Source organism: Chrysemys picta, chromosome 8 (genome assembly GCF_011386835.1).
Source record: "Chrysemys picta bellii isolate R12L10 chromosome 8, ASM1138683v2, whole genome shotgun sequence".
NCBI classification, from domain to species: domain Eukaryota; kingdom Metazoa; phylum Chordata; order Testudines; family Emydidae; genus Chrysemys; species Chrysemys picta.
Window position 1 is genome coordinate 55180180 of NC_088798.1, and position 62067 is coordinate 55242246.

The 62067-nt window shown below is 45.9% G+C and overlaps 1 protein-coding gene across 3 annotated transcripts; it reads left to right on the forward strand.

Moving 5' to 3' along the window:
* Positions 1–8838: 8838 nt before the first annotated feature.
* Positions 8839–44227, forward strand: RGS8 (regulator of G protein signaling 8). Of its 3 annotated transcripts, none has more exons than XM_005290748.5 (6): positions 8839–9050; positions 17382–17440; positions 21516–21617; positions 22371–22435; positions 40219–40385; positions 42667–44227. In XM_005290748.5, the coding sequence occupies exons 1-6, from the start codon at positions 8943–8945 to the stop codon at positions 42847–42849; spliced, it is 684 nt and encodes a 227-aa protein (XP_005290805.1). In that variant the 5' UTR covers positions 8839–8942; the 3' UTR covers positions 42850–44227. The 3 variants fall into 3 exon arrangements, with proteins under 3 accessions (XP_005290805.1, XP_005290806.1, XP_065410552.1); XM_005290749.5 differs by having other exon boundaries at positions 8845–9050; positions 22374–22435; XM_065554480.1 differs by lacking the exons at positions 8839–9050; positions 17382–17440; positions 21516–21617; positions 22371–22435 and adding an exon at positions 34116–34278 and having other exon boundaries at positions 42667–42983.
* Positions 44228–62067: the final 17840 nt, after the last annotated feature.

Here is a 62067-nt window from a genome sequence, read left to right on the forward strand (position 1 = left end):
CCCCAAGGCACAGAACCCCAGAGGACAGTGGCCCTGGAACAATTAGTCCCCACTGTCCCTGTGGTTACTCACCATTTCAGGGCTCTTGTGGGGTATGTGCGCTCGCCTTGGGACAGGCAGTTTATGCTATTGTGTGCACTGTGCTTGTCTATAAGTTCGGCCAAATCATTGCTCTGTCTAGTGTTAACAATGCTGCCTCTGTTAAATGTTGCATTTTGGCTTTACAGATGCAACCTTGAGATCCCAGCCGTCCTTGTTATCAATGGCCAAAAGGCTGCAAAGAATCAGGAAGCATCCGTGAAGAAGCAAGGAGGACCTTCTGCATGAAGTCATGCAGCAGTCCCTTACTGAAAATAAAAAAGTACAGGAGTGGCGGGAGACCGAAAGGAGGGTCCGCCAGGAGAATGCGGATTGCCGGCAAGAAACCATGGGGCGGCTCTTAACCATTATGGAGCACCAAGTGAACTCAATGCAGGCGCTCATACCACTCCAGACGGAGCAGATCTGCGCCCACCCCGCCCCACAGCCCTTGTCCCAAAACTCTTTCCCTTGCGCCCCCATGTCACCACCAACCCACTTTCCCCAACATCTGGTTTCTTGTCGCCACCAGCTGCCTCCAACACCTTTAGCTTCACCGCCCAGCCCTGCAAACTATGACACTTACCCACTGCACTCAACCCCCCTCACCATGCATTTTAGCCAGCCTGAAGTGCAGCACTCATTGCACAGCACTCCAGACAGGAAGGCTGAGTATGATAACAGGACATATGCAAACCTGTGATTGTTCCGTTCCCCACCCCGCCCCCTTCCCTCCTCTCACACAGCACAGATGTGTGATGCCATGTGTGTTTCTTCAGCAGTTGTGTTTCTTTTCAATGATTTTTTTGGCTTTGCAAACATTCTTTATTGCATTAAGTGAAAGACAGCATAGCCCAGGAAAGCAACAGGCACTGCAAGTCAGTGCATCATACGTAGCAAACACAGATGCCTACTAGCATTGGAACCACTGCACTTCACTCCTGTGCAGGGCACCAAACATTACTGGTGGCTCTCATCATCGAATTGCTCCCTCAAGGCATCCCTAATCCTTACGGCCCTGTGCTGGACCCCTCTAATAGCCCTGGTCTCTGCCTGTTCAAATTCAGCCTTCAGACATTCAACCTCAAAGGCCCATGCCTGAGTGACGCTTTCACCCTTCCCTTCCCAAATGTTATGGAGGGTACAGCATGTGGTTATAACTGTAGGGATGTAATAAATAAATAAATTAATGGAGATATCCTATCTCCTAGAACTGGAAGGGACCTTGAAAGGTCATCAAGTCCAGCCCCCTGCCTTCACTAGCAGGACCAAGTACTGATTTTGCCCCAGATCCCTAGGTGGCCCCCTCAAGGATTGAGCTCACAACCCTGGGTTTAGCAGGCCAATGCTCAAACCACTGAGCTATCCCTCCCCATCTGTTGTCATCAGTCAGATCCAGCTTCCCATTCAGCCAGCACCAGCGGCCCTTTAAACGGCCAAAAGCACACTCAACAGTCATTCTGCACCGACTCAGCCTGTTGTTGAACCACTCCTTGCTGCTGTCAAGGCTCCCTGTGTACGGTTTGATGAGCCACGGCATTAAAGGGTAAGTGGGGTCTCCAAGGATCACAATGGGCATTTCGACTTCCCCTGCGGTGATCTTCTGGTCCAAGAAGAAAGTCCCGGCTTGCAGCTTCCTGAACAGGCCTGTGTTCCAAAAGATGCGTGCGTCATGCACCTTTCCAGACCAGTCTGCGTTAATGTCTGTGAAAAGCCCACTGCGATCCACAAGCGCCTGGAGAACCATTGAGAAATACCCCTTCCAATTTATTTACTCGGTGGCTAGGTGGGCTGGTGCCAGAATTGGAATATGTGTGCCATCTATCGCCCCTCCGCAGTTAGGGAAACTCATTTGTGCAAAGCCATCCACAATGTCACGCACATTACCCAGAGTCACGGTTCTTCTGAGCAGGATGCGATTAATGGCCCTGCACACTTGCATCAACACGATTCCAACAGTAGACTTGCCCACTCCGAACTGGTTAGCGACCGATTGGTAGCTGTCTGGAGTAGCCAGCTTCCAGATTGCAATCGCCACACATTTCTCCACTGGCAGGGCAGTTCTCAATCTCGTGTCCTTGCACCGCAGGGTGGGAGCGAGCTCAGCACACAGTCCCATAAAAGTGCCTTTCCGCATCCAAAAGTTCTGCAGCCACTGCTCGTCATCCCAGACTTGCATGACGATGTGATCCCACCACTCAGTGCTTGTTTCCTGAGCCCAAACGTGGTGTTCCACGGTGGTGAGCATGTCTGTGAATGCCACAAGCAATCTTGTGTCGTATGCGTTATGCGTGTCGACATTATCGTCGGACTCCTCACTGTCACTTTGTAGCTTAAGGAGTAACTCGACTGCAATTCATGACGTGCTGGCGAGACCCATCAGCATGTTCCTCAGCTGTTCAGGATCCATTCACGCAGACTGAAAGGCAAGACAGAGCGCACAGTACAAAAACCATTGAAAGATGGCACCAAATGTGAACAGAAGCACAGGGATTGCTGAGATGCGAAGCAATGCATCATGGGGCATTGGGACAGGACCCAGGATGCCCCTCGCCTCCCCGCTTCCCACAGGCCTCAGCCCCAGAATGGGAAGAGGTGCTCTGTGGGATAGCTGCCCATAATGCACTGCTCCAAATACCGCTGTAAGTGCCACAAATGTGGCCACCCCACTGTGCTTGCAGCTGACAGTGTGAACACACGGCAGCACTTTCCTTGCTGCTGTCTCCGAGGGCTGGTTTAGCTCCCAGCGCTCTACATCTGCAAGTGTAGCCATAGCCTTAGTTAGAAGGGGTTTTGGCAAGAGAGGCCTTCCCCAAAGGCTATTTTTCCTGAGGAGAATTATTTATTTTATGGTATAAGATTTTCAGTGAGTTTCAAAGGTGTATTTACTTTTGTATGATTTATGACATCTCTTGCATGAAATAAGCACTTAATTGCAGAATGGTTGTAGCCCCAGGACTGTCTGATTTGCCCCATGCCTCAGCACTGCTCCCCACCTCCCACTCGACTCACCCAAACTCCTTTTTGGACTGTCAACCACAAAAAGTTACCATGTGAGTGAAGACCTGGCAATGCCTTTCTGGACTGGTCTGGCAAGAAATACAACACTTGTGCAAACATTTACAAAAGTGACCAGCAATCAGGGGCCTGCCCATTGGGTGTCCCTCTTGAAATACCTTGGACCTGATTTTCAGAGGAGCTCAGCACCCACATCTGCTTCAGCTGGGTCTGTGGTTGCTCAGCACCTCTGAAAATCAGACCCAAGATGTCTCAGGCTGGGCACTGAAAATCAGTAGCCACTTCTGAAAGTGTGGATGCTTGTCCCTCATGTATACAGCCCTTGTTGCTCTGGTGGTTACAACTGTAGCCCTGGTTCAGTGCTGTAGCTGGCCTGCAACTCCCATTGACACCAATTGGAGTCAGGGTACTTGGTATTTCTGAAAACCAGCCCAACCTGTCTCAAGACAGGCACCTAAAATCAATCACTGGTGATGAAGTAAAGAGGTAGTGGTGGACCAAGAGACCACACAAAGAGTCCAAAATTCAGTTTTGTTTATCTGAGATTTTCCATGTGAGGGAACTGCCGAGACCTGGAACCTCAGTGCTGCAACATGGTTCTAAGCTTTGTACGTATCCCAGCTTCTCAAATTACAGTTCAGGCAAATTACCAGGTGCAGCACCATTTCCAACCTGCATGTGTGACAGGCCTGCCATATGACCCCAGTTTCCTGTTACCAATTTTCAGTAGTATTTACAACTGATACGACTAGTTAGCATTGTTCAGACATATATCAAAGACTATATCTGCAAGATTTATGTTGCTCAGGGATGTGAATATTCCAGCCCCTGAGTGACATAAGTTACACCAACATAAGTGCTTGTGTGTACTGTGCTACGCTGGCAGAAGAGCTTCTCCCACTGGAGTGCAACAAGGCAGGAGGAGGAAAACAGGAGCGAGGATGCTGAGGAGGAGGGGGACCCAGAGCCAGAGGATGGCACGGCATCCTGATGGGCCATGTGCGGCTCACGGGCTGCCCACCACTGGCATAGCGTGTCTTCGCCAGATGCACTGCAGCGTTGCAGTTATAGCGGTACAGCTACACTGCTAGCACTGTATGTATAGACCCATCCTGAGTCACTGACTCTGCGGTTTACACTCCAAGTCTGCATATTGACAGATCAGTGACCCAATTCAAGTGGGAGGGAATCATTATCATGTTTAGGTGGAGATTAGTGCAGCTGAGTCTCCTTTCAGGGAGCAAGGCAATTGTGAGACCTTTCAGAGGTGAGAATCCAAAATAGAGAACTATGAAGTCAGGGAAGCTGCTAATCCCTGTAAGGGCACTGCCCAGGTGTCTTACTTTGAATGAAGACTTTGCTTTTGTTTACACACAAGGGATTTACGTGTTTTACGTACGCAACATCTACTGCTGAAGATGTCTTTGTCAGCAGACAAAGGCCCCAACAGCAAAGCCATTCTGCATGGCCTTGAATGTATTCACCCTTTATTCCAGCAGTATATACTCCTGCGGAGTTTAAAGCTCTACTCCTAAATACAAAGACTCTGCCACTGGTAATACTCATTCAGCCAGGCTTCCACATTTCAGTTACTATAATCCCAGAGAAAATAAAGGCCCTGGAGACACTAACACAGAAGGCCTCTATCCTCAGCTGAAAGCGCCTCAGAGCCAGTTCTGCATGGCACAGGGTGATGAATGTGCAGTTATTGGATCTTTTAACAAAGCAGAGTGAATAAAAGTGCTTCTGCCATTAGCCCAGAGCACATATTTCTCTCTCGTCAGAGCAGTATCCTTTGCTGTGACTTTTCACAGTTACATAAATATGGCCTATTTTTTCCCCTGAATTAACATCTTGCTCTCTAAGTTTAGGCTTTCACACACACATAAAACAAACTGTCTGATTTCTCACACACAGCTGGAACCTTGGCTCACAGGGGAGGAACTGTTCTGTTCCTGCAAATATAAAGCATTCACAGTTAGTGACTGACAGATGGGGCTAAGTCTGTCCTGTGAGTGCCCCCAATACCATTCCAGCCTGTAAAATTCTGTGCACCATGGTGTGAACCTCTTCAGAGAGGAACCATCCACCCCCATCTCCTCTGTTCTACTGAGAGCCAAAAACTGATCTTGTAACCATGCTCTGAGAGGAGGCAGATGGTCCTATGGTTATATGCTCCACGGAGTGGGTGGATGGTTACATGGCTTGGGACACCGAGCAGATGGTCATGCACTCCAGAAAGGAGATGACTGTGAGTGGTCTCTTTCAAAAGAAACTCAGTGTAACGTGCAATGGGAGAAAGTGCTGAAATACCTGGAGAAAATGTGGATAGTGAATGTTGCTTAAAACCTTAGAGCTCTGGGGGAGAAATCTCAGACAGCACTATTATGGATTATTTGTACCTACAGGCCCCAACTGGGATTGGGACCCTAATTAGCTAGACTTTTTAAAACAAAGAAAAAGGCAGTCTCTACCTCAAATTGCTTATAATATAAAATCCCAGAAATTCTTTCCATCTCTGGCCTAAGTGTATGATTTTTGTTCACCCCTCATCACTATGGTACCTGACACCTGGTTTCCAGTTTCATGTGAGGTCTAGTCACAGGGGTGGGCAATGAGTGACCCATTCGGGTTTACATGGTGGTTCAGCTTCTGCAACTTGGGGATATTTGTGTGACCTTTCCCCCGGTCTAGTAATATTTATGGCTGAGGAACCGAGATCAAATTAGGAACGAAACCCTGATTTTGAGTCAGTTTTGGGCAAACCTTTTGCACAGTCCTAATATTTATCCCCATACCCCTTCTGGGAGGAGCTACACAGTATCTCTAGTCCATTCTGAGCCCCTTCTGTCTTGTTCAGGCTGGACTCAGCTCCATACCTCCCCCAGAGTGTTGGTTCTTACCAAGGGGGCTGTCTTCATATTTCTTCTCGCCTCTCCCAGTTAGGCTGCAAGGGGCTTGATCTGGATGACAGGGGATGGATCATTGAAAATTGTCCTGTTCTGTTCATTCCCTCTGAAGCACCTGGCATTGGCCATTGTCGAAAGACAGGATACTGGGCTAGCTGGACCATTGGTCTGATCCAGTATGGCTGTTCTTATAGGATAGCCATCTGCCGAGGTTTTCCCAGGATCATCCCTTTTTGGAGGTAGCTGTTCCAGGAAATCTGTAAGCCTCCCAAGGACATTTAAAGTCCTGGTTTTTGTCACTTGTGTAGCCATACACCACTCAACACAAATTTGATCAAAACTCTGCATGAAGGAGAGGAGTGGTAAGGAGCTCAGCCCGAAAGGGGAAGGCTCACATTGTGCCCAGCCATGCAGTTCAGCTGCCTTTCCTCAGCTCACCTGGCCCCACCACCCTGCTCCTCTGTGCCCAACTGCCCTTGCTCTGCCCACCCCCATAGTGCAACCACAGCACCTTCAACTCGAGAAGAGGCTTGGGCAGGCCTATATGGGGTGAAGGAGCCTGCCTTACTGAGAGAGCAGAGACCAGCTCCGTATTTACCAACTAGGCCTTGATTCACCGTCCCACCCCTGCTCCCCACAACTGTACAGTGCACCACACCACCAACTCTGGCTCCTCCTCTTAAATCCCAGGTTTTTGTACTTCAGGTGGCAACCCTTCCCACAGAGCTCCCTCTGTCTCTTGCAGGACGGGGTCTGACTCCATAACTCTAACCCATAGTTTCTTCTTTCATATTCTGTGGCTGCCCCCTCATTTCTCTAGTCCTACCCAAGTCTCTCTCTGCCATCCTGGGATAGGGCTGTACTGAACCTCTCACTGCCATTCATTAATGCACATCTTGCCACTAGTTCACCTTTATTTCCAGTGGGCCAAATCCTCCCCCCAAAACCACACCTGAGTAGCTGGGCTTGTGCAGGAAGCTCCATGGGGCCGGAAAGGAGATATCTCCACCACCTCCCCCAATCATCAAGAGGCAGGGAAGCCACTCCGTAGCTGCTACGGCAGCCCCATGGCTGCAGTAGCCCCGATGCTGCTGTGCTCCCACTATGCAGGAGGAATGTCCCATATATTGAATCCACAGTCTCTGGTCCTGCTTCTCACCTGCCCCACTCTTGTCCCCAAATTCTGCTGCCTGGAAATGAGGAAGGAGCCCGCTGTGGAGCCCTGGATGGACTCCCAAAATCTTCACCTATGGGCAACAGATCCACATTGCTTTTGCTGCAGGTAGGGCCCTCCCCAGCTGCGGATCAGGGGTCAGGAGCTGTCCAGTTTTGTTTTAAAACATTAATTATTGTTCCAGTGTTGTTTGCCTGCTGTGACTGAAATACAGACTGATGTCTCCCATACAGAGTGACCCATAATGAAGCCATGTTCCTGTGGCTGAATATCTAGGCCATGAAGCACAATGATAGCCTTGTGGTTAAGGCATTTGACTGTGACCCAGGAGGGCTGAGAGACCTATTTTTTGCTCTGATATAGACTAATGTGTGACCTTAGTCAAATCACAAAGACATACGAATGAATATGTATATAAATGGCACTGGAAGTGATGTGTGCTTCCAGTGTAACAGGTGGATTGTGCATTGACTGACACCCGGGAGACCTTTCAAAGCTTGCACTGAGTTTTTCATTGCACCACACCACTGATTTTTATTAATGGCTGCCAGAAAACTAAACCCCCACGCGCCTCTATGAAAATTTAGGGCGCAACCTGGCAGCTTGGCACAGGTGGCTAACAGGATGAGGGGGGACCCTGCCGGGAGAGTATGTGATACACCTAACCATCTCACCCATTTCTTTTTATCCTCATGAGTAAACCAAGTGTCCAAAGCCAGATCCAGCCCATCCAGGCAGTGCACCATTAGATCTGAATAAAGAGGAATAAGGGTGGGATTTTCAAAAGTGCCTAAATGAGCTAGGAGCACAAGACCCACTTACTTGCAATGGGACTTTGAAAATCCCACCCTAAACACTCGGAGAGGTGGCAATCTGTGCCTTTCCCTGGGGAGGATTATGGCAGGATCCCTGGGATTTGGGGACCACTGTTGGAGGAGCATCGAGCCCATGACCAGACAGATGGCAACACACACAGCTGATTGGTGTTATCTGTTGCAGCAGCCGAAGATGAGGAAATACATCCTGCTCCATGCTGCCCCACTCAATCCCTTTGGTCCCATTATGGCACGGCCCAGGCGAAAGGGACCATAGGCAGGGGCTGAGAGCTATATGACCCTGGTTCAGCAGGTGTGCACAGCACACCCTCCTGGTTGTCTCAGGGTGCCCATATCTTTGGTGGCTCTGGGGCCAGGGTAGCCCTAACCGATCCCCCATTCTTCAGCTGTGCACAGGCTTTCTGTTTGCTTTGTCTCCAGGAGAACGTGAATCTAGAAGTATGAGCACAACCACCCACTGTTTCCTATAATAACAGTCTCTATTTCTCACCTCTAGCACAGCCCTTTCCTTCCCAGGTTAATAAACCAAAAACCAGGTAAGTTCTAGCCCTCCTTTCTTCCCGTCCTCCAGCGATCTCCTGGGAATCATTCTCCCCTCCCCTTTCCCACCACCGTATGCAGAAACAAGTGAATTCTGGGGAGTGAGCCTTAGGCAGCAGCCAGTGCACTGGAATAATGAGAGCTAGACAGGCTGTGCCATCCTGCACAAGTCTCTGTGTGTCTCTATCCACTGTGTGTGTATGCATCTGCGAGAGCGTCCTCTCTCTCTCTCTTCTCCCCCTTCTCTCTCCTTCATAACCCCCTCCTCCTTCCACCAGCTCTTGTTCTTTTCATGAGATGCAGAGCTAGGAAGCTAGGAGAGTAGCCCGGTGCTGCAGTTATTCTAGAGATAACTGTGGTCAGGCTGGCTGCCCTTCACACTCCCCGATGTACCAGGAGGCGGCAGACCCTGTCATTCAGGGCCTCGACGAGCCATGCCCATCAAGCACCTGCCAAAACCACGTAGCCACCACCATGCTGACAGCTACAAGACAGGTAAGACCTAGGAGTTCATTATTATGTAGGAAAGCTTCCGGGAAAGGCCTCTGTGTGACAGGGCTACAGGCCTCTTGGTTCTCAGCTCAGATGTAATCTCCTTGGTGTTGACTTTTTCTTTATTCTAGCAACAATTCCTGTGGTGAACAATGGGCCTGCAAAGGGGTGGGGGAAAGATCCGCTTTGACTGTCACCCCAATTAATGTCACCGTACTGCTTCTGTTGGTAGTTAATCTTTCTGTGGCCTCTTATGAATGGCCTAAAAAGTCTAGACACTGTTTCCAATTAGCAATTGCAGCAAGAGCTGTGTATTCCTTCTGATTAGCCCCCCCCTACGCCTCACCAAACCTTGTCAGGTCCCATACTAGAAGCTGGGACTCTGGTTCTAGAGGTGATATCTGTTTCAAGTGGAGTAGCTGTGGTCTTTTTACACTGCTAGAATAACAATAATTTATCCTGGTAGCTATAGTTACGAGGTCTTCACTATATTTTTAGTTTCATTCATATTTTTTTTTTACAAGGATGGATCATATTTTCTTTTAAATACTCGGCATCCAAGTTATTCATGCCATTGTGACTAACACCAGTGATTAACACCACTGCTCAGTTAATTAAAAATAAAACTAATTTGAGTGAAAGGAGAATGTGTCGGAGGTGACAGAACTATGCCAAGCGCTTGATGTAGTGTAAATGTGCAGATGGTAAGAGAGTTGGGGGCGGGGAGCAGGCGAGAGCCAGTCCAGGAGGGCTGTCTTTACCCTCCATGCTGGCTGTTGGATAACTACTACTCATGGTGCATTCTGTTGTAACAATTTCCATATTTTTGTTTTATGTTTGGTGCGTGGGGTGAAATCTGGTAAATTAGAATGGTCATGAAATAAGAGGGGCCAGTAGCACTGAAGTCTACACAAGCTTCTCAATATGGCTTCCCATCAATTCACCTCACTCCTGACCCATATTAATCTTGTTATTCTAGTGCCAGGCGCCCACACAGCTCTACTAATGCACCTCAGTTCTGACCAATATGAACCCTGCTGTTCTGGTACTGAAACCCTATGCCCCTCCCTCACTGCACCATGCCGCCGCTCTGCAGCATGCTTCTTTTTCCACCACAAGGCCTCTCCTACACAGAAACTGATAATGCTGGCTTATAATCAGTGGGAATAGCCTGGGCATTTACTTTGAAAGCTTTCTACACAACGCTGTGGGTGCTTAATCATTAGGGCTGGAATAATGCATGCGAATCCTGCAAATCACAACTCTGCCAGTATACCTCAGTCCAGAGCTGTGATACTCCTGCTATTCCAGTCCAGCCTCCTGAGCAGAGAATTGAGCTGAATGGTGTGGTATTTTTTTATGAGGAAAAAGCTCTCCTGGAGAACACGATGAGCCCATCTAGCGCATTTCATTTATGTCCTATTCCAGGTTTGAACAGCGATCTCCCCAGATGAAAGATGGCACATTAAGACCCCGATCCAGCAAAGCACTTAAGTATGTGCTTAAATTGAATAATGGGAGTCGCCCATTAAAGTTAAGCATGCGCTTAAATCCTTTGCGGGATTGGGAGCTAGTCTGCTGTGCCACCTCGTACCTCTGAGGAGTGGTCAACAGCCCTAACCACGCTATCGGTGGGGCTTGTGTGTCCTGTGGGTGACTGGTCTGATAAGAGCATGCGGACATAGCTGCCATCCCTATTAAATGGATTTCTAATTGTACATCACTTGGGCCTGTAATGGGATGCAACTGCAACCTCCAGGTGTCAGTAGGCTGACCAGACAGCAAATGTGAAAAATCAGGACAGGGAGTGGGGGGTAATAGGAGCCTATATTAAAAAAAGCCCCAAATATCGGGACTGTCCCTATAAAATCGGGACATCTGGTCACCCTAGGTGTCAGCCTGAACATGGGTATTTGGTGAGCCTGCTAGTTTATAAGGTGTTCAGTGTAATTATACCCTTCTCTTGGAAACTCCAGGTCAGTGACAGACAATTCAGGGAGACTGTAAGTACCAAGTTAACTGCAGTGTCCAGCAAACCCCACTCTCTGATGTCCCAGCACATGTAAAAATGTGCAGAATTTTTTGCTTCTGCTCCCTCATCTAGTAGGCTCTACCACATATAATTTGTACTTATAACTTGTACATTTCCAGCAAGGGTCTGTCAGAGTTTCCACGGTAAACCGCATTTTACAGGGGTTCATGCCAGTTGCAGTTTAGATACTGCCATACTGACATCAGCAGTATCAGTGAGGCTGAAAGCTGGGAGGACTCCAAGATGACACTGAACAGACCTATGTCAGGATAAATATTTTCAGCATCTCTGCTCCACACATACCAGCACCATCTCCAAAATGCACAGGCACGTTCACACACACACACACGTGTGTGTGTGTACAGACATCACATTTAAGGGGAATCTCAGCAGCTCCGTTCCAATGCAAATGCCATTACCACTCAGGGAGCCTTACTTGTTTCCTCACTGTTGATTTTTCATTCTGCCTGCCTGGAGGAATCAGTGAGACTGAATCCTGAGCACACAGGCTGTGGTCAGAAGCCATCTAGCAGTTAGAGGGATTTGTTCTGCTGCATCAATCACAGCATGATGCCAGAGACAGTCCAGGAGCTGCTTTTGTCATTGACACAGGGGAAGAATTTAAATAACTGGCACTCTCATGCTGAATACAGAAAGACAAACCTATGGATCATATTTGAAGTATCTCATATTTGTATTTTTAACATGATCTTTAATTTTCAAGGAACTCTGTAGCCCTGTGCTCTCTTACCTCCCTTCCCAGCACAGGATGAGCCCCAGTGCTTTCCTACCTACACCTACCCAGTATGCGGTCCCCATGTCTGCCCTGTCTTCCCCAGCCCAATACCTGAGCTTCATGCTCTCTCCTAGGTCTAAAGGGAGTAGAAGCATTACAAAGCTTTAAACTAGAGCCTCAAATGTTTTCTGACCCTGTTAGTATTGCTGTGAGCTGGGTTAAACCTTGTTGTTATGGATTGGGTGAAAGTGCTGCCTTTCAGTCAGAATAAAAGTAAAGAAGTGTCTGAAAAAACAGAAGTAGCACCCAGAATACAGGCACATGGGAAAGCTTAAGGAGAAGCAGAACCACATTATTATTACATTTTTAAATGCAGGGGCTAGGGCTTGGACTGACACAATGGTTTTTGTCTGCGTGTGTGAGAGCAGGAGCAGGGAGAGACAGAAGTGGCCAGAAAGCTAAGCAGACAGTAACAGAAGCACTGGTAATGTGGCCAAATGAGAAATCTAAGAGACAAGGCTTTTGGGGTGCAAAGTGCTGGCTGGAAAAGGCAGGTTTGGAACAGCAAGCAAAGAAACTCTCCTACTGTTTGATTCCTGCTGTGTTCAGGGACTTTATGTATAATCTTAATAATATAATAATAATATATAATAGTATAATAATAAACAGGACTTTATGTATAATCTTTGTAAATAAACAAAATTGCACCAAAGAAAATACATGGCGCTATCATCAGTTTCTCCTTCTAGTGAAAACAGGCTTCGGGGCCCCAAATTTTGGCTATGCACACCAGTCAAAAATAGTACCAATATAGATCCCACCTGGTGGATTTCTCACAAGGCCCTTCTCACATATTATAAATCACCTTTTTATTTAGTGTTCTGGCAACAGGAGGGTTAATTTCAGGCTGCAAGAGCATGACCTTTGCTGCAATCCCAATGTGCTTCACTGTAACCCCAAAACAACATGGCACTGTCTGAACAGAGATCTCTAGGAGGACTTCTCATATTAGACATCAGATACTGAGAGAGATTGTAATGTTTAACACTAGAGATGTTCCTTGGGCCCTAATTCTGAACTGTGGCTGAGAAGAACTCAGCACCACTCCAGAGGAGGGATTAAAGAGTGCACTAAACTACATTTGCAGTCCCTTGAGCCTGGGCCCGCCCAGGTGCCAATTTGGTTCCTGGGTATGTTTGAACAGCCTCATGTGGGAGGTGGGGTGCCAGAGGAGCCATTATGGCATCTCTGCACCACCCAAGGTTCCCACTACAGTGGGAGAATCCCCCTGTGGCCAATTCAGATGGTTTTAGGACAGTGATACAAAGCTGAAAATGGCAAGGCACTGAGTGAGAAGAGAGTGGCAGGGAGGTATAATAGGGAGGGAACGATGGGAAGAGAGAGAAAAGGAGGAAGAAAAGGTTGAGACAGCAGGAAGGAGAGACGAAGAAGGGAAAGCAAAATAAACATGAGAGGCAGAGAAAAGGAAAAAAAGTCAAAGCAAACATCCAAACAGTCGCCAAGATTCAGAGGTGAGTCAAAATAAGAGTTTCTAAGAGAGTCTAAACTGATGTAACTTATCACTTCTGGCGATTCAACAACAAAATTACACTTCCTCAGGGTATGTATGTTCCAGAGTTTTAGCTCCAGGTCAAAACTATTTGTTCCTTTTAACCTGCCCTCCGTCCAAGCACAAAGCTCTCAGTTGTATATTACTCATGGCAGAAGTCAGATTATGGCCCCTGGCTGCAGCCTCACCTAGTTAGGCCGAATAGTGTGCAGCTAGCCCCAGTGTGGGGCAGCAGGGCACTGCGATTCCTCCAGTGCAAGCCCTCAGGCTCTTGGGAGCTCTTCCCACAGAGATCAAAGAGGCAACAAAGACTAATTAAAATTTAATCATGGGGGACTTCAGCTCCCTGGATATAAGTTGGTCAAATGTCACCGTGGAACAAGGTTTATGGAAGCAATTTCTTGGCATCTTGAAAAAGTGCTTCTTGGAACAGCTAGTTGTAGAGCACACAATAGGAAAAGCTACTTGCCACTTATTCCTAAACAATGCAGGGGACAGAGGAGTAATTAGTCGCTAGATAATAATGCCTACAGTCTAATTACATTTAACATCCTCAGGGGAGGGATTGTACACAAATGTAGCATGGTGACACTACACTTTAGAAAGGGAGATTTCAATAACATAAGCAAGCTAACTGAGAAGACCTTAAAATTAGAAGTGAGGTGAGGAATTTAAAATCTTTAGAATCAACAGGGAGGCTAGTTAACCATACCGTAACAGAGATAACCAAAGGCATGCACATGCACACATACTTCCCAACCGGAAGGGGGAAAAAAGCATGTTTAAATGACTAGGTGCAAGAGATTATTTGAGTCAAACAGGTATGGACCTGTAGCCCAAGTGAAGAAGTTCATTAACCCAGGAAACCCTCCAAAATGCCAGTGAATGCCATCCCTTCCCTGTCTATGATTGGACCAGATGATATCCTTGAGGCCTTCTGTGATACCTCTGAGCAGAGTACTACGCTGTCCTCACTCAGTGGGAGGAGGAATGTAGGAGAGGCAAAAGTTACATATCAGGCCCTGAGTGAGGATGCTGCCACTGACTACAAGACCATCAAAGCTGCAATCCTGGGCCAGCTAGCAGTTTCAGAAACAAAGGCTGCTGTTCTGTAGGAAGCATGTTTCTTCACAACTGTGGCTATTCACTTTCACTTGGCAGCTCAGTGGCTCAAGCCACAGTCTGGGATAATGGGAGAAGCAATGGACATAGTTGTTCTAGAAGAGTTTTCACATAGCAGGGCAAGCCAAAGGCATGCCGAGGGGGTGACAACCAGTTGTTTGTTCATTATAATAAATTTGGGGGATGTTGTCAGCTTGCCATGGGCAAAACATTAGTGACATAAAGGAAGCAGGGAGACATTTGAGTTTACAGAAGGTGCAGAGGGACCTGAAGGAAAGAGCTTGATGGTAGAGATGAGATTATTGATCCAGTAAATTACCTTCTGTCCTGGCCAATGATCTTTGTGTCCATAGAGTCTCCCCGATAACCTCAGCTCAATACCACACATTTATGTTTTGTGTATTTCCTGTTAGGTCATGAGGAAATTGCTGTAAAAGATTTCTTAAAGAGATTTAAAATGCTGGATGGTATTCAAATTTAATATTTAAATGGCTGTTTTATTAAAAGCTTTTAAATAGAAGCCAGCATAGTACGTCTGCTAAAACAAAAACACAAGGGCCATTGTAGAAGGAATTTGCTATAAACCCTTCTCCTACCTCACAGAGGCTTTCTAAAATATTACACTGCAAAATATAATTCTCTTTATCTTCAATTTAATTACATTTGCCATGGTGCAGCTATCAACCCAGTGCACTTAGTTTGTTCCTGATTAACTCAACCCTGACCCAGGAAAGTAATGGAGAGAAATATCAGTCTCCACGGTTATTCTGGGGCTGCCCAATAACCCACTTCGCCCCAATAAATGGATGCTTTAACAACCCTAACCTGGAGAATCAATAAGGCAAATTACAGGCTTGATTCTCCACTCTGTTACACTGGTGATGTCAATGGAGTTCACATGTAAAACCTGATGTAATAAAGGGAAGACTAACACCACAATCTCCAGATTCATTATACATCCAGGATTGGTGGCTCAGAGATTTGGTTTGATTCAGATGAAAGCAAAGTCAAAAAGTCTGGATGCTGGAGCTGAACTTTCCAAAATGGGTCTTTTTGTTGGTCAAGAAGTTGTGTTGAAGAGCCCTCAAGATCTGGCTTTTTTGTTATTGAAAAAATAACACATCTCATGATATTGCAGTAACTCAGACAGAAGTAGGAAGAAGCACAGAATAGTGAAAATGACATGCTAAACGTTCACTGAGCTCTTTGCAACATTGTTTTGAATTTGGCTTGGATTTGGGCAAAGGCTCATGCTAGTTGTTATTTAGTTTGAACAAATTCACTCACCTTATCAACACCATTCGCACACCATGAGCCTCAGCCTCTCACACTGGATGACAAAAGTCTTATGTCAGCCCCACTCCCACCCCCGTTCATTTAGTTTCTGGCTCCTGATAAACTGAGGCCTGATCAATCAGCCTGGAGTATTGTGTACTAGCTGAGAATAGATAAATCACTTCCCTGAGAACTCCAGGTTATAAAGGAATAGAAAAGTTAGTACTGCTCTTATATTTGCTTAAATAATTTTTGTATCAGTCATAAATCTTTTCTCAGTAGATACTGCCCATAAAACCATATGTGGTCTCAGGATATGCTTCAAGCTGGGGCTACAAAAAAGCCAAAAGTCTTTACTAAGAAAGAGGGGCTGGTGAGGCTTTAGATAGAATACCAGTTCCAGACAATGGCAGAAGGGAATAGTAAAACAGTGGTAACTGTATGTTTGTGTGGCCAAGGGAGACATTTTGCATCTTTTCTGAGAATATTGGTTAGGATCTGTATTAAAGGGTTGGCATGTGGTATAGAAGGAAGTGGGATAAGAACAGGTCATCATAGCTTCACAGAAGTTAGAGGCAAAAAGATCTGTTAAGTCATCTAACGAAGGATTTTAAAAAGTGACTTAGGAGGACATGTGCCACTGACTTTCAAGTCACTTAGTTGCTTTTGAAAATGCCTCCCCTTGTCTAACCCCTCTGCCAGTCCAGGCCTGAGGGCACAAGGATGGAAGAGCCCATAGGTCTGTATATGAAGAGAGAGGGGAATTTGGATCTGTAACAAAGGAAAAGGTGAGAGAAGACAGAAAGTGAGACACTGGTGGCTCTGTGTGGGAGGGCAGGGAATTTGGGTTGTTAGTAAAAGTCAGGTGAGAAGTGGTATGAGAGAATGTGAGATAACAGCAGGTCTTCATAGGATGGAGTGGAAATTCACATCTGTAACCTGCCAGGGGGGATTTTTTACTGGCTCTGCATTTATCACATTACATCCAATAAGGAGCCTTCCTTGCCTCTTAATAGATTTGATTTGGTTCTGATGACAACAGGACTCTTTAATTATACTCTCCAGTACCTTTTCTGTCAGCAGCTGTCTGTGGAAAGAGCTCTGTGACCTATGATCTGAAAGCAATAACGTATCCCAACCTCAGAGGAGTTTTTTTTTACAATAATGCAGGTTGATGCTTTATTCCAACTTAATCAGGGTAACAACAACAGAGAATGTTTGCAGGGGAATCCCATCTGAATTCTCCCTGCGAACATTTCTCATATACAGAAATGCCACGCGGTGGATTATTTTACTGTAATAGAAGCTAAGGGATCTGTGATCAGGTTAACAAGGAGGAGGAGGATGAAGGATGCAATAAAGTGTTCTGATCAGGTGGGCAATTCTGAAATCCCACCAATGAGATGTGTGAGCCGGCTCTGCAGTGTTAGTGTAGCCAAGCCTCAGTCTTCTGGATTAGGCTGCTTTAGTGTTTACTGGATGTGACACAGATAGGAGAGCTGCTGTCAGCTGTGCTGCTGCTCGGAGAAAGTGGGGAGAGGGAGGTGTGTCTGAGTGTGACTTTCTGCCTCTTAAGAGACTGCTCTATTCTCTCCGTAGAGCCTCTCCGATCACACAATTGGCAAAGATCCACAGGCCGTGAGGACAGGTCAAAGGCAGTGAGTATCTTTTCTCTGTCTCTGTCTATCTGTCTGTCTGGAATGCCTTATCCATGTTCAGTTCATCTGGCTTTCTACGTATATTGATGGATGTTCTTAATCTCTTGCAGTCTCTTTGGAAATCTCTGCTCTTCCTTTTTAAACCTCAGTATTATTAGTTTTCTCCCCTGGGATGGCTTCATTGTTCTTGTCCTGGGGTGACTCTACAATGTCATCTTGCTGAAGTTGGGTGCCACGATCAAAACAAACTCCCCCTCTTCTGCCCCCAAATAGCACCCTCAAAACATGCACCGGAAGATGCTGGCAATTCCTCTCCGCACTGGAGTTCTATTATAGGGCGGGAAAAGAGATGGGGTGTGTGGTGAGAGTGTGGGGGAAAAATCCATGGATGGATTCCTACTGGGACCAGTGTCACAGAGTCACAGGTTGGATTTATCAAGGTGTAACCAATTGGCTGTACCTGCAGCAGATAGAATTACTGGTGGGTTTAAAAGACTGGGGAAGAGAGAGATCACCAGAGCCTCAAGTTTGCCCTCATTAGCAATCCTGGGTCATTGCAGCAATGAAGAGAGAAATATGTTGGTCAGAGAGAAGTTCACCAGTGGTCAGCTGTGGCATCAGCAGGAGGGGTGCTGTGATAGAGGGAAGGGAACATTGTGGACGATGGCGAGGGACAGTGGGGATGGGGTGGAACTGTCGTAAATCAGGAGCCCAGAAGAGTGCAGAGCATTTTCGTGGTAGAACTCAACATGTGGGGTTATGTGGGAGAGGAGCACCAGCAGCTGCCCAGCTCTGCCCTCAGTGACCAATGCCAGCATGGCAACAGGGAAGAAAAATCCTGGCTACTGGAATCCAGGAGATCACGTGCTTTGGTTTCACATGCGAGTGAGGTTGTGTTAATAAGGAAATTTAAAGGGGCTTAGGGAATTATAGGGATTGGTTTCAGCTAAAACACAGTGGAAGGCAGACTGTTAGGGTGGGGATTAAGGAAATGCACTCACTGGCATGTAATGCAATCCCTGCTCCATTAGTTTAGTGGGGAAGAGGCTTTGTGCATTTTTAACGTAATCAGGTCTTAAAATGGATGCTGCATTTGGCAGCAGTAGCCTTGGGAATTACTCAGGCCCAAAGAAGGTGGGCACCCCCTCCTCCCCAGACAATCTCCTCTCTCTTCTGCTCCTTTCTCTTCTGCTTGGGTGCCTTCTTTGGGTAAGAGGATAGGGAGGTTACCAGGTGCTTCTCCTCTCCCATGATCACTAGGAAGCAATTATACGGTGTGCACCAGGGAGACAGTATCTACCTATTCTGTGTCCCGTCCGCTTGCTGCCTGGTGGAACCTGGCCTTCCTCCCTGGAATGAGATTCAGTCACAAGGCAGAGGAAAAGCTGGCCCTGTGCCAAAGGTTGTCCATTTCCTTGGTTCTTTTCTCCTTCTCCTCAGCCATTCACAGACTGCACAGGCTCCAAGAGTCCAAATGATTAGATGCATCAGGAATTATGCTTTTATATTGTGTGTGAATGTTTGAGCCTGTGGTGGTTAAAGGACCAGCCCCTATAGAAGCGTGAAGTCCTCGTGTTATTTTATTTACAGGTTAGTTGCAGTGCCAGCTTTTCCATGATGCCTGGTCAGTAACATCAACCATGACCTGGAGGGATGACAGGGGCAAGAAGTAGTTTGGTCTTAGCCACTTTAGTCCTGAGCTGAGCCCATTGAGCAAAGACTACCAATTGTGTTGAATGACAATGACATGTACTGTTATGTCAACTCCTGCCATTCAGTGGGGAGCTGAGACCACTAAACTCACTTCACTTAGACTTGAAGCTGGACTTGAACCTTAGTTCTGGGGATTAAAGGAGAGGTGGAAATTCCTGCTATGACCAACCCTCAACTCTGAATGGTTTTCACTGAAAATCCAACATTCCCTTCTAGGAGGAAAGAGAATTAAATGGGTTGAGAACAGCTGTCCCTCCTTTTACAGAGGATTTTTTGATTTTAAGGGACAGGACGTGAAACAGTAAATCCCTCCTCCCTGCAGTCTTATCTCCTGCAAACAGCACTGACCGCCCTACAAACCAGCCAATTAAAGGGTTAACTGTAACCGGATGCCTGCATGGATGCCTTACTGATTCCATGGAGGTAACTGAAAAGAAATGATCCATTCTTCACCCCTTCCCACCCTGTTACCCTCTCCCTTGTCTGATAAGCCTTTAAGCTCATTCCAATGTACCTCTTCCCTTCCTGCCCTTCCTTTGCCTCTCCATTTCCCATGGATTCCATTTCCTTGCTTCCCCTCCTGTGTCCTTCCTTGGAAGTCAAAACCTTAGGCTCAATATTCCATCAAAAATGAGATCCTCCTTATGCAGCAGCATCTCTGTCTTTCATGTACTGTTATTCCCTGCTGCAGTCCCTTGATCTCAGACATCAGAGAAATTTAACCAGCATTGCGGTAATGTGTGTCGCACCTCTGCTGAGCAATTCATGAGCCTTTCATAGAGTCTGCTGGAACAGGCATTGCAGGAAGGATGAAGGTTGTGGGTATCTGGAGAAAAAAGCATCAAAAAGCTTATAGATTAGACTCAACAAGAGGGTCTGAATGAAATAGCATCGGAGTCCTCAACATAGTTGAGTGATGGCATTTTACAGGGAATGTTTCTGCATCAACGTTTAGAGTCCTTGTGGAATTTTGTCCTGAGATCTTTGGTCACATGTCCATGTTTTGATGTCGTCCAACAATGCCTGTAACTACGGATCTCAATATTTTGCAATAGCTAATGTTACCAGCTGTCCATATTGTGCCAGGGAGATAAGCATTGCATTCAATTAATATTTAATTTGCTCTAAAACTATATTAAACATGCATAATAGGAATTATCTGAGTGTGATAAAGAAAGAAAAAAGGTAGGCACGATGCAAATTGGCTCAGGGACTAGCACCAATGTATTCAGAAAAAATATTATATATGGAATGGAAGAATGTTGTGCTTCCCTCTGCATTCACGGAAAGCTTTATCAATCTGTTTTGCAGAAGAGTTAAAAGAAGAGGGTCTTTCCAGGTCAGGGTTGGGTCCAGTAGTGGAAGATTGTGGGCTGAATTATTGAATTCTCCAATTCTCATCCCCAGGAGAAGGTGCTCTTATTTAGTGCTGGGAGAATCCATTAGCCAAGATGCTTTTCAGGTTGGAGAGGGGAGTAATGGATTATGCATTTCTTGCTCTTTCAAACCCTGTTGTAAAACTATTAACCAATATTTATTTGTTTGAGAGGGGACAGTACCAAAATAGTACTGTTCCTGTACAGTGGCAATTGCTCTCACCTTCCTGTTTGATGCCTCTGCACCCAAGTTTTCCCAGTCAGATTGTTATGTAATAATTGTATGTTGTGCACGTGTCTCCTACCCCACTGGATGGCTGGGAATGGTTACGAGGTGGGAAGGGGTGAAATCTGTGGAACATGTTTTAGAGAGTAAATGATAGAGTGAATCCTTGCACAGATAAATCTGTAGTGGATGAAATTTATCTCTAGTCCACTAGTCCTGGTCACTCTGAATTTACAGATTCCATCCAGAATCCTGCCAGGCCTTTATGATTCTGTATTAGAGGGTCATTTGCAGAGCCCACCTGCTCCCTCTGATCCTGTATGCCCCCCCTAATTGCAAGAACTCATGATATTTGTGCCATTTGCACTGGTGAAAAGTGGAGACTGATTTTTGGCACATCTGCCCAGTTCTCCCTTCTATCATCCAGAGAAGAGCGCCACAAGAAACCATTCCAAGCCTGTGGCCTTTCACACCGATTCACCATTCTGACCTCCTACTGACTTGTGAGCTACAAAGCAAGGGCTTTAATTACTGGAGACTCTGCTCTGATATTTTAGTCCTATCTGCCCAAACAAAAACCATCCTAGATATCTCTCAGCCTTCACTGAAGATGTTTGGCTAAACCCTCAGAACCCCTGCATGGGGGCCTCATTAGATACAAAGTCACTGGGATCTTGCATTGTACAACTCTGGCTAGCCTTGTAATTGTCACCTTCTCTGGTTCTCCCCTACCTGCACCCCTATCCCCTATTGATTACAGGAACAGAGGGATGAGAACTCGCCTTGGATGCCTGTCTCACAAATCAGACTCATATAATGATTTCACAGCCATTCTTCCGGATAAGCCCAACCGGGCTTTGAAGTGAGTATAGATGCACCATTCTCCTTCCCTTTCTAGTTGTATTTCCTTCCTTTCATTGTACTTTGTAAGCTTTGAACCCCAATCCCTACAACTGGAATTGGTTTTAGCGCTGAACATCCCTGAAAAATAATTAATTTAATCTTTTGAGAGCAAGCAATGAAAAATCCCCAAATCTTTGGAGATCTGCTTGTCCCGAAAAGACAGAAACCCAAGGAACTTGAAACAGCACCAACTCTGTTAGAAAATACTTGCATCATGGATACATTGGGGCAAATTCTCAGATAGAACATGCATACCACCTCCCTGATACAAATGGGAGTTGTGTGCATTTATCTGAGGACAGAATTTGGCCCATTGTTATTACAAGTCTAAATATAAGCAGTCACCTCTGCATAACAGGTGATCAGCTTCTTCAATCCATAGCACTATTATGCTCTACAATGCTGGAAGCATTTAACTGATATGCTAAGTCTCATTATTAAAGTCAAGAACAAACAGCTTTATTGAATGTATCCAGCTTGCGTTAAGGTCTAGCTAAAACAACTAAACCCCCACACCCCAAAGTGTCCTGTATCAGCATGCACTAGGACTTCTGTAAAAATTGGGATTAATTCGTCAGTGATTGTCTTTACTTTGGTTGATAAAAAGTCCTGGTTTAAAAGATCTGGTGTCTTGTCCAGCCCTTCCCAGGCAAGTTGCACCAGAAGGCTGTCTGTAATAGACTATGTGTGATTGTCACTTCCTTTCTTTTAGAAGATTATCAACGGAAGAAGCCACAAGATGGGCAGATTCTTTTGACAGTCTCTTGTCCCATAAATGTGAGTAGAAATCACATTCTACCTCCATCCTCTTTCACAAATATTTACTGTAGTTCAAATGTGAAGAATCGTATTAGATGGCACAAGGACCCTCAGTGGATCTCCACATAACTGTCTATCTTAACCATCCATAATTAGGGCACTATCACAAGAACATGCTGGGAGGGAGTGTGTACTATAACACTAACATACACTGTGGCTGAAATTTTCAAACCCGCCTGGGGGATCTGGCTGCCCAATTCCCATTAATGTTAATGGGAAATCCAATGGGCATTCAAATCCCCTATGTGACTTTGAACATTCAAGCATATAGCTTTGCTCACTACAAAAATGACATATTTTAGTTATTACAGGGTATAACCTATAGTTAAACATACATGTCTGAATGTTCTACAAACACAAACTATACAAAACCATGTCATCATCACACTTCATACCACTAAACAAATCAATCATTCCAATTCTCTTTATAAAAATATTATTCTGCTCCACCAACGCATCCTACTGGGAAGCTATGGAATTCTGATATCATGGAATGTAAGATGGGACTGCAGCCTTTCAAAATCTTTTCTACACCTTTAACAAACAACATATTAAAATAAGCAGTGTATATCCAATAGCATATTTCCATTTCAGAATGAAACAAGGGGGCAAACTGAGATTGTGTGAGCAGTGTAAACCAAGAGGGGTGAGTGTGTGGTGAAGGCTTATATTTCATGAGGGAATGGGCTGGGCTCCTTAAGGGGTTTACGCTGACTTTTTTTTTTCCTGAGCCCCATTGAAACCCCAGTGTTTTCGGTTGGGAATGAATTGGTGACTGTAAACTACTTTGAGATCCATGGATGAAAAGTTGCTGTATTATGTCACCAACAATAAGTCACTGAGAATATTGCTTCTGCAGCGAGGGGGAAAATATTCAACTTTTAAAAAACTCTTCTTTGGTCAAAACACAAAATATCATGGAAAACTTTTGTCAATATCCAATTTTTTTTTGCCCATCTCTAATTTTGTCAGAGTCCCATGTTACCCTGAGCATAAGTTAGGATATTAAGAAAGGTAAGGCATGGAGCATACAAAAGTAAGCTTCTGTTACAAAAGCTAAGTAGATAAGGTTATATGTGGTGAAATTATAGAAATAGTTTCCTTTTTAGCTGGTTGATGTGACTCCAGCCTTAGAACATCATACAGTGGCCATCATAAAAATGTCAGCATTTATTAGCAGCTACCACACATGTAGCTGAGACACCAGCTTTCTCCCATATCTAGAATAGGAAGTCATTGTAGTAACTCTATGGTGTGTGATGAAAAAAGCTGAGTTTCTAATAATGGCCCCTGTAGAGTTACCCAGTGAATAGTGAAATATCAGTAATTTAATAACCCTCCTTTCCAGGGAATACTCTACATTCTGTTTTGTACCTGAAGCCTCTGGAATTGCTAGTGTGAGGGTCAAAACCTGCTCTCAGTAAAACTGATGCAAATCTGAAGAAACTCCATTGAAGGCAACTGTGTTACTCTAGAGTTACACCCATGTAAACGAGAGCTGTGCTTGGCCCACAGACCTTTGAGTAAAAGGGATTATCGTGTGGTAGTCATTGTAGGTATTTTCATTTTCATAACTGCATTAAAAAGGCAATGGAATTGCCTAAGATTCATTGTGGAAGCAGAACAAAGCTTCAGTTATCTGCATTTTCCCCCCCATTAAGTAGCACACTTGAACAAACATTGTGCTAATGTCAGACAGATAAAGAAGTCCTGTATCTACTCTAGCATTTCTGTGTGACTATCCCCAGTGAACATTTTCAGCTAAGCGCCTACAGCTAGTGGCAAAAAAGGAGAGAACTAGATCAGTCAAATTTCCTTATGACTGCCTGTGTGAACAGTGTTTGCTAGCGTAATATCAGCTCATGCTCTGGGGCGTAAGCTGATCACCAGCTGGGCTCAGAAAGAAATTTTCCCTTTGCTTTATAGTGTTATGCAGGTATCACATTTTCTCTGAAGCATCTGGCATTGCTTCACTAGATAGACCACTGGTCTGTTCTGGAATGGAAACTCCTATATAAATTTCAGAGGGGTTAAGAATTAGTTATGGTTTGCTAATTCACTTGGAATAACGTTGTTGGCTCACAATTTTCACTTGCCACAGTCAAAGATAAACCTGGAATGAGGTTTTGGGCCTCTTCAGACCAAACAATTCCATGATGTAATGGTGTGTTATGGCATAGACAGTGCTCAGGAATTGAATGAAAGAGGGGAGCCAATTCAAAGCTGTCCCTCCAGGGATATACTGGTGGGAATGGAAGGAAGCAGGGAGGTATTTTTCAGATCAAAGGACGGAATTAAATGTTACTAAAGTGATACAATCTTGAGACCCTCATAACAATTCAGTGGGTATTGCTAAGGTAAGGAGGTTGACACTGTACATAGAGAGTTAGTATTCTTTTTTGGAACTTCTGAACCTCTTGTTGCTACATACAATGAGACTACAAAGAGGCTGCAGGTGGAGGCATTCCAAAAAGGCCTCTAACAGAGCATCATGCAGTCTCTATGTGTAATATCAGGTCATTTACCTTTGTAAAATGTCCACTGAAGTATGAGAGGCTGCTGCCTGCATCGCTTTAGTGAACTTTATAGTAACGTTTAATCTCAACATAATACTTTCAGGAGAGGGTCTCTTGAGTGGAGTCTAGGAGGACCTTAGATAAAAGGTGTTATGCTTCCAATAAAATCTGGTTCCAGAATGATACCAGAACTTAAGGAGATCCATTGCTCTCACTCTCTCCTACCCTCCCCCACAATCTCTACTCAGAACCCCTCTCTTTGGAGGGTCTCTCTGATTGCAATCTTGACCAGGAATCATGTTATTTTCTTAAATAATATGCAGCATTCTCATTCTGGACATGATTCATCTCTGCACCAGCATAGAAGCTACCACCGGGACTGAGGGGAAGCTGGCTTGTGCTTTTCCTATCCTGGGGTTGCTGCCATGCAGCCCCCCAGTGCAGGTTAGGGCAGCCCTAAAGGGTATCTTACCTTGTGTCCTGGCTGCCGTGGCCCCTATGGGACTTGCAGCATCTTAGGAAAACCCACGGCATTGAAACACTGAGCCATACCCCCTCCCGCCCTGTTTTCCTGCACCGGGGGCTCTCATGGGGTTGTAGAACCAGTGGTGTCATCTCTGCACATGCTGGGGAGTTCAATTGCACCAGGTGTATTCCTGGCAGGGAAGAGAGCTTCTGGCTGCTTGGAAGCCCTTTTAGGCCAGCTATGCTGTTACAAAGGGGTCATAGGTCACCAATGAATTAGTCCCATGTCTCTAGGGACTCCCAGGATGGGAAATGCCCTACTGGATAAAGGAAATGGAATGATTCCAACTGTCTAGTCTGCAGATCATATAAAAATACATCAGCATCAACACTGGTAAGTGATCAGGAATAAGGGAGGCAGCACAACTCATGTGCTTCCAATCACACACAGCTCTGCAGCAGGCATCTGGGGATAAAGTGTGCGACTCCCCCTCTGTCATTCTAACACTGCTTTAAAGGAACTATTGCCAACCGGTTAAGAGTGGCTGAAGTCTTAATTTTGTTGATACTTTCAGGTAAACAACTTAATGCCGCGTATCTACCTGCTGGAGACGCAGAGCAGTTCAGAAGCACAGGATCAGCCAGTCAGCTGCCCTTTTGCAGCAAGAGCTTTCTCTCCCCATCACAGAAAAACCTCAAAACATAATGCACAAATATTCCTTTGGTTTGGGGCTGCACTGGCCCAGGCAACAACCTTCTCCCAGGCAGCCTCAACCTTCTCAAGCCAGGAGCAACTGCTCCTATGGCCCCTCCCTGGAGCACCTGAGTTGCTATTAACTCCTTGTTTGCCAGGGACAGGATAGAGAGCTCCGCACAGTGTACAATAATGTCAAATTTTCATTTTCTAAAAGCAAGTAGTGAGGGAAAAACCTCAGAGAAGTGTGGTAGCATGAGAAGAGGATTCTGTAATCTATGCGACATGCTTTTAGTACATTTACCAGGAAGTGACTTTAATGTGTTGTTTTTGAACATCTTTTCCCAGTTCATGCCATTAAGGTTAATGATGACTCCCACGAGACGGGAGCTTGGTCTGGCCTGGAGAGTGTGTGTGCAGTAAGTGACAGAAGAATAGCCTCTGTCTGTATCTCATGCCCAGGAGACATGGTCTGGCCAGCCAGATGGAGATTCCTTTTGACAGTATGCCGGCGGAGGTGCAAGCAATGGCGCATCTTGTTCTGCATCTCTCACGGGGCTGGACACGTGGCTTGTCATTTGTCCAATATCCAGCAGGACAAACTGTCCTTAAACCCTCAATCTGTTTTCAACAAAAAGACATGGAAAAACCTTCATGTATGTTTCCTTTTTAGTTTTGTGATGGTTATTTTTCCCTCCTCCATATTGTGTGATCTCTGTGCTCTTCTGCATATATTATCCTTCTTCTGCCTTTTCTTGATCACTCTTTGTCCTTCTTCCCACAGATTCCCATTTCCTTCTGGCTCTTTTTGAGCCAGGACAACACTGTACCAGCATTGTGCTACTGACATGAGTCTAAAATTCATCAAAATGATACTAGGATTAGAAATGTTCCTGTACCCCCGCCTCATTCAGCATCAGCTGGGCAGTATTTAGACCCCTAAGTGTCTAAATTCCTTTTGAAAATGAAACATAGGCATTGCAATGCTAAGTGCAGTAACACCTATATATCTTTAAAAATCTCAGCCTAAGTGCCAATCACATCTATGGCATGAAATACAAACACTACATCAATAATCATTAACCTTCGCCTTCCAGCATTGGCTAGATTCCTGGGGATTAAACTGTCTGCCTGAATGATTTAAGCCTTTAGTTCTGGATCTTCTCAAGATGTTGAGGCCTTCCTTAGTTGCCACTCATCATTTACTAGCCTGCAGAGCTCCTTCTTTTCAACCCTTATTGCTCTAGTCAATCTACTCTCCATGTTCTAAGGGAAAGAACACAACATTGGTTGTGAGGAACTCTTTGAATTCTAACTACAGCTCTGTTACTGACCTTGGGAAAATCCATGAACCAGCCTGGTTTACTGCCCCCATCTATACAAGGAAAGTAATAATACTTACCTAGTTCACAGATGAATTGTGGGGATGCATTAATGTTTGTACAGCACTGTAAATCAGTGACACATTACACATAAGTGCCAAATATGATAATTACTTAAAGCATACAGGGCTAGATTATACTTTTAGGCACATCCCTGTGTTGGGAGCACAGGGGGAGCCTTAGCACTCCGGGAGGATCTCGGAAAAAGATAAGTGTCTGGGAAATAAGTGTATGTAGCACAATCCCTCCCCAAGATCCCCAGTGCACCTTACTGCTCTAGGGATCAGCATGAAGGTGGAGCAGGTACACAGGGACATAAACTGAAGTCCTTAGTGAGGCTGAGGCTAAACTCCCTCTGAAGTCAATGGGAATCATGGCCGAACTAGAAGTGAGTAAAACCCAAGTAATGACTTTGGGACCTGGCTTGTGTTCATGGGGTAAGAGTGAAAGAAGAATGGACTAGCCTTTTGTTGCTCTGCTCCAGGGCCGTTCTTAGGATTTATGGGGCCCTGCACAGTATTATTAAACTGGTGCCCCTACGCCAGGGCATTTGGCTCTGTGAATACTGGTGCTCCTATACTGCCCCTATGCCGGCACAACTGGTGCCCCTATGCTGGCGCATTCGGCTCTGAATATGGCCCCTGCCTTCTGCCTAGTAAGGAGACTGCAGTGCACTCTGGGTGTGCGGGAGCCGACCCGCTCTTACCTGCTGTCCCGGTCATAGGTGTGGACTCCGTGGGTGGGTGCTCTGGGGCTGGAGCACCCATGGGGAAAATTTAGTGGGTGCAGAGCACCCACCTGTGCCAAGCTCCCACCCTTCCCCCCTCCCTGTGTGCCTCTCACGTGCCAGCAGCCCCATGCTTACCAACTCCTCCCCGCCCTCTAAGTGCTTCCAGAGTGCCGCGAACAGCTGATTCGCGGCGTTCAAGCTCCGGGAGGGAGGGGGGCAGAGCGGGGACAGGGCGCACTTGGGGGAGGAGGTGGGGCAGGGGTGGAGTAGGGGCGGGAAGAGGCGGGGCAGGGTGGAGGTTTGGGGGAAGGGGTGAAGTGGGGGCGGGGCCTGGAACAGAAGGGTGGTGTCGAGCACCCCCCCACAGGATGAGAAGTCGGTGCCTATGGTCCCGGTGGTGCCCCAAATTTTTGGGTGCCCTACGCAGCCGCAGATGCGTATGCCTAAGGACGGCCCTGTTCTGCTCTCAGATTTGCAAATTCCTTCCAGATCTGCTCCTCTTATGGGCTTTGATGCTCTCCCCCTATGAGAGGAATTCTTTGCAGTGTCTTCATTAGGTCTGCTCCAACAGTAATTGCTTCCCCGTTTGGTTTCAGGTGATCCCTACACCCAAAGCTCCTCTTTTGAGGACAGATGCCTGAATAAATATACTAGAACTATTTTAAAGGATCACGCCCCTAAATAAGTACACCTATACCTTCTTAAAGTGCCATAACCTTGGAGACTGTGGTCTGTATATTCTAAGGATGCACTGTGCTGTGCCATCTGAAGACTCCCAGTGCTGCTCTTTTTTCTGCACTTTATCTATGATATTTAGTTTATAGATCACACTTCCTAGCTATTCTGTGCTTCTTTATTTGAAACTCAGTAGATGAACTTGACATAGTCCTGGGGGTATTGTGCTGCCAGAGTCCCTTCATTTGGGTGAGAAGTGTTTTGAAACAAAGATATTGACCTCCCGTGGTAAGTAATGCTTCCCTGATTCTCTTCATGAGTGTGCAGGTCTTAAACTCAGCATCCAGGCCAAATTACAACTCAGGGAACAACATTCTATAGACCTAAATCCACCCTTGCACTTCAGTTAGTTCCGGTACTCTTCTCCAATTCCCTTCTTCCCTTCCTATCCTAAGCTGCAGAGCAGCATTACAGTGTGGAAGTTATCTTACAGTGCACAGTAATCTGTTGTTCACTCTCACAGGCTGTGCCCTCAATGCCAACTGGCAAAGGGTTCAATGTCTGTAACAGCAACTCCTATCAGACCTGACACACTCACTACATGTAACAAAATTGCTGCCACAGTATTTATCGATGAAGACTGTTGTGTGAGGTATCCAATTAAAACTTATATCATAGTGGTCATCATAAGCACTGAGAGATGTATGTACGGTGGCTGTGCAAGGAGTTATGTGTACCTTCTAAAATATGTTTTAAGCTACGTAACCAGGAAGAGCTGACAAATAGTTATTTTCCAGAGAGGAGATAAGATTCATAGATTCATAGATTATAGGACTGGAAGGGACCTCGAGAGGTCATCGAGTCCAGTCCCCTGCCTGCATGGCAGGACCAAATACTGTCTAGACCATCCCTGATAGACATTTATCTAACCTACTCTTAAATATCTCCAGAGATGGAGATTCCACAACCTCCCTAGGCAATTTATTCCAGTGTTTAACCACCCTGACAGTTAAGAACTTTTTCCTAATGTCCAACCTAGACCTCCCTTGCTGCAGTTTAAACCCATTGCTTCTGGTTCTATCCTTAGAGGCTAAGGTGAACAAGTTTTCTCCCTCCTCTTTATGACACCCTTTTAAATACCTGAAAACTGCTATCATGTCCCCTCAGTCTTCTCTTTTCCAAACTAAACAAACCCAATTCTTTCAGCCTTCCTTCATAGGTCATGTTCTCAAGACCTTTAATCATTCTTGTTGCTCTTGGGGGACCTCACGGATTGCGAACACGAGGTATGGTAGTAGGTTGTCCCAATCTTTCCCCATCCTTGCTTACCACCTTTCTTATCATGGCCTTGAAGATTTGGTTAAATCTTTCCACCAGACCATCGGTTTGTGGATGGTAAACCGAGGTCCGCAGGGTCTGGACATGGAGCAGGGAACACAAGTCCTTCATCAACTTGGACATGAATGGTGTTCCCTGGTCTGTGAGGATTTCTTTTGGTAGCCCTACCCGGGCAAAGATTGCCACTAATTCTTTGGCAATGCTCTTGGAAGCTGTGTTTCGTAAGGGGACAGTTTCTGGGTACCTGGTTGCATAGTCTAGGATGACAAGCACATACTGGTGGCCTCGGGTCGTTTTCTCTAGCAGCCCCACAAGATCCATGGCGAGCCGCTTGAATGGAACTTCGATGATCGGCAGGGGTACCAGAGGAGCTTTTAGATGTGGTCGAGGGCTGTGCAGTTGACATTCAGGGCAAGAGGCACAGTACCGTCGGACGTCTTCATGTACCCCCAGCCAGAAGAACCTGCGTAAGATTCACGCCTGGGTTTTCTCCACTCCCAAGTGTCTTCCAAAAAGGTGACTGTGAACGAGGCTTAATATTGCCTTCTGGTGTTTCCGGGAGACTAGGAGCTGGTGTACCTCTTGCTCCTGCATTTGCACGACCCGGTATAGGAGATTCCTCTTGATCACAAAATAAGGCCCTGGCCCCCGGGCCTTTCCCTCTATGGGTACCCCATCTATCTCAGCCACCTCCTTCCTGGCGTTCTCATACCTTGGGTCTTCCATCCAAAAGTCCCTCTCTCTGGGCTTAACAGCCCGAACTCTGAGAGATCTGTCTCTGCCCTCTCGGCTGGCTCTGTGAGGTTGGGGTTGGAAGTGGTCTCTGACCTCTCCTCTGTCTCGGGGCCCTCCCCTTCAGTTGCCCGTGTACGTCTGCCTACACAGGCGACCCTCTGTCCTTGTATCAAGATTCGGATACCCAAGGCCTTGGCCGCCCTTCTTTCTCTTTTGGTCTTCCTGCCTTTCCCCGGGACAGGGAATAGCTCCTGGGACATTTCTGTGAAAAATGGGAGGTGACATTCTACCACGGAAGCCTCCTGAAGTTCAGGGAGCTCCTCTCCCTCCAATTCCTCCGGTGGGAGCAAGTTTCCAAACCCGGGGAAATCTCTACCTATGAGCACGGGGTATGGGAAGTTTGGGACTACCCCTGCTTTCACCCCAGTGACATTTCCCTGAATTTCAATTTTTACTGGTATGATGGGGTAGTAGCTAATAGTCCCATGGACACAGGTTACCCCCGTACGCTTGGCCTGCATTAACTGGCTGCGCTTCACTAATTTACCCAAAATTAGGGTGATAGCACTCCCCGAGTCTACGAGTGCCATGGTTTCTACCCCATTCAACTTTACCTGCCTTGTATATTTATGTGGGGTGACTGCGACCCCTACAATATTGAGTAGGCTACATGGGTCTGCCCCGTTCCCCAGGTTACACTGCATTGGCTCTATGACATTGGGGCACTGGGCAGCTATGTGCCCCAATTCCCCGCATCCATAACTGCTTCTAGTCACTCCCCTATCACTTGGGTTAGGGGGTTTAGTCCCAGGGTTCCCCCCACTTAGGCCTTCCTCTTCCTTCTGGGTTCCCGACTGGTTTTCGACCTCCCTCTTCTTCCACCTAGGACTTCCTAGGGGTTTGGCCACCTGACCCGCCGCGGTCGGGGTCGAGTGTTTAATTCGTGAGGGGCCTTCCCTGGGTAGTTCGGTTAATTCCCTGGCTGTCATCCGTCTTTCCACCAATGTGATCATTTCATCGTAGGTGGATGGATCATTCTGGCATACCCATTTGCGGAGATCTGGTAGCAGTCCCTGCATGTAATGGTCTATGACCAAAGTCTCTAAAATCTCCTCTGGGCTGCATGCCTCGGGCCATAACCACTTCCAAGCGAGGTGTATGAGGTCGAATAGTTGGGACCTTGGAGCCTTGTTCTCCCTGTATTTCCACTCCTGGAACCTCTGGGCCCGTACCGCTGCCGTCACCCCGGATCGTGCTAGGATCTCTGCCCTCAGCTGGGAATAGTCAGTGGCATCCTCAGTGGGCAGATCAAAGTAGGCCTTCTGGGCCTCTCCATACAAAAAAGGGGCAAGAATGCTGGCCCACTGCTCCAGGGGCCACGCCTCACGCTGAGCAGTCCTTTCAAATGAGAGGAGATACGTCTCTATATCATCGTCTGCCATCATCTTTGGCAGACAACTGGTGGCCCTCAGGGTTTGCGTCCCATTGGACCCCCGGGCCTGGGTGGTGAGAATCTTCAGCTGGTCCACAACCTTGCGCAGGAGGGCTCGAGCTTGGGTCACCTGGATCATTAATAATTGGTTGGTTTCCTGCTGTAACCTCATGGACTCCTGTTGCACCATTGCCTGAGCCCGGGTTGCCTCCTGCTGGGCCGCTGTGGCTTGCACCAGCACTCTCACCATCTCCTTCATGGTGGTACAAACAAAAACCCAAAACCAAAAACCCCAGTGCACTTTTTTTTTTTTTAAAGTATAAACCTCTTTGTTCTGCCACGCTGTGAACAATCACGATCCCACTCCTGACACCAGTTGTGGCAGAGCTCTGACCTTGTCCTGTGGGTCCTGGGCTTCTAGGCGGTATATGGTAGCCTCAGTGGCTCTCTGTGACCCTCCACATAGCCCTTCTCTCTCTAGGGCCAGGATTACAGTCTACTGAGCCCTTTTCATCATAAGCCAGCAAGGAGGTTGGTGAGAGAACTCCCACAGTCTCTGTTGTCCCTAGGGCTTGTTTTAGAACAGTTTAGCCTCCTGTCCTGACAGGGGCCTGACTTCCCCTCCCAGGAGGTGTTCCTGTAGTGGTGGATTGGGGGGAACCCAGGCCCGCCCTCTACTCCGGGTTCCGGCCCAGGGATCCTAATGGTAGCAGCTGTTGGCAGCCAACCTTTCACTGCCAGAGTTGCTACATTTCCCTGGGCCACTTCCCCACAGCTCTCCTGCTTCTCCCTTCTTCACCCTTACCTTAGGGCTCCCTTATCAATAACTCGAGGGTGTCTTCATTAACCAGCCCTTCAGCCGCACTTCCTCTCCTCTGGCTCCCTGGCTCTCCTCTGCCTGACTGGAGTGAACCCTTTTTATAGTATCAGCAGGGCCTTAATTAGAGTCAGGTGGTCACATTAGCTTAATGGCCTCATCTGACTCTTTGCAGGTTAATTGGAGTCAGATGTTCTCATTAGCCTGGAGCAGCCCCTGCTCTGGTCAGTCAGGGAACAGAAAACTGTTAATCCAGTGGCCAGTATATCTGCCTTCTGCTATTCTGCTGTACCCAACTGGCCTGGGTCTATCACAGTAACCTGTTTTTATTATCCTTGCTCACTCTCTCTTCAATCTTAATCTTTGTAAATAAAGGTATGTGTTTTCACTATCAATAGACTACAGGGCTGAGCTGTCCTAAAGAATTTGATCCTGAGTGGTTCCAGTCAAGCTGTGTGTGAGCTGTCCCTCCAGGGACAGCTCACCTGGCAATTTCTGAGAGTGTCCAGTGACAGGAGCTAGAAGCAGAGGGGGATGCTGGCCGGGCTTAGGAGCTGGTGTGTGTCTATCGCTAGCCTGCATAGAGAGGGCCAGATCTGTGGAGACCTAGAAATTGGTGCTCCTCTATGGCCAGAGGCTGTTGGTTTCAAGGAGCTGAGCTACAGCAGGCATCAGGCAAAATGGCTTCACGCTAAGGGCAGGTGGTGGTGAGGTGCCTCACAACTCTGAGTACCCGTGGGGAGAATGACAGAGGCACACCTTATATCGGCCACACACTGAGAGAACGTAAGTGGTGGAAATCAGCCAGAGGGTGAAGGAAAAAGGGAGATGGAGCAGGGCAGCCCTGGGTTTTGAAGTCCCTCCCAAGAAAGTCCTCTGATGCTCCCTCCTCCATCACCTCCAGCCTCCCAAACAACTCAGAATGGTCTAAAGAAGGGCTTTCTCCACATACAGAGAGCTCATGCATGGAGGAGACAGAAGCATGTGGGAAGTCAGGAGGGGATCGGCCTCTTATGAGTGAGTGCAAGTTAGCAGTGGCACTCCATACAGCAAGGGGGCCCCTTGGTTTGAAGTCTCTTCTGCATAAGGCCATGAGAGAAAGAGGGGAGGGGCGTGGCAACAAAGAGAGAAGAAGGAATAGACAGAAGAGAGAGAGAGAGTGAGGGGAGGAGAGGAGAAGGAAAGGAGGGGAGAGAGGCAGTAGCGTGGCTAGTGGGTTGCAGGGGAAGCAGCCGCTTCCCCTCAGCATGTTTTCAAAAAGCGGTGCGCCTGCCGGCCAGTGCTGACCTCCTGCAGGCAAGGGGGGGGCAGCACGGCCAGAGGAGCCATGGGGAGGGGGCGGCACGATCGGAGGAGCGAGGGGGGGGCGCAGCAGGGCAGCCCGCAGCCCACAGCCAATGGCCCAGGGCGGTGGGCGCGGCCGGAGGAGGCAGAACGGGGTGGGGGCGCAGCAAGGCGGGGCACAGCGCGGCCGGCAGCCATGGCCGGAGGAGCAAGGGGGGGCGCAGCATGGCGACTGGCAGCCAATGCGGGGGGGTGGCACAGCCGGAGGAGCCAGCCAAGGGGGGGGGCGCGGAGCGCCTGGAGGAGGAGCCAAGGGGGGTGTGGCCAGAAGAGGAGCCAAGGTGGGGGCGCCTTTTTTATGTTTGCTCCCCCTGCTCTTAGATCCTGGCTACGCCACTGGAGAGAGGTGAAAAGAAGGAAAGTGAAGAGTGTGGGACAGAATGAAGAAAACGGGTTAAGCAAGAGCCTTGAAGGAGTGGGAGGGTGAGAAAAAGGAAGGGAAGTGAGAAAGTTTATGGAGAGGAGAGAAAAGGGGAAAGAGTAAGTAGAAGGGAAGGAGACAGAGTACAAACAGGAAGAGAAAAATGTCCATGACTCGTATCCAACCCCTTTCTGTATTTATTTAGAAATTAAAAGCCACTGACTAAAGTCAGAGCAGGAGCAAGGAGAGAGAACTGTGCAGAGACTTTCTGGTTCCAGCTGCTGCCCCAGCTCCCTGGCTGCTCCAGGCTGCTCTCTGGGGCAGAGTTGAAGCAAAGGTCTTTCTTGCTACATCAATCATGAGAAAGCCTTTCCTTTTATCAGACATTATGCTCTGTTCATCACGTCCCCTGGCAAGGCTTCTGTTTTTGGAGAGTGACCCCTGTGTCAGTGCTAAGGATGACAAAAAGCAGAGGTTTCAGAGTAGCAGCCGTGTTAGTCTGTATCCGCAAAAAGAACAGGAGTACTTGTGGCACCTTAGAGACTAACAAATGTATTTGAGCATAAGCTTTCGTGGGCTACAGCCCACTTCATCAGATACATAGAATGGAACATACAATAAGAAGATATATATACATACAGAGAACATGAAACAATGGGTGTTACTATACACACTATAAGGAGAGTGATCAGTTAAGGTGAGCTATTATCAGCAGGAGAGGAAAAAAACTGTTTGTAGTAGTAATGAAAATGGCCCATTTCCAGCAATTGACAAGGAGATATGGCGGGGGGGGGGGGGGGAGTGGGGATAAGCATGGGGAAATAGTTTTACTTTGTGTAATGACCCATCCACTCCCAGTCTTTGTTCAAGCCTAATTTAATGGTGTCCAATTTGCAAATTAATTCCAATTCAGCAGTCTCTCGTTGGAGACTGTTTTTGAAGTTTTTTTGTTGTAATATTGCGACTTTTAGGTCTGTAATCGAGTGGCCAGAGAGATTGAAGTGTTCTCCAACTGATTTCTGAATGTCATAATTCTTGATGTCTGATTTGTGTCCATTTATTCTTTTATGTAGAGACTGTCCGGTTTGGCAAATGTACATGGCAGAGGGGCATTGCTGGCACATGATGGCATATATCACTTTGGTAGATGTACAGGTGAACGAGCCTCTGATAGTGTGGCTAATGTGATTATGTCCTATGATGGTGTCCCCTGAATAGATATGTGGACAGAGTTGGCAACGGGCTTTGTTGCAAGGATAGGTTCCTGGGTTAGTGTTTTTGCTGTGTGGTGTGTGGTTGCTGGTGAGTATTTGCTTCAGGTTTGGAGGCTGTCTGTAAGCAAGGACTGGCCTGTCTCCCAAGATCTGTGAGAGTGATGGATCGTCCTTCAGGATAGGTTGTAGATCCTTGATGATGCGCTGGAGAAGTTTTAGTTGGGGGCTGAAGGTGATGGCTAGTGGCATTGTTACTTTCTTTGTTGGGCCTGTCCTGTAGTAGGTGACTTCTGGGTACTCATCTGGCTCTGTCAATCTGTTTTTTCACTTCAGCAGGTGGGTATTGTACTTGTAAGAACACTTGATAGAGATCTTGTAGGTGTTTGTCTCTGTCTGAGGAGTTGGAGTAAATGCGATTGTATCGTAGAGCTTGGCTGTAGACAATGGATCATGTGATGTGGTCTGGATGAAAGCTGGAGGCATGTAGGTAAGTATAGTGGTCAGTAGGTTTCCGATATAGGGTGGTGTTTATGTGGCCATCGTTTATTAGTACTGTAGTGTCCAGGAACTGGATCTCTTGTGTGGACTGGTCCAGGCTGAGGTTGATGGTGGGGTGGAAATTGTTGAAATCATGATGGAATTCCTCAAGGGCTTCTTTTCTATGGGTCCAGATGATGAAGATGTCATCAATGTAGCGCAAGCAGAATAGTGGCGTTAGGGGACGAGAGCTGAGGAAGCGTTGTTCTAAGTCAGCCATAAAAATGTTGCCATACTGTGGGCCATGCAGGTACCCATAGCAGTGTCGCTGATTTGAAGGTACACATTGTCCCCAAATGTGAAATAGTTATGGGTGAGGACAAAGTTACAAAGTTCAGCCACCAGGTTTGCCGTGACAGTATTGGGGATACTGTTCCTGATGGCTTGTAGTCCATCTTTGTGTGGAATGTTGGTGTAGAGGGTTTCTACATCCATAGAGGCTAGGATGGTGTTTTCAGGAAGATCACTAACGGACTGTAGTTTCCTCAGGAAGTCAGTGGTGTCTCGAAGACAGCTAGGAGTGCTGGTAGCGTAGGGCCTGAGAAGGGAGTCTACATAGCCAGACAATCTGTGAGATAACTTTGTTAGTCTTTAAGGTGCCACAAGTACTCCTGTTCTTTTTTCAAAAAGCAGAGGGAGAATCAAAACCGAGAAAGAGAGGCAGGGTGTCTAGAAGCATATTGCAAAGCTCTTTATTGTCCTTGTAAAAAGCTTCAGCAGGGTATCCCCTAACCAGGTATGGAATGTTTAAGGGCAAACACTACAGGAACCAGCTATATACAAAGAGCCTTATGGCACCAGGATCTGCTGTTCTTTTCCCTTCAAACTTCTGTTCCCTCCAAACTCTCTGCTATCCCATACTGACAGATCCCTGCAGCATAGACTCCCCAGTCTGCTCCTGAGTTTTCACCTTCCCACTGAGACTCCACCTCCCCAGGAAAGACACTGGGTACTAGATTCTGGAGAGGGCACAAGCTGTGTGTCATCTTCTTGCCTCCTGCATTTTGGGGTCAGCTGGGGAGCGGAGCAGGCCCTGGTGTAAGCTAGAGCAGCCTCAGCAGCATCTCTATCTCAAGGTGGCTACAACATCACGTTATGAAGTCACAGAGCAGCTCACAATAGCCCGAGTGCAGTGCGTTCCTGCTACACCTCCGCCCCAGCCATATTTCTGGCATGTCCCTGCACCACTGGCTTGGAGAGGGGCTAATGTCTCCTTCAGGCACCTGGGGCTGTAGCTGTACACTCCATTGTATCCAAATCACAATATTCATTTTCAGCAGCATTGCTGTACACACAACAAAAGCCCTCGTTTTGCTGCTGGCACAGAACCTTGCTGAGACCACGTTTCCCCCTCTCTTTGGCCAGTAAGGAGACTAAAAAACGACACTCCAAAGAGTTGATGTGATACAGCCGTGGCTGAGCATCTCATCTCTGTGTCCCCTTTCTGTCCATAATCTCACATTAGCTCTTTAAAAGCAATCAGGAAGAGGCACTTTCACCCCAGCTCTCATAAAACCATTCCCAGTTGCTTGCGGGGAGCAGATGTGAGGTTACAGGAAGACGTAAGGCACTTAGATGAGACATTCAAGAGGGGAGAGGGAGCTGACAGAACCATTCTGTGTCCCGGAGGTGGCTATGGTTGCCAGCTGGCTGGTTTTTAACCGGCCTGGCCAGTTTTTGTACTGCCTTGCCGGTGAAAAGTTTTAATGTGCGGGGTTTGTTTATTTCACTTGGGACCAACCTTCCCTGTAAGCTGTGCACACGTGTGTCCACACAGTGATTTTTTAACTAACACACATGCCAAGTGGCTGGGAGAGCAGCTGACATCTGGGTGTGTGCCAGGCCCTCAACCTGCTGAAACCGCAGTGGCTCCTCCCAGCATCGGGGACTGGGGAGGGGGACAGAACATAAGAACAGCCATACTGGTCAAACCATTGGTCCATCTAGCCCAGTATGCTGTCTTCTGCCAGTGCCAAATGCAAGTTGTCACAAAAACACCCGAGTCTCGCCAGGAGTGGAGTGGTTGAGGTAGGGGCTCTTGGTAGGGGACAGCAGGAGGGCTCCCTTAAGGGCTGAGGTGGGGTTCTGCATCTCAGAGATGGCAACCCTAGTATCTCCTGGATTCTGGCTAGGGGAGGGAAGGCTGGGGGCAGGGTTTCTCTTTTCCCTGGGGGGCGGAGGGGAGAGCTGGAGGCAGCAGACTCTGTCACTTTCCATCTCTGCCCACTGGAAGTGGGGAGGAAGTGGCAAGGGGTGGATCTTTCTGGGAAAGAAAAGAGTCAGAGAGGGAGCTCCCCTCTGGTACTAGTGCAGGAAAGATTAGAGCCCCATCAACTCCCCAGCCAGGCACCAGCCCCTCCTGCTGCTCCCACTTTAGATTATTGTGCTTGGGAAGTCCTTATTTCACCAGCCCAGGAAGAGGCAGGGGAGCTTAGCTCCCAAACTCAGGGCAGGCAGAGTAGGAGTAGGAAGGACCTTCAGTGAATTTCCCCAAGATCACTTCTTTCCCCTCACTGACTGCATTCCCTGGCCCATAAATGTTTTTAGAGACAAACTTGGAATGGGGTAATGCTGGCCAAGTAGGCTTCCTGTCATAAACTCTTAAATGGCCCTACCTTATAGGAAAGGTCTGAAAGGGCAAAATTCAGCTCTGCCATAAGTGGGTGGAGCCCTCATTGATTTCAAATCTGCTTATTCCAGAGCTGAATTGGTTGGCTCCCATACATGCAGAGAAAGTAAATACAGTGGCTGTGTCCACATGTGCCTCTTTTTATAAATATGCCTACACACAGAAATCAGAACGCTCCAATTTCCAAATCTTCATAATCATAACTTGTAACCTGAGTTAGCCAGAAACATTATCGCAGTCTCACAATTTCTAAGCACTAAAAGAGATAAGAGCACTTTGACCACTCTGTGTTCCTTCCTTTTTAGTGTCGATGTTATGGTTAGAAATTCTAAGCTACTTCCTATGTACAAATAAGAGTTAAAAATGTGTTAAGATAATAAACCAAAGTAATGAAAAGCCCAGATGTAAAAGGAGACAAGTTCACAAATGATGTATTTTATAAACAGTTTTACCTAGTGACAATTGTATTTTACATAGTGAGGCATTAACAACTATATAGCAAACAGAATGTATAACTTGAGCCTGGGAATTTCAAAGGACCCTATAGGAGTCAGGCTCTGAAATCCCTTTGAAATTCTGCCTATACTCCTAGCAAAACACTGATTAAAAAACAACCCAGGAGGGGGTTCCTTTAACTACCTGGGACGGGGAGCCTCATGTAACTGTAACCTGTGGAGAACAGTACTTGAGCCTGCTGTAGAAAAACCACATGATCAGCAGTTAAGTCTTTTTGTGCCAATGGCAGAGATTTTGAAACGGATAGGGGTCGTATTTGTTGGGGATGAGTGAACAGTGGCATATACTGTAAAAATGCCTTATCTGGTCTGAAGTTGCTTCCTTTCTTCCATAAATCCAATGTTTCCCCCTTGTAGATGGGGTGGCTGCATTCCGTGCCTTCCTGAAGACAGAGTTCAGCGAGGAGAATCTGGAGTTCTGGCTGGCCTGTGAGGAGTTCAAAAAGACCCGGTCAACAACCAAACTGGCATCCAAGGCCCACAGGATCTTTGAAGAATTCATTGATGTGCAAGCTCCTCGAGAGGTTGGTAGGCATACACACTCTGGTGGGATTAATGTGAGCAACAGGTATTGCAAGGAAACTCACTTGGCAAGGAGGGTTGTTTGCCACATCTCTCTCCACTACCAGTGACTCACATCCCCAATGCTGGGATTTTGTACTCTTCAGAGGATCACTGCAGAGGTAATGAGCTGATCAATGATTTCACTAGCTACTGTTGGCCAGTGTGTCTGGATACCTGAGTTACTGCAGCCTGCATCCCAAAGCCTCCAGTGGGGAACTTCTGCGAATCAGTGGCTTGATAGAGACATCACTCCTTCATTCTTTCACAAGTATCAAAACTGATTATTTATAGGTCCCCCAAACGGCCTTCAACAACACTCCCAGCAACTGCTCTAACCTGTTGAATCTCCAAGAGTTAGGGTGTATGTGTCAATCTAGGCCCTACAGCCCTCTGAATCTGTAGAATTCAGCATTGTTAGAATTTCTGAAAGTTACGAGCAATAGCACACCGTGCTGAATAGAAAGTGTAGCCACAATTTAGAGCCTGGACTTGTGAATTCTCCTTTAACATAATCACAGTTTATGATGTTATATCCTGCATTGTGATGCCACATTGTGATGTCATATTGCTTATTCAGCGAGAGTCTGCTCACAGATTCCTCTAGTGAATGTGTACCCAATTTCCAACAGGGCTTCCAGTGGGGAAAACTCAGACTTTAACCACATCTTGTGACCTAATAATATTGGTAATTTGGGGCCTCTAATGGGGCACACCCTTATCCCTCTGGTGGAAAGGCTAAAGAGCATTCCTGCAATCAGGCAGTGTCAATTAGGTGCACCTGCAGAACATGCAACACCTGGAGAAGTGGGTCTTAAAAGGGTGATCCTAGGCATGAGGGGAGTTTTTCCAGGAACAAGGAAGCTCCTAGGGCATGCTAGTAAGCTCCAGCAACAAGGGAAATTGAGCCTGAGGCAGCTGCTAATATTTTCCTTCAAACCCCACCCCATTTGAGGCACATAGACACTACAATCTTGGTATAAGCAAAAGCCCTGTAGAGCTGATTCCAGCCAGTGACCTGTGGTAGGTCCTGGGAAGTGCTCCCAGGGGCTGGAGACAAGTAGACTATAAATTGGGTGCTGAAAAGACCCTGGGAGTGAGCTGAACTCCTGCTGGGAACAGTAAGATTGCCCAGGAGTGGAGGATCCTGACAGGGACCCAGGGGCAAGAGACTCAAAGGTACTTTGGCTCAAGCCCAAGCTGAGGGTTGGCCGATTACAGGGCCAAATTGAACTCCCACTGAAATAAATGGTAGTCTTTCTGATTATGTCAGCTGGAGTAGGAGGAGATCCAGCATCTTGTGGCATTGAATGCATTCCAGCTGGGATTAGACACTTGGGTTTAGGTTAGTTTAGGAGGTGTTGATCCCTATGATATCTAAAGGGTGATATCTAAAATCTGATCCCATAGTCATGACCTTTGGTGTATCAAAATTTGAAATGATCCACCAGCACAATGCACAGCCAACTAATGCTGTAACCATTTTAGGGGAGGCACAGATAAAGGTTCCCCTTTTTGACTGCATTATATTTGGGTACCACGGAAGCCTCCCTATTCAAAAGATTAATAATAGCAAACTCTTTCACACAGGAATGGCTTTGTGCCATCTTTCTCATGACAACCACAGTTAAGACTGGTTGATTGTCAGGGCAAAAATCTGGGAGAATTCAGGAATTTTTCACAGCAAAAATGCTAAAGACATACGTTTAGGGGGGGTTAAAATGGAAAAGTCCAAGCACAATATATTTTAGTAAGTAGTCGTCATAGGAAATTAGGAGAAAAGTCAAACAGTTTATTATAAAACAAAAATAACTTAAAGCTATTTGATAAGATTTTAGTAATAGTTTAAAATTACTAACAATTCATTATCCAACACACTAAATGTATAGAGAGCCAAATTTGTAAAAATTCATAGGCGTCTTGAGGGATGGGATAGCTGGGGTGACAAAGACTCTGAGTCAACATTTTCAGATTTGCAGTAGATACCTAAAGTTAAGTGCCTAAATTCATACCTAGGCACCTAAATAAAAATGGTCTGGTTTTCAGAGGTGCTAAGCACACACAGCTAATATTGAAATTAATATGGATTGAAGTGCTTAACTTAAGCTATCTAAGTTAGAAAATATGGGCAGTGACTTATTATGAATCCCTCCCTCTCCCACCTCAAAAGGTTATGTTGTTGTGTTATTAGCTATATAAACCAGAGTTACTCTATATAATCCTCCTTGTTGTCTCTTTCCCCAGGTGAACATAGACTTCCAGACACGGGAGGTGACAAGAAATAACGTGCAGGAGCCCTCACTATCTTGCTTTGACCAGGCCCAGGGGAAAGTGCACAGCCTCATGGAGAAAGACTCTTACCCCAGGTTCCTGAGATCCAAAATTTACACAGACCTGCTGACCCAAACCCAGAGGAGGCTCAGCTAGAGCAGAGATGGGACCCTCAGAAACCATAAGCTTCCCATGGCAGCCAAAACCATTTCCAAATGTGAAACTTCATTGGTGTTAAAAAAGCAGGGGTAAAAGAGGAACAGGAGAGAGAAAGGGGGAGCCCATTTCAGAGTGTGACCCAAATGCAGTACTAGGACTCTTTGGAGAGTCTCTGCGTGTGTTTGGTTAGTGGTAGCACCTATCAGTTTCTGGCCTATTCAGGATCAGAAATATGTTCTCTGTGGTGCACTGGGTCATCTATCAAGAAGGCAGGTTTCCCAAAACTTACTACACTGGTTAGTTGGTAAATAATGCCAATATGAACTTCCATCCTTCCAGACCTCTTCCCCACCCTCACCTATCCCACATAGTTGGAGGGGACACTAAGGGCAGTCATGAAACTAGTGTAACTGAGCACAATCCAAAGCACTGCTGTCACTCATGTGGGGCTGTGGGCGGCTGGGACTCCAAGCTAGAGACCATGGGGTTCCTAAAGCTACAGGCCTTGAGCTGTCTCCCAAGGTAGAACTGATCAACTGAGTCAGCTCTTTCTTCCATTTTTGTTGCTCACATTGTGATGTCAGCCATGACCTTGCTGCACCCCCTTCCTATCTGATGATGCCCCCCAACCCTAAAGCCCTTTTCTTTAGGGGAGGGAAACAGAATGTTATTTTCACATGCATTGTCAAGGAGCCAAAGTTTCCTCTCCAGGAGGCCAAACCAAAAGTCCTTACTAGAAATGATTCTAGTACAAATTATAATTATTATTTGATAGGAGCCCCAGGCATGGAGCAGGGCCCCATTATGCTAGGCTCTGTACCAAAACCATAACAAAAAGATGCTTCTTGCCCCAGAAGAGCTTTGTAGTGTTGGGAGGCAACATGTGATGCTCCATCATGCTAATTGTTAACAAGGGAGGGGAACGCAAGACCTGTCCGTTATGTGAGACCACACGTTTCATGCATTGCATGACTGGGCATGACAGGGAGAGGTAAAAGTAAAGGGATTTGTGTGCAATATAGCACACCGCATACAACACTTAAAAATAGCCTCTGTTCTGGCCTCATGCAGCAGCTGATACTGAAGTTATTTTTATTTATTGTCCATGGACTGCTTTTATTTATTGATTGCTAACTGTGTGTTCAGTGCTGTACAAACAAATATGGAGACATGGTCCCTACTGTGAAAACAGATAAGACAATGGAAACATGTTGTGCACAGGATGAGAGTCCAGTCTTGAAGCAGTATATAAGATACTTATTTGCTGTTGTATTTTCCATATTTTTGTTGCATAGCTTAAGAAAAGATTATGCACAGACATCAACTGTGTCACACAACCATCAAGTTATGCATAAATAAATTTACAATAGGCTCCAATCTCTATGTTTAGGGTGGTCCGTGGGTTTGCTATCCCCAAAAGTTTGGATTAAAAATTTGATTCAACATTGAGTAAACAGGATGTACTGGAGTCTAAAGCTACACACAGCAAATAGGAAAAAGCTGCATGGATCTCAAAAGGTATTGCACATCCATGCATTAGGTAGGACACAGCTTTCAAGCTCTGTTTTGAGGGATGCTGTGCCAGGGGAGCTGCTGGATGTATAGCTTCTGTTCTGTAGTCATTATGAGGTTTTTCTCATTAGGAGGGAGGGTTTTGTTAGGGCATCACTGTTTTTTTAAAATAAATTTCTTCCCAGTCCTATCTCTCTAATGTGAACACGGGATGGAATTGACACTTGGGCTGAATGGGAAGGGGAGAGGAGAGAGAGCGCTGATGCATGGTTAGGTGCAGCGTGACTTAGCTTTGCTGAACAGGGGTTCACTCATATGCCATTGTGTTGACCAACAGGCAAAGTTTTGCATGGTGGTGACACTGGGCTCCACATGACTGGGTATTTGTGGTTCGGGATCACAATGCGGGTGGGGGACATGGTTGTCTCATTTCAGAGTCATGTGTAGCTGGTCAGAGTTCTCAGGCACCAGAGGCTATATGCTGTATAGACAAAATGTGTTTTCTAAAGGAAGATTACCTTACAGCATCTGACAGCACTGTTATTCTAAAACTGATTCTCTACTTTTCATTCTGCAGACCACTTTGTAAGAGAGAGACCCTCTGATGGGTCAATTTTCATTCTATTAGAGGGACTATCAGAAAGGGCATTGAGCCCTATGCTCTGAGAACCATTGTTTACAGATGTCCTTCGCAACTGGATTGTAAAATAAGCGGCAGGGACTGGAACACAGGTTTGCAAGGTGTGTGGAACTGAGTCTGTGTAACGCTGACAGACCCCGGTCGTCAGCGGGCGGGATCGAAGCTGGGGCCTCTGGAGCTTAGTGCATGAGCCTCTACCAACTGGCTGTTAGCTAAGGCTGTAGAGCAAACTCATTTTATCTCTCTCTTTAAGTGGTCTGGGTGCCACTAGATGGGACAGAACACCACACCCAGGAGGTGGGTGGGTTACATCTGCAACCAAATGCAGACCCTATAGTGCAACCCCTCTATTTATTTTCTTTAAAAGTACCTCTAGAATCTATCATGAATTCCCTTAACCTATACATTTTGTCAACCTAGCAAACGAGATTGCGGAGATAACTATCTCAGGAACCTTGTGCAATGCACTAGAAGGAATCAAAGACTGATGAAATTATTCTTTGATCATTCTTGGGCTATATTTTTGTCCTACTAAACAGAATGAAACCACATATAGATCCCCATTATGCTGTAGATGTAAGATAAAAAGTGCAAGGGGCAGGGAGAGATCACTGAGAGACGCTGGGAAAAATTTACTCGCATCACTCCAGAGGGTTCATGGAACATTCTGAATATGTTTTCTGTGCAGTTGGAGGCAGACACCAAGAGAGAGCTACTGAGGAATTGAGGTGAACTCTTCTCCCTAGGACACAAACTGTGGCACCCTCATTTAGGGGTGTGCTCTGTCTTTAGATGTGGGGAGCTCCTGTTGAGTTAAGTTGAAGTCAATGGGAGCTGAATGCACAGAATTTCCTCCTTAATGCGGAAGTGTCTAGGTGACTCCTTGCATGAACGTGAACTGGTGCATGAAACCAATGACTCTAGAGCTTTTTGAATGGTGAGCACACTCTTCAGTGTGAGCATGCGTATATGGTGACTTTCAGGGAGTGGTTGAAAGGTCCTAGCTGCCTTTTATGACATTATGGTCTGGGAGAAACCACCACCAGTGACAATACTGAAAGTGCTGAGATTGTAAAGGCAGGGGAGGGCTATGTATATTTTATCTCTTTTATATTAATCCACATACTGTGATTGTGAATGCTAAGGGTACATATATGCACAACTCTGTCCTTTTTTCTAAGTGAAGAATCACTGAAACATAGAAATGTAGGACTGGAAGGGACCTTGATAGGTCATCTAGTCCAGTCCCCTGCACTGAGGCAGGATTAAGTATTCTCTTTAAAAAGCACTGACTACGCATCCCCACTGGCACTTTCACTGAGATTCTGGTCTAGATAATAAAGTTGATCATTTTTAAAGAGAAGAAAGTTGGTTATTTTTACTTCTTGTTTATAAGGCACCCAAAAAGGCTCCATCCACAGCACATTAAAGACTCCAGGGATAGTTCAACAGATGGTATCCTCAGTGCCTGCTAATACTTCCCAGATCTTTGGGAGGCCAACCTATTCAGCAGAGAGCTCAGCCTACTATAGGAGCACTGTGAGAAAATATCATTGCAAGGTCGAGTCAGCCAGTTGGCATAAAAAACCCAGTAAAGTGAGAGTTCCTGCATGACTGGGAATGAAGGGCAAGTACAGCTGGATGGGTGAGGGCTGGATAGAAAGTATATGGGATGGGGAGGAGAAGGGAGGTTTCTCCCACCAACTAGGGGGGGTGAGACAGTTGATTGTCCATTTATTGTCCCCTGTCTAAGTGATTTTACCTGATGTAAGCTGTATGCCCCCACTCCTTTGCGTCTATCTCTTTATCTAGACTAGGTGATTGGGGTGAAGCGATGGAAAATTTGACACTCTATTGCAGATTTTGGAACAGACTGAGCAGCTGGCCAGATTAGTGCCCATCCCCATGCTAAGCTGAATGGAGGGATAGCTCAGTGGTTTGCGCATTGACCTGCTAAACCTAGGGTTGTGAGCTCAATCCTTGAGAGGACCACTTAGGGATCTGGGGCAAAAATCAGTACTTAGTCCCACTAGTGAAGGCAGGGGGCTGGCCTTGATGACCTTTCGGGGTCCCTTCCAGCTCTATGAGATAGGTATATCTGCAGGACTTCCTGATGTATGCTCAGTGAGGTTCTCTCCAACATTGCTGTCTTGAGCTCCACTACTATTCATGGCAGTAAGGCCAGATAGAAAACAACCTAATGATCTAAAGCTTTTTTTTTTTTTTAAACACAAAAAAATAGCATCATTTGCTGTCTTTTATGCAAAAGTCAGCCTGAACTGAATTAAAATAGGAAAGTTATATAATCTCCTCCTTTAAAAACAGGAGCTCGTAAAGAAAATGATGATTTAGCCTCAGCCATTGCAAACACTAGTCTACAGGGATAAATCCTCAAAGAGAAATACCCTGCCTTTGCTTCAACTCTTACTGATGTTAAAGGGGCATCAACAACTTATCACACTTCCCTCTGAAAATTCTGGACCTAGTATTGTTATAACAAAGGCTGCTATAATCAAAAGGGGTGGGAGAAAAAATAGTTTTTTTCTACCTTTGCATTTGACCACACTTTGCATATGATCCCATTTGCTATTTCCCCTGAACAGCTTGTCAATTTGTGAGGTTCTCTGACAACAAGAGGGAAGAGCAAATGCATTTTCCTATTTTTAAAAGTAATTTTAAAGTTAACAAATTTCACAGAGGGACACAGAGGCAGGGGTAGAAACGGAAACTGCTGTTAACCTTTCCCCCTGATTAACCAGATTTGAAGTTGTCTATGTCCCTTTAAATGTAAACATTAGTGCACTGACGAGTCCATGCCTTCCACACTGGGAAGTATGATCATCTTGGTGTATGTCTACACTACAGACTAATCTATGGCATGGCAGCTGTGCCACAGTAGGAAGCATCTACACTACGGCACTACATCAACAGAATGGGTTTTTCCGTCAGTGTAGTTAATCCACCGCTCTGAGAGGCAGGAAGCTAGGCTGATGGAAGAATCCTTCCTTTGATTGCGTCTACACAGGGGTTAGGTCACCCTAATTATGGGTGCAAAAATTTTCACAGCCCTGAGCAATGTGGCTAGAGCGACCTAAGTTTAAGGTGTAGACTAGGCCTGAGTATTGAAGGAATGTATGTGTAAGCGAGTGCGTGTATGAGCGAATGTGTATGTGCTTTATATATAAATTATTTAATGTTTCCCAGTAGAGGATCTTTACTGTGATTTCTTTGTGGCATATGTAAGACTGGCTAGTAATGGGAGACATAAAGTTCTGCTATGCTTCCAACGACCCATAACAGCACATATATCAAATTGAACTGAATGTTCATTGATACAGAAACAAAATTGAAATGTTTACAGCATCCAGAGCAATATCAAAGCATCATGCCAGTCCCCGAGTGCCTCTCACTTGTCAGTGCATATCTGTCTCCTCTCCCTATACGCCTCTCACATGTCCCTATAAACCTATCCTCACATTTCTCATACTTGTCCCTATCTACCTATTGCTTCTCATTTATCTCTGCACACATGTTTTATATCCTCACAAAGCTGTCCCTGCGTACCTCTTGTCCATGGATACCTTTCCCCTCTTCCCACCAACCTCTCAGCCATCACTGCATATTTATTATTTCATTTATCCTCACATATCTGTCCCCACATACTTGTCTTCTGTTGTCACATACCCGTTCATGATGCCTCTCATTTTCCCCAGATACCTGTCTGCTGTCTTTTCATATCTTTCCAGCATACCTCTGACTGTCACTACACACTGCGCTGTGTAGCTGTCACCTATCCCTACCCACCAAATGCCTGTCATCTTACCTGTCACCTGTCCCTTGCTATGGGGAACAGTTTCACACATCATGGCTACATTCCATTTCACCTCTTGTGCTGGAGCTGCTGCAGTCATCTTGTGTCTTAGTACAGCACTCGCTCTGACACACAAGTCAAAGATCATGGAACTGAAACCAAGGCATGTTTGCTGCTACTTCAGAAATGATTTCCCCCTCGCACACATTTTTGGGGCTTTCTGAAGATTTTGGTTTGTTCCTAATTTTGTGTCCCCTTTTCTCCATCTTTAAAGCTCCACATGCCATGTTTGCTGGCAGGGTGTGGCAAAGTGAGGTGGGGGCTGGTGCTGTCGTTACTCCAGTTCTCCTATTAGATTAGGAGTCAATAGCTGCTTTGTTGGGATTACTGCTGTGCTTCCTTTTAGCTTCCCAATTTCCACAAGGTAGTGTTCATAGACAGATGTGTGTCATATATTTGCTTAGTCAAGGTGGGTTATTTTTGTTTTGCACCTCCCCTCAGCTTTATTAAAAAGCTGTACCTCTAATTCAAGGCTGTGTAATAAACTCAGTTGACGCTCCAGGGTGTGTAATTGGAAGGTTAGGGGGCAGGGGAGGAAGGGAACAGTGAGGCTGAGAGTCTAGTCCCTAAAAATGAACCATTAGTGCAGAAAGGCACGTAAGGAGAGACCAGCTGTCTGAGGCTCTTCTTGGGAGAATCCTCACCCCAAGGATGTTGTGGAGGACTTGGCTCTGGTGTCAGGCTCTTGTCTCCAGTCACTGCTGCACACTACCAGTCCTTTTCTGTCTGGTTTGAAGCCCAGCTGACCAGTTTACCAACCCAGATGGGCTGTGGTCCAATTCCCAGCTTATTTTCCTCTCTGGTATTCACAGTACAATTTGCTAAGCTAGAGTAGTGGAGCTGCTATTGGCTCAATAGGCAGCTCTTGTATCTGTATATATCCCAGTTCTCTTCACCATTTCACACTGCTGGGCGCACAGGCTGAATCTAAACCACTGCAGATCAGGATCAGCTCTGCTTTCACATACTGTAGAGTGCAGAGCCAACCACATTGCAGTATGAGGAGTATCTGCATATTGCTCTGCTCATTTCTACATCCACCAGTTAAAAGGGGATAGGGGAGGGGCATGAGGAGAAGGACATGTCTGATTTTATATTTACTTATGCAACAGAATCGGTCTCAATGGGATTTTCAGCAATGAGAGCAGGCAATGAGTAATCCATGGGATGGACCTGGCTTCTTTAAGAACTGTGAGCCAAGTGTCTCATCTCCCTTATATCGTCTCTCTTCCTTTCCAATCAGAACAGGGACCTGGGTTTCCATTTTTCCTTGTGTCAAAGCCGCCAATACCACCTTGAATCTGCATCCTTCATTAAAAGCATCAGAAATAAGGGTGCCAGTGAAAACATTGAACGGGGAGAGGGAACTTTCAGTACCAGCTGGTATTACTAGGTTGGGTAATTTGGTACCAGGCCTGAGTAGAATGCAAGTTAAGGTGTCCTCCTAACCACACATGCTTCCACTCTCTCTCTTTGTGTGGTTCAGAAGGGACTCATGAGAGCCTTAGTTTAAGGACGAGTGAATTGAGAATTGAATCACTGGACATCTCGACTGGGAAGCCAGCTCCTTTAACATGCTGTCTATTCTATGGTTCTCTTTTAATTAGGTTCTTATGCCATGACCATCACCATGATATCTGCACACCAAAGTTGTTGTTTAGCAGAGCTTCAACTGCAGTTTGGACAGGACCTAGAAGCTGATCTCTATAGATCCTTCCTATTTGCCATGCAAGTTTAAGATGAAGGCAGTGGTTAGGGTTTCCATCTGGAGTTCCCTCTACGTTAGGATACGTCTTCATTACCCGCCGGATCGGCAGGTAGCAATCGATCTATCGGGGATCAATTTATTGCGTCTCGTCTAGACGCGATAAATCGATCCCCGAATGCGCTCCCTGTCAACTCCAGAACTCCACCCGGGAGAGAGGCGGAAGCGGAGTTGACGGGAGAGCCGCGGCCATTGATCCCACGCCGTGAGGATGGGAGGTAAGTCGATCTACGACACGTCGACTTCAGCTACGCTATTCTCGTAGCTGAAGTTGCGTATCTTAGATCGATTTCCCCCCGCCCCCCAGTGTAGACCAGCCCTATTAGTTACTCTTGTTTGAAAGAGTCACTTACACCCAACTCATGTGAGATGTTTGGCTGATGATGTCTTTGTCATTATCACTGATTTATGTCATTACGATGTAAAATGGAATATTGTCATTCACCTTTACTGTAGGAAATACTGTGAAGATGTAATAAACACAAACTGAAAACTGTTTCCTCTGTGCCTGTGGGTTTCCTTCTGACTTCACTCACATTCAGGAGGAGAAAAGAATTCAAAATGACCTGGACAGATTAACAAGATGAAATTTGACAAAGACAAGTTTAAAGGACTACACTAAAGAAGGAAAAAATCAAATGCACAACTAAAAATTGTGGAATAACTGGCTGGACAGTAGTACTGCTGAAAAGGATGAGGGTTACAGTCAATCACAAATGGAATGAGTCAACAATGTGATATAGTTACGAAAAAGACTAATATAATTTTGGGAATATTAACAAGCGTTTTAAGCATATGTAAGACCCGGGAGGTAATTGTCCTGCTCTACTCAGCATTGGTGAGGCCTCAGCTGGAGTACTGTGTCCAATTCTGGGTGCCACACTTTAGGAAAGGTGTGGACAAATGGAGAGAGTCCCAAAGACAGCAACAAAAATGATAAAGGTTTAGAAAACCGTCCTAATCTATGAGGAAAGGTTAAAAAGGTTAAAAAAACTGGGCATGTTTAGTCCTGAGAAAAGAAGACTAAAGAGGGACCTGACTGCTGAGGGCTGTTATAAAGAGGGTGGTGATCAATTTTTCCTCCATGTCCATGGAAGGTAGGACATGAAATAATAGGCTTAATCTGCAGCAAGGGAGATTTAAGTTAGATATTAGGAATATGTTTCTAACTATAAGGTTAAGCTCTGGAATAGGCTTCCAAGGGAGGTTTGGAATCCCCATCACTGGAGATTTTTAAGAATAGGTTGGACAAACACCTGTCTGGGATGGTCTAAGTATACTTGGTCCTGCCTCTGCACTGAGGTCTGGACTAGATGATCTTTTGCGGTTCCTTACCAGCTCTATGTGTCTATGATTCTATGGGCAAATTACTCATTATCATGAACAGTGCTGAGGGAAGGCCTGGTCACTTAGTCAAAAGTAAATCTGGGAGCCCTTCTCAGCCACAAGAAAACCTGTCTATGAAGTGAGGACTGCAACGCAGACACCTGCTTGTTGAGCCACATATAAATCTCCCTGCAACAGGAGAGTGGCTGTGGGACATCTGCTTGCTGAGCCAGACGTAAAGCTCTCTTTACAGGTGTTCTTCTGCAGGACATGTTACGTAGCAGCCTGTTGTTTTTCAGAGAGCAGTCAGAAGCAGTGAGGTGTTCAGAGGGCAAACTACCTTTACTGGCCCATTAGTTCAGCTAGGTATGGAATGAAATGGCTGTGTTGGAGGCAGCACGTCTCGGTCATCAGTTTTTCACATGACCATGCTGCTCCATATGCAGAAGGATCTTCCCTATGCTACTGATACTGTATTACTAGTACAATGATTATAATGTACTATTTGTTTTCGGTAGCATTCTCAATGTGTTAGGCATTTACAAAACACAAAAGAAAGTGTATTATTCCCTGCCCTGGAGAGCTTATATGATAAAAAACGGGTAGGCAAGCACACAAAGGGAAGGGGTACAACATGGGCATGGTCAAGGTGAGAATCGGCCAGAGTAATGTAATGTTTGAATAGCACAGTGAGTTTGTTTCTGTTTTTGATAAGACACATAGGTTCTCTCCAAGCACCACCAGCTAGTCATAACCAGCCAGCTTCTTGTGTGTGTCTTGGTACATGCAGGAGTCCTCCACTTGAATGGGTAGAGGATAGGGGCCTTACAGACCAACTCAGGGAAGGTGTTTTCTGCATGCAGAGTGGCGTGGAAGGAACCACAGAGAGGCTGGTGGAAGCAGTAGGCAAATGGGCAAACAAGGCAATTGTCATTAGCAGAGCTAAAGGTGGATAATACAGAGGAGCAGAGTTGCAAAGGGCAGACATGATATAGGATGGGGGGGTCAATGGAGGGATTCAAGAAGGGACTGACATCGGGGCGGGGGGTGGGGGGAAGACAGCATTTTGTGTAAACTGGAGGTGGGCAACTTGGGTGTCAAAGAGGCAGAGGTTATAACAATCCAGACGGGAGATTAGAGAGAGTTAGCTGTAGGGGTGGAGCGGAACGGATGGAACCTGGAAATATTTTGGAAGCAGCAGCCTTAGGGTTGAATGTGTGGGGACAGAGGGAGGGAGGAGTTAAAGATGACCCCTGGACTACGGGCCTGAGTGATGGGGTGGATGGTGGTGACAACAAATGGAGGATGGGGAGATGGTTTCGGAGGGAATATAAGGAATTTGGTTTCGTCATGTTAAACATGGGGCAACCAGGAGAAGGCATAAAAGAGCTAGGCTGAGATGCAGGATTGGATGGATAGAAGCAAATCAGTGGTGGACAGGTACACTTGCAAATTATTAGCATCAAGATGTTAAGAGAGCCATGGCATGATCCAGAGAAAGGGTGTAAACGGAGGAGAGGAGGGGTCCAAGGAAAGAACCATCTGGGACCATTAGGGACAGTGGGAGGGAGAAGGAAGAGTACCTGCCAGGCCCTGAGACACTAAATAGCCTCTGTGATTTGACATCCAGCCTTCAGCTCCCAGTGGATACCCTTTGCCCAGACTTCCTTTGGTTTTGCTGATGCCCAATCTAGTACTTCCCAGTGTTCTTCTCCTTCTGGTCGCCCGCAATCCCATCCAAACTGCCTTTGCTCACAGAGCCCTTCATCGGCCCCAGGGGACAGTCTTGCTTATTATTCAGCTCCCACAGGGTGTTATTTTTGAATAAGGCTGAACTTCTGTTTTCATCTGGAATCATTACAAGGGAACTGCTCTATCCGCTGTTCATTCTCACTCTCGCATTCCTTTCCTGATTCCCTGCCCTCCTCCTCCCTTCGTTTTTTCCCTGGTTTCCTGACTCATCTCTCTAAATCTGTCTCTGAACCAAATTCCTCCCTCCAACGTGTGTGCATTCAAGTGCAGAATTTGACCTTTAATATTGCTGTCTCTTTTCTGAGATAAGACATTTAGCCATCGTCTTCATTGTGTGCTGTAGAGTGATTTTCAAGAGCAGTTGCCTGGAATGAAGCGAGAAGATTTTTAAACCTGCCATCAGCTCTCTCTATGCAGATATATGCTCAGATATTCTATAAAGAGAGAGGGCAGATAACAGCCGTCCTTTGAAAAGCTCATTTGTAATTCTAATTTTTTATTTAAATAAATAATCTCCTTCTGCACTGCTACAAATTTCCGGAGCAGCAGTTTCCATTACTGGTGCATGCAACTACAGCGTGCTCTTTTGTTTTGAATCAATTAAATGACCCATAAGGTGGCCTGTCTCCAGGCTAGGCAGAGGGATCTACACAGTGGCTGTCACATAACAAGAGCAGTCCATTCATGTGTGTATACGAGCAGGGCTCAAAACTGTAGTAAAAACATACCTAAATTTCAGGATTCAAAGGCTTCTAGAGCCAATAAGAGCTGGAGAAAGGATGAGTGGAGGTCAGACTAATATAATGTGAATCCTTCAGAATGGGACTAAGTGGATCTATTTGATTAGTGATGGGCTAGTTACTTGCTTTGTCTTGAACTTTTCTAGTGAAAAATAAAATGCTGTAACTTAAAGCAGGAGGTGAAAAAAAATGTCACATCTGAGTCCCTCTGAGCACTCTGTTGGGGCGTGGAGCCTGTTTGCACCTGCTGCCTCTAAGAACCGTGCCAGGACTGAATGCCTCTTACTCTGGGCACTATGCCAGAAATCTGCTCTTAACAGCTCCAGCTGGCCCCCAACACTGCCTCCAGGACTCAGATCTTGAGATCTCCTAGGAGATACTGCTTGCTCTGTGCAGCCAAGATGCAGTTCCTGCAAGCTGATGCTACCTTAGAGCATTGTGCCACAGGGACATATCTCCAGCTGCCCATGTGCCCTGTGGGATGTGGTTTCTGCTATTGCGCAGCAGTGTGCAGACAGAGAGCAGTAGCTCCAGGATCATTGCTGCCCAATGGCTTCTTCTGTGTGTTGAAATTATGTGCCAGCGACTGCCCCATGAAATGGAGTTGGAGAGCAGAAGAATAGGAACAACTTACAAAAACATGAGTGGTTTTGTTCTTTAAGACACAGCATCTGGTTGCTGCATCTTACAGGGTCACAGCGCCTTACAAGGTCCCAGTGACAGAAATAATGCCCTCGCTGTGCGAACTTAGAAGCAGCACTTGTTGGGCTCCATAGCAATGGAAAGTCAGTGAATGGATCACCAATGAGAGAGACACACTTGCAAACACTCCACGGCTGAAAGGCAGAATGTCTGGGTGAAGACAGACATAGCAGAAAACATCAATCAAAGGCGTTCAGGCTACCTGCTCAAATTCAGGTGCACCAAGGGCAGGAAAATGTAGAAATGCTAGAATCTAACTGGCTGTGGTAGTGGCCTGTTCCTCCCTTACCACCTCTTCCCTCTCTTGCCTTCATGCCTTCCCTCATGATGTTCCTGTACCCGGGATCCCACTGCAGCTCTAAGTGCCAAAAATCCTCACTCAGCTCTTTCAAATCCCTCCTCAAACCCTCTGCTTTCATTGGGCTTTCCAAGGTTGGCTCCCTTTCCTGAGCTATCTACACCTACCATTTGTCTTGCCGCAATCTACATTTAAAAGTGACCAGAAATTGTAAGTCATTTATATTATAACACACATGATAATGATTTCTTTCAACTCTCTTCCTTCCCTTCTGCCATCCACTGTCTGTTATCTTTGAGTTCGGTGTTTCTCCGATTTTAGACTGACAGCTCTTTGGGACGGAGCCATGCCTGTTTTAATCTCTATAAAGCACCATACAAAGATAGGACATTACATTCATGCTTATTATTGATAATCAATGGAAATCAGTAGAGCTCGTGGCTTGGGAAGTGAGTGTTCGGCTTCCAACTGAATGAATCTGCCTGCTCATTGCAGAGTGAGAACTGTTATAAACAGCAATGGGTGCATCTAAGGGGTTTCCCCTCACCAGTCACAACACGTTTAAGCTCCTTGTCCTCACTGTCACACACAACTTGGCTCTTACCTGCCTTTCCACTCTCATCTATTTCCATTTCCACCTCAGCTCCTGCATTCCACCCCTGCTGCATGATCAACCATCCCTTTTGCATCCTTCTCCCACTCTCATCCCTGAGCTTTCTTCCATGCAGTCCTCTCTACCTGGGGCTCATTCCCTGTCCCACTTCACCATGACACCATCCCTTCCTTCCTTTAAGTCCTCCTGAAAAGACACTTCTGCAAAAAGTACTAGGGGGGAAATTTCCACAAGCACCCGAGGGATTTAGGAGCATGTGTCCTACTGAAAGTCAATGGGAATTGTGCTCCTAAATCACTTAGGTACCTTTGAAAATCAATTCCATAAATCCTAGTCTTCCCCACAATGCAGCATCACCGACATTATAAGATCTTTAAAAAAAAGATTCTAAACAAAAAATCATGACACTAATAAACTATATCATATGCTTCCCCACTTGATCACTCTGCTGATTTGTTTTTAAATCAGGCACTCACATACATCCTGTCACCAGTCTCTCATCATAAATACATTGTCTGTTTAGTTCAGAGTTTTGGTTCTAGCACATAGGGCCAGATCCTTAGCTAGTGTGAAGTCAATGGAGCTATGCTGATCTACATAAGCTGAGGAGGTGGCTCTTAAACTACAGAAGATACTTATTTAACTGAATAATCTGTATCTGAATAATCCAAACTTCTTCCAGCCCAATTGTGCAGAATCAAAGGTGCATGCTCACAAAATTTTCCATACCTCCCACTTCCAGATGGTCAGGAAATATCATAAGAACAACGCCTCTCTGTAGTTCTGTTTTCAGCCACAGCTCAAAAACAGAGAAAGTTGTGGAAATGAAACATTAAAAGCGTTCAGGATTAAACATCCTCTTTGAGATACACAATGTGGAGTTCTTCCAGTGCCTGCAGCTGAGTGATGAGTTTTACATTAACAAAGTCAAGGCAGAGTTACAAGAAAGGAATTCATCCAGAGAAATTACAACGCAGGATAAACTTTGTGTTCCAAATCCATCATTGATAACATGTGCATTTAAGAATAGAGCTGTGACAGACTTGCTAGCTAAATTAAACAAGAAACCGGTCCCTAAATTTGATTTAGATTGTCAAAAAAGTGTGTGTACAATTAAAAGATTATCACACAATAATAAACAAATGGCTTTGTATCATAAATTACTGCACCTAAAATATCTCACACTACACAGGGCTGCATGCTTTCAGCGAAGTGTCTGTTTATTGTCAGATGTAAGGTACAAGTAAGTAGAGCCCTGCGCGGATACAAAATCTGTATCTGCATCCAATCCGTGATCTGCAAACATTGTCCATAGATATCTGCAGATTCACAGGGCTCTATAAGTAAGAAAGCATTAGAGCTGCCTTTTATTAGCTAAATTTTGGGCAGTGGGTTGCTAATCGTATATCTACTGTAACACAGGTTAAGTGTCTGTGTTGTCTAGACACTTTGATAGAACACACAGATTCCATATTTTGATGCTCAGATTGGCACTTAAAGTAGATGTGTTAAATAAAAATGTATATAGCCAAGTGCTGATTTAAAAGCCAGAACTTGGGATTTCTACCTTCTATTCAGGCCCATATTTCAAAACTCAGCCCTCTTTCTTTTGCACATCCAAGACTTTGCACTTGATAGATAGAAAGACAGATCCTACAGCAGCCAGAAGACAAATAATTCTGAGCTGGAAAATGAAACTAACAACACTAAGATGAACATGGGTCAGACAGCTTGTAGAAACTGTTCTGGTGGAAAAGGTGTTCTACAAAAATCTGGGTCCCATTCATTGTTTCCTAAACTATTGGGGATACATTGATTAATCAAACCCACAGCTACTGCTGATAGATTGCAATTTCCATTATCTACATGCCAGGCAATCTTGTACAAAAAAGGCAATACAGAGAAAGTAGCAAGAAAAGAGATGTCTCACAAGGGGACTTCAGCAGAGGGGCAGACATGGAGCATGGCTCTCATAGATATGACTTAATAGGATTTCTCTACAATAGCTTTTACTTCTGGGGGAATTCTGTGCCAAAAAATTAAAAATTTGGCACCACAAAAATTAAAAACTCTGCACACAATATTTTAAAATTCTGCATATTTTTTGTCAAAATAATGCAATATAATCCAGCTAGTTTCATTTATTTTGGTAATTTATTTAAACTACAATACAATGGATGGAGAATGGGAGTGGGGAGCACTGGAGGAAATCACCAAACCTCCTATGTCTAATAGTAATGTAGCTAGTTTTGACCCTTTACCTCTAATTATTAGTCAACAAATATATGCAGCTATATGCTCAGTGTTACATCATAGGCAACTGAAGAGCTAGCAAGGGCTGGGGACTCAAACTCACAATTTATACTGACTACTGACCATCTCCGAAAAGGTCAGTATCAAACAGTTCATGGGGCACATTTTGACAGGAAATTTTTTTAGTCCAAAAATTTAGACCAGTACTAACCACTAAAGCACCATAAGCATTTATAAGGCCATACTGTCATTTACAATAAGGCTTCTTTACACCACTCTGACAATGTAAAGGAGCCTTAAAAATTGTACACCCGTTTTGTACTCCGGAGAGAATTCACTAAGAACAATGGGAACAATTAACTAAGCAGGCAGGCTGCTACATTCTCCTTTGCCTGAGGGAACAGAGCCTGCCCCATGTCTACCTCTTCAGAAATATCCCAAAGCCCTGCCCCTCCACACCAAGCATGCTGCAATAGCAAGTGAGAGGGACATGGTGTCTCTCTCTCTCATACACACGACTACCCAGACCCCACCCCCAGGCGGTGATTTACATCTCTACCAGCTTGCTCTGGGTGCCCAAACTGACCTGTTTGCACTATCAGGGAGTGGGCACATAACCACTCTTGCGGCTTCCCTTGCTTTTCCGTCAGAAGTCATTTTTCTGCAGGTAAGCAAAGAAGTCTTTGGGGGGCATGAATTCTGCGTGATGCAGGATTCCCACAGGAGCAAGCTTTGCAACTCACACAAACTTTATCCAGGCACCTGGAGACTGAGCCCAGCATAGATTATTGCTAACCATGCCTCTTTTTGTCTCAGCCATGCCCTTTCTAATTTACGCTCTGCTCACAGAGCCAGCCAGTGTAACTGCAATTGCTCTATTTTGTATAAGGGCAGGCTCATCGCAGAAGTGTGGCATGAATGCAGTGTACAAGTGGAGAGGTTTAGTGCCCACTTGGCACTAACTTCACAGAGGGCAACTGTCTACAAATAGGCCAATACGGTGCAGAGTCAGGACCTCTCTGTGCAAACATGCCTTAAACTGCATTCACTGTGTAACATCAGCAAACATACCACAACCTGCAACATGTGTATTGAAACGCATGTGAGCCTTGAACACTAGAATGGAATCGTACTTATCTCCTACTTGGCAGGAGCTTGGGGTCAGGAAGAGGCTCCCTATCCCCTCTTTCCATATCAGCAAATCAGCATAGCAGAGGGCAGGAACTGGCCCTTTCTACCCTCTGGCGTTTAGTGATGAAGCTTCTCCACTCCTTTTTGTTTCTGGCAAAGTTCACAGAGTAGTGTTTCCATAATTTATGCAATTAACACTGATATTATTAGAACTCATGAACATTAATTCACGTACAGCAGGCTAGCTCTCCTGCAGGTATAAAGTGGGTAGTTCTGTTTACAGCATGCAGTAGGCATGGATCTCAGTATGTTGGCAAAGCAGGGCCTTCTCAGGAAGTTGCTGTCCTTGATGGAGGTAGGATGATCGGGTGAATTAAGGGCATAATGGGCAGTTCTGATCTGCCCCTGCCACAGCCCCAAAATTTGTGTTCTGAGAAGGGTTGTGTTGGGGGAGTTCCTAATATTAAAGGGCAGACCCACAATTGAGGGTGAAGTGGGACATAGTTGACAAGGCTGAATGAAATGGTAGCATACATCCACAAATCCAGCATGGTTTACTCTTCCCTGTCAATTGCGTTTCTCCCATGAGCTTAATCTGTGTGTGTGGGTACAGACAGCAGAGGATCTGTGACAGAATTTGGGGAGACGCCACTCCCATTCCAGTCTTTGTGTATTAAACCCTTGGAAAAGATGTGAGGAACGGATTATCTCTGTCATGCGGCTTTCCATGAGCCAGAATGACAGCTCTGAAGTCCAAAGTCTTTGTGGAAATTCCCATCTGGTGCTGCTCACCACTGCTCCCTCCCCTCATTCACTGCCCCCACCCCCTGCACCAGGAGCAGGGCTGGCTGGCTGCACTCAATGACACAGTGCAGTTTTGGAAATTTCTTTGTCTCGTGTCTGAGAAATAATAAACACTCAGCACAAACAGAAAGAGCCTGTGGGGGAGGAGGTGATGTTGATTTTTGGAGATAGCAATGACACCAGATAGCTAATAAGTCAATCCACCCACCCCACCCCCACAATTTATATTAATAGAGAGACACCCCCCTCCCTCCACCAAGGAGATTGCAGAATACAAACAGAGCCAAGAAGGGTGCAGTGGGGAGCAGAGAAACACACTCTCCTTCCCTCTCCCATTGCATGAGCACAATATTATATCAGTTTAGAGCAGTTGTATTGAAGTGGCTGTTTCTATAGCAGCCTCTGGGGCTCCTAGCACATTTGTCATAATGGACTACTGACTGCAGCAGAAAAGCCATGTGTGACCTCAGAGCTTAGCTCTATATAGCGGCGATAAATACTCAGCCTCCCGGGCTCAGGTGGTTTAGCTGGAACATTGAAATCTCTTAAGGACTTCTTAAAACATAAAGGAGAGTTTGCAGAGCGTATTAAATGAGATGCAACAAACCTGTAGATAGGAACACAGGCATGTTTATTCCCCTCCCCTGCCTTCCGCCTGTCCACTCCCCCACTCCCAATCACACAATCTCACATACACCATCCCTGGCTAAACTCACATAAGTTCACATTCTTCCCGTTTAAAAGAGGGGAAAGCAGTCTAAATATGAGCTCCCCAAGGGTCTCTGCAGTTATGCAGGGCAGTGTCTACAGTTCATAAGCAAAGCCACTGAGATATGCAGAGAGGCACAATCCACGCAAGCACAGAAAAACCTTAAGCAACAGACAAACAGGTTCTTTTCATAACACACAGGTATATATGGATCCACCCACATGCAAATGCACACACCTGCTCTCTCTCTCTCTCTCTCTCTCTCTCACACGTACTGATCCACTAAAATACAGTAATTGATACTCTCACAAAAGCAACACACAAACCTCTTCTCCTCAGATTCTATATGCACACAGCCGTATACAGCTGAAGCTGGAAACATACTGTATAAGTATCCACAAACATTTGTGTACATAAAACTGGTGAGTTTGATTCAACAGTATTTGCAAGCCCTTCTTATCTGCTGTCTGGGAACACTAAATTGAGCAAGGTTTTGTTCAGCAAATGTTTGGGGGATCTTGTATTCACATTGGAAAATATAAAAGTTATAGGCATCCAATCAGGGAGATGAAAAATGCTACAGGCCTCATTTTTAAGAAGGCTTAGCTCTTAAAATTCTATTGAACCCAAAGGGAGCTATGCGTGCTCACAAGTTATGAAAATCAGGCCCTATGTAACTTCAGTGACCAATCACTCAGCTCAGAGAATGAGCAAGGAACAGTCACGGGATACTTGCAACTAACAGTCTGAAATGTGTTTGCACAAGCTGCTTCTCAAACAATTGAGAATAGTGAACAAACTTCTAAAAATCAGTCTGTCTGTGGACAATTCATATGTAGAAAAATTGACTCTGCGAACATTTTCACCATCTCTTTACATAACCATGTGATCCCCACTTTCCCAAAACACATTCACACCTAGACATCAGAATACAACCACTAATATACTCAGGGGTACCCCAAGCTGTACATACAGAGGGTTAAACTAGATCAGCGGTTCTCAAACTGTGGGTTGGTACCCCAAAGTGGGTCATGACCCCGTTTTAATGGGGTCACCAGGGCTGTCTTAGACTTGCTGGGGCCTGAAGCCGAAGCCCGAG

What these genes read in the sequence shown, in the direction of transcription:
- RGS8 (XM_005290748.5), top strand. Translation starts at nt 8,943, where the DNA reads ATGTACCAGGAGGCGGCAGACCCTGTCATTCAGGGCCTCGACGAGCCA. An exon ending in AAGCCCAACCGGGCTTTGAA is followed by an intron (nt 21,618 to 22,370) that starts GTGAGTATAGAT and finishes CCTTTCTTTTAG; the next exon opens with AAGATTATCAACGGAAGAAG. An exon ending in ATGTGCAAGCTCCTCGAGAG is followed by an intron (nt 40,386 to 42,666) that starts GTTGGTAGGCAT and finishes CTCTTTCCCCAG; the next exon opens with GTGAACATAGACTTCCAGAC.